Source organism: Dromiciops gliroides, chromosome 5 (assembly GCF_019393635.1).
Source record: "Dromiciops gliroides isolate mDroGli1 chromosome 5, mDroGli1.pri, whole genome shotgun sequence".
NCBI lineage: Eukaryota > Metazoa > Chordata > Mammalia > Microbiotheria > Microbiotheriidae > Dromiciops > Dromiciops gliroides.
The window spans coordinates 117,919,269-117,991,357 of NC_057865.1; the positions used below are offsets into that span (position 1 = coordinate 117,919,269).

The following is a 72,089-nucleotide window of genomic DNA, read 5'->3' on the forward strand; positions in this document are numbered from 1 at the left end:
ATTTTTTCTTCAGCTGTATTGTGAAGGGGTTAGATTAGATGACCTCTGAGGTCCCTTTAACTTCTACATGTGACAACTAGACGGCACAGTAAATAGTGTTGGACTTGGGACTAAGGAAGATCTGAGTTCCAATCTTGCCTCAGACACCAGCTGTGTGACCCTGGGAGAATCACTTAACCTCTCTCAGTCTGTTTCCTCACCAGTAAAATGAGAATAGAAGTACCTACCTCAGAGGATTGTTGTGAGGACCAAGTGAGATAACATATGTTAAAAACCCTTCACAAACTTTAAAGAGATATAAAGACTTTATCTGATCCTTTACCATCCTCCTGCTTTCCCTATACAAACCACTATGTATTTTACATCTCCTATATTTATCTGTGAAGACTTACATTCTTCCTTTCCCACCTGAAAGTATATGCTCTTTGGTTGACAAAGCAAGGCTTTTCTCTCTTTAGTTATCGATCCCCATTGCCCAGTGGGGCTTAATAAATGCTTGTTGATAGATACTGAAAGAACCTCTTAAGTGTCAGTCTTGCCTTTTCTTTGTTAAAAAGCAAAGGTTCATTTCTTTGGTGGGGTGGAAGGTGGAGAGGGGGAGATGTGGCTCAGGGATCCAGAAATGATTGGGTTGTAAAAACAAAGGTCATCCTACTGTGATGGACTATATTCTTCTCACCAATGCAATGGTACAGAAGAGTTCCAGGGAACTCATGATAGAAGAGGATCTCCAAATCCAAGAAAAAAAAAGAAAGAAAGAAAGAACTGTGGAGTATAGATGCTGATTGAACCATATTATTTCTTTTGTTTTGGGTGCTGTTGGTTTTTTTTTTCTTTCTATTTTGAGGTTTTGCATCACTGCTCTGATTCTTTCTCTTGTAACAGGATTAATGCAGAAATAGGATTAATGTTATTATGTGTATATATATGTGTGTGTGTATATATATATCTATATGTATATGTATAGAGATATATATATAACCTATATCAGATTACCTGCTGTCTAGGGGAGGGGGGAGGGAGGGGTGGGAGGGAGAAAAATCCGAAATTGTAAAGCATGTATAAACAAAAGTTGAGAACTAAAAAACTAAATAAATAAAATAAAATAACTGTAAAAAAAAAAACAAAGGTCATCAATAAAAATTTTTGGTTTTGTTTTTGCAGGGCAATGAAGGCTAAGTGACTTGCCCAAGGTCACACAGCTGGTAAGTGTCAAGTGTCTGAGACCGAATTTGAACTCAGGTCCTCCTGAATCCAGGGCCAGTGCTTTATCCACTGTGCCACCTAGCTGCCCCCCCCCCCATCAATAAAATTTAAATAAACCAGCACTGAAGCCACTGGAAAGGTACATCATCTTTATTGTATTAATTTTTAAAAAAAAGTTGAAGCCACATGGTGGCTATCACTACATTCACCTAGTATCTCTCTGCAGGGTAGAAGCAGGGGGAAAAAAAGCAACGAGGGCAGAAACCATGTTTATACAAACCCCCTCCTCCCACTGCTTCACAGACCCAGGAAGAGAGCTCCTTCTGAAAGCCAGCCAGAACAGCGAGCTCTAGTGGCCACTCCATTTTAGAAAGCAAAGATTCTCCCTATTCCTCTCTAGCCCCAGGAAGGGCAATGGCCAGAGAACTCTTCCTGACCTCTCCTGAGATGAGCAAGGCTATCTCTGTACTGGGCCCACTCCCAAGTGAAGGTCCAACTCCCCCTGCTCAAAGAGTTAACCTTTTTTGTGATATGGATCCATTTTTCTAGTGAAACCTGTGGACCCCTTTCTCAGGATAACGTTTTTAAATAATTAAGGGAAATGCTAAATGCCAGTTAGAAGTGAATATAAATGAAATGAAATAAAAACAAAAAGAATTTTTTTTCTCCATCCAAATTCACTGACGTGGATGAAATCCATCCACGGATCTTGGGTTAAGAAACCTTGCCATAAAGGACTGATTATCTCTTCTCCATCTGTCCAGAACAAGAAGGAAAAGCCAAAAGTCAATGAGTTCAAGGTCAGGAAGGCTACTGCTGCACGGGCTGGATGCCAGCCTACAGCTAGATTCCAGGAACACAATCTGATGATGCTTGAGACTGGTTCGAATCACGTTCTTGGGAGAACATCAGCTTTAGGCAAAACTCATCCTAAGTACGGTCTGACAGATTTGGTCGGAAGTAGGCGTTCATGGGCCAGTCCCTTGGGTGGATTAGCGCCGGCTATTTGGCCCCTGCTCGGCCAGTGGCCAGGGAAGGGATGACCTTCTAATAACCCCTCCAAGGACTCTATCAGCCTAACCAAGATGGAGAGGAATGACACCAGTATGCCCAGCAGGTAGAGGTTCAGCAAGTACTTCATGGTGGGAAGGGTCTTCCAGTGAACAGCAAAGAGATGGAATTTGTCTTGGGCCACTGGATCCTTCAGACCCTGGAAAAGAAAGGGCAGTGAGAATTAAGAACCACCCTGGAAGTATTGAACAAGGGCTTCCTAATTTTATTAATGTCTCTTTAGTCATACAAAATGGGGTCTACAGATCCCTTCTCAGGATCGTATTTCTGATTAAAATAAAATAAAATGTAGAGGATTATGAAGGAAACCAATTATATTGATTTGGGGTTTTTTTTTGTTTGTTTTGGGGGGGGTTGGGCGGGCATTGGGGGTTAAGTGACTTGCCCAGGGTCACACAGCTAGTAAGTGTCAAGTGTCTGAGGCCAGATTTGAACTCAGGTCCTCCTGAATCCAGGGCCGGTGCTTTATCCACTGTGCCACCTAGCTGCCCCCAATTATATTGAAATAAAGATGTAATTTTTTCCCATACAAATTCATGGACACCCCTGCCAAAAATCTATTAGGGCCCTTTTTTGGATCCCAGATTAATAACCGCAGATGTAGAGGCTGCAGAAAAGACATCAAAGAAAAAGGTTAATCAAGGGGGGGGGGGGCGGGGAGAGAAGCTAACCTTTGCCCCAGGGGCACAAGGACCATTCACATGTCTATTCTCTGGATCTAGTGAGTCTGAATTCAAGGGCTATTTAGATCATAAAGTGAAAAGAGGGCTTGGGAATTTAACAAACTAATAATCCCTTAATCCTCCATTAAAGTCTTATTTCACTGTGACTCATTTGAACATGGAGGTGAACCTAGATTCTGGAAAGGGACCAGTGCTCGAAGGTACTCAAGAGCAGGGACTTGCCATTCTTTGTACCCCTAGCACTTGGCACAGTGCCTGGCATATGTGTTCTTTTTTTTTATGTATAAGGTATTTTATTTTTTCCGTTACATGTAAAGCATATGTGTTCTTAATAAATACTTGTTGGGGCAGCTAAGTGACAAAGCAGATAGAGCCCTGGTCCTGGAGTTGGGAAGACCTGATTTCAGTCAGGCCTCAGATACTATCTGTGTGACCCTGGGTGAGTCATTTAACCCCGACTGCCTATCCCCTCCAATAAAACTAACTAACTAAATAAATGCTTGTTGACTGACTGGTCAATCTGGAAAGGCCCTGGTTATAGATTATTTAGTTAACTGGACTAATTAATAGTCAATATTTATAAAGTGCTTTATGTTTGTTAAAGTGCTTTATATATGTCATCTCATTTGTTTCTTACAATAACACTGTGAGGTAAACAGTACAGGCAATTCTTGTTATTCCCCAATTTTTTTTCTAAAGGGAAGCATAGATTTAGATACTATTCCAATTACTACTCCTACCACCAACACCACAGTACGGCATGGTAAATGATAGAGGGCCTGCCTTGAAACCAGGAAGACCTAGGTTCAAATCTTGCCTGGGACACATACTAGCTAGATGACCCTGGACAAGTCACTTTACTGCTTGGTACGCTAGAAAGCTCTCCAAGACTACAAGTTGCAGAGAATGTCCTCACCTGTCCTCAAAAAAAGGGTGTTTTCTTATCTAAGAGTTCCCTATCTATACTAGGGAAACCACAGGTTGTATCCCTAGCCCCATACCATCTCTTCCTATTTCTATTGCACTGGAAGGTTTGTTTAGAAAGCATTTTCCTCAACAATCCTGAGGTTGGGACTGCATCTTTATACTCCTTTTTGTAGATAAGGAAACTGCAATTCAGAGATATCATGGTTCCTGGTCACATAGCTAATAAGCCTAAGAGTCTGAGAGACTGATAGAGAGACTGAGCTTCACAACTGGAGTACAAATTCAACTATCTAAAACAAAGATGAAATTTGAACTTGGGACAGAGGAGCACCCCCAACCACTCAGTTTTGGGGAGAAGGAGAGAGGCTAACAAATTGATGGCCACTGTTACTAGGGCAGTGATGTAGTAGGAAGGTGGACTTAACAGTAGTTAGGTAAGCTTCTCAAAGCTCCCCACCCCCATTCGACTCATTAAAGCTTTATTTTGGCTCCTGTCCTAGAAAGGCCCTCATTACTACCTCCCTGTATAGCTGCAATGGCCTCAGGCTGGGGCCAATAAGTGGGAGAGGGACTCAGAAAAAGGGAGGGACAGTGGATCTTCCAGAGTGGAACTGAGGCAGGCTGACATGGCAAAAACCTAGGCCTCAATACTAGACCGAATAATGATCAAGAAATCCAAGATTCTCTGGGAGGAAAATTATAACGATGTTTTTAAAAAAGAAAAGAAACAATACAATAAAAATTTGTTAAATTTTTAAAAATCCATTTATAAACTATATTATTTCTTTCCTCCCAGAACTACACAAAAATTCACACAGTAGGAAAATGTCAGCACCAGCATAACTGTAGAAGCCTGAAGCTTCCCCAGCTGGACCAGAAATGGGTACAGACCAAACTCAAATTAATGATTCCCCAAGACAGCAAGAAATAGGACAAAAATCAAAAGACTGAAAAAAGAAAGAGAAGTAAATATGAGACGGTTATAAAAACTAACCAGTAAAACAAGTCAAGAAGAAACTTTAAGAGTCATTGAGTTCCATGAAAAACAAGATTAAAAAAAGATAAAAGCCTGGGCACTTTATTTCAAGGTATATTACTCCTTCCCACCCCCCCACCCCCCAAAATACGGTGGGGGCAGTAGAAACAGGTTTTTTTAATGCACATTTGAAAACTGAAGGAAGATCAGAAGGAAGCACAGATAAGCAGGGCAGCTTTGAAAGTAACATGGGAAGGGGCAGCTAGGTGGTGTAGTGGATAGAGTACCAGCCCTGGAGTCAGGAGGACCTGAGTTCAAATCTGGCCTCAGACACTTGACACTTACTAGCTGTGTGACCCTGGGCAAGTCACTTAACCCTGTTGGCCTCAGTTTCCTCATCTGGAGAATGAGCTAGAGAAAGGAAATGGCAAACCGCTTCAGTATCTTTGCCCAAAAAAACCCCAAAGGGGTCAAAGAAATGTAGGACATGACTGGAAAAAACAACAATAATGATTGAACAACTCTATCACAAAAACTGTCCCCACCCAAATTGCCACCATTCTCTTCCCATGAGCCATGTGACCCTGGAGGAATAACTTGAGATTCTCAGTTTCCTCATCTAACAAATGGAGATAATTATTCCTTTCTCAAAAAAAAAAGGTGGTTGTTTTGAAGATCAAATGATACAGCCTATATAAAAAGTATTTTGGGGGCAGCTAGGTGGCGTAGTGGACAGAGCACCAGCCCTGGATTCAGGAGGACCTGAGTTCAAATTCAGCCTCAGACACTTAACACTTACTAGCTGTGTGACCCTGGGCAACTCACTTAACCTCAACTGCCTCACCAAAAAAAAAAAAAAAAAAAAAAAGCATTTTGCAAGCCTTAAAGGATTTCTGGGGCAGTGGTAAGAGAAGTGGATTGGAAGTCAGAGGACATGGATTCAAGTCTCAGCTCTGCAGTTTACTACTTCTGGAGCCCTAATCATGTATTTCACTCCTCCGGGCTGTGTAAAGTTAGGAGATTGGATTCTAAGGTCCTTCTAGCTTTATATCTATAGAGCACAATTACTGGACATAGTCCAGTTTCTTCCTCTCTCACTCCAAAAAATGTTCTAGTGTCATGTTAGCCCTAATGCATGCACCTCGTGTAACTTAACTTGGCTTCTTCACTCAATCTGGTGGCATGGTCACAATCCATCCACCTGAGGCCTAGCACAATTATTAGATGTCTATGAACCATGAGATGTGGTATGGTAACCTTTCCATAACATTTCCAGGTGTCATCATGGACACAACTAAATTTGGCCTTGATCCAGACATATAGTGGTAAAAAGTGTTAGTAATGTCATAACTGTCTCAATTTTGTATTGCATATGGATGAGTATCCTCTAAAGGGGTGATTCCAATATGCTGTGTGTATATATATAAAGTTTAAACTTGTTTTGTATATTTTGAAGAACTTTCATTGTTTAATTTGAACATTTTGGGGCAATGCTATGCTAAAGATTAATAAAAATCCAGCAGTTCCAGAGACAACCAGAATCCAGGGACAGCCAGAATCCAGACCAGAGTCCAGTTCCCCTGATGACATCTCAACACTCCTTCGAAGACAAGATTTTAAGGACTTTAAATGGACATTTTTGTTTTTCCTTCTGTTAATATATACATCATCTGTAATATGTATTTTCCCTTTCCTATATTGTTATTAGTATATTGTTTGTTAGCACTGGTTATGATATTGTTATTTTTTAAAATGTCTTTATTGTTTATTATTTATTGTTCTATCAAGGAAACACCCCATGTTTCTTGAAGAAACAAAAGGGGGAATGTAAGGAATTAATTGTTATTTGAGGTTTTTAATGCATCGGTGCACACTGGCCTGGGGCTCCGTGGCGCTGGTACCTCATGTCATCACCACTTGCCGATGCCTACATGGGCCTGGCAAAATTGTAATGATTGGAAGCCTAGTGAGGACAGTCATGTGACTGTCAGAGCGGCCATCCAATTGGCTGGGGGCTGGGGGGTTTCTGGGATTGGGGGAGGAAAATTCACCATTCTAGCTGGATGCTGGAAGGCGACAGGAGCTCTGCTGTATATTCTCAGCTGATTCCTGGGCGGTGGTATTTCTTCAGGTTGTATAATTTCCCTTTCTCCATTTTATTTCCTTTCCCTTGATCCTACTGATCCTGTTTGTGTTTGTGGTTTTTTTTAGGTTCGTTCTTGTTAAAATAAATCCTATTCTGTTTTGAGGGAGGCTGCCGGTCTCCTTCCTTGCCCCAATATTATGGCAAGCTGCTTAGCTAACACTCCCCAATTAAAAATTGGTCCCCACATATCTCCGATCCTTTTGCTCATTCTGATAAAGTTCCCACTCCAAGACCTCTTTGTCGTTAAGTCTTCTCTAATCAGTCAGTAAAACATTCTATACCTCTCACATTAATAACAGAAGCAGCTCGATGGTTCAGTGGATAGAGCACTGGACGTGAAATGAGGGAAAACATGAGTTCAAATCCAGCCTCAGACACTTAATTAGCTGTCTGACCACAGACAAGCCACTTAAACAGTCTGCCTCAATTTTCTCAACTGTAAGATGGGGATAATAAGAGCGCCCACCCTGCAGAGATGTTAGGAGGATGAAATGAGATCATATTTGTAAAAAGCTTAGCACAGTGCCTGGCACATGGTAAACACGTCAAATTATGGTTGTTCCCTTCTGTAAGCAGCTAAAATTAGCCTGGGGCACCCCAAATGGGCTGCCCCTCCCCCAGTGCAACTGCTCTCCCCAAAACTGCCCCAGGAGCATAAGCTCCACACCCTGCTCAGAGGGCCTCAGGCTCGACAGGTTTTTCGGCACAGGGGCTTAGTGCCCCGGCCTGCCTTGGGCCTGGCCCTGGGGGTGCCAATGAATTAGCTTGGCGTTCATGGGCAGCAGACTCCAGGTTTCTGAGAGAAAGAAGGATTATATAGCCTGGGGGGTAGAGACGTAGAGGAGGTAGTGAAGAGTAGCAGTGGTGGGTAGAAGGACTGAGAAAGGAGATGGAGAGGGATGCTACCGGAGAAAGGGGCTCCACTGAGTGAAGTGAGGTTGTTCAGTAAGGGGGAGAGGAGAAGGGCAGCAGTTGCAGGGAGGACTGAGAAAGGAGATGCAGCTTGGGGGTTGTAAGCTCAGGCGGAGGGAACGGCAGCCACACCCACAGGCGAGAGGCGAGCGACTGAGATTCCACGGCAGCAGAGAGAAAGTTAAAACGCAGTCAGGTCATATTTTTCTTTGTATTTACCTCTAAGTTTATTCTCATAAATAAACCCTATTTTGTGTTTAATTGAAAAATGGCTTTTGCTTATCAGTCTGGGAGAAGCAGTTGGAGGATTTTTTAAATAGCCCTTACAGACTGGCTTAGGCAGCTAATAGCCAGCTATAGCTTTACCAGCTATAGTTTCACACACAGCCAGCCAACTAGGATTTTACAGATTAGGTAAGCAGTTAATTTTTTTTTTTCATTTCCCTTAATAACAGCTAGCATTTATGTCACTGGATCAGGAAGACTCATCTTCCTTTGTTCAAATCAGGCCTCAGACACTTACTAGCCGTGTGTTCCTTGACAAGTCACTTAACTCTGTTTGCCTCAGGTTCCTCATCTGGAAGAAGTAAAGGAAGGAAGGAAGGAAGACCACAAAGATAATACTGGTCATAGGCTTTAGTTAAAGCCAGTTTAGGTGGTAGACTTTCAAGCAACCTAATAGTAGTAGTTATTTGGGTGCATGAGTGTTGGTTTAGCTAATTAGTAAAATCGATTTCCTTTCTAAGGCTCTAAGAGTCTATCTCCTCTACCATAGTATAGGCTCTGGGAAGGTACAAAACATCTTTTAATCCTTTTATCCTTCAGCAGGACCTAGCAGGTGGATGGTTTTCCAATAAATAACCAGAGCCTTGGAGTCAGGAGGCAGCCTCTAGTTCTCTCAGGGAGATAAATCACCTCCATTTCCCCTGTACAATGGTAATATTATCCCTTCTACCTGGCTTGGGTTCCCATTAAAGACAAAGTCTGAAAAGTACTATAAAAATATGTTCCATTGTAACTACAAAGTCAGTAGCTACCTATAAATATAAATATTGATCAATATCACTTTATCCTTAGAAAACACTTTACTTGGGACAGCTAGGTGGCGCAGTGGATACAGTGCTGGCCCTGGAGTCAGGAGGACCTGAGTTCAAATCTGACCTCAGACACTTAACACTTAAGTAGCTGTGTGACCCTGGACAAGTCACTTAACCTCAATTGTCTCCCCCCCCCAAAAAAAAGAAAAGAAAACACATTACTTGAGACCCCTAACTTGCTAAGCCATTAAGATCAGATAATGTGGGGCAGCTAGGTGTCACAGTGGATGAAGCACCAGCCCTGGATTCAGGGGAACCTGAGTTCAAATCCAGCCTCAAACCCTTGATGCTTACAAGCTGTGTGACCCTGGGCAAGTCACTTAACCCTCATTGCCCAGCAAAAGAAAGAATACCAGACTTAACACCACTAAGCCTAAATTTTATTAGCTGTAAAACAGAGATACCACAATAGTTTGTTATGAAGAAAAAGGTTCATCAAGTGCCATAAAATGTGAATTATTTCCCACTCCTTAAGAGGTTAGGACACAGGGGGCAGCTAGGTGGCACAGTAGATAAAGCACTGGCCCTGGATTCAGGAAGACCTGAGTTCAAATCCCCTCAGATACTAGCTGTGTGGCCTTGGGCAAGTCACTTAACCCCCATAGTCCCGCAAAAAAAAAAAAAAAAGGAAAAAGAGGTTAGGACACAGAAGTTTTGTCGGTTTTTTTTTAATCTATCCCTAATTCCTTTACTAAAACCTAGAGACCCAACAACAGTACAACCCCACTTAAGTCTCCAGAATGGAGATAGTTGAGACCCAACAAACCTCTCCTAATTCTTAAAGCAGCCACCATCGGTTAAAGGAAGAAATCCTAGCTCTTAAATGACATTACATCCAGGCACTATGGGGCTTGCTCCTGGCTAGAGGCAGTCAAGTGGCACAGTTGGCCTGGAGTCAGGAAAACCTGAATTCAAATATAGTTTCTGACACTTACAAGCTGTGTGACCCTGAGCAAGTCACTTTATCTATCGGCCTCGGTTTCCCCAACTGTAAAATGAAAATAATCAAAACAAAAACCTACCACCCACCTCACAGGGTTGTGAAGATCAAATGAGATGATGTTTGTAAAGCTGTTAGCACATAGTAGGGCTTAATAAATCGCTTGTTCCTTTCCCTAAAAAATTTCACCATATGCCTTTTTTTTTAAGGGCAGAAGTTGGCAATTGTTTAAGCAAAAAGCTTTTGGGAACAGAAAGAGACCCCCACCCCCCGCGAGGTGGGAGAGAAGGGTCACGGATTCGGACTCGGAAGCCCGAAGTTCTTTCTCTTACTTATCTATAAAGTGAACAAAGTGGACTAAGTGAGGTTTCCTCGAGCTGTCTTAACTCAACGCACAGGCTGGAGCCCGCGACCACATGGACCTTATCTCCACGTCCTCATCCCCGCTGGGAGTCCTCCGGAAGAAGTAGATAGGCCTTCCCCAGGCAAGCAGCACGGAGAGAAGGGAAGGGTGGTTCCACCAGCCCAAAGCCCATCCCCGAGTCAAGGAGGAGCAGAAGCAGACCCGGGGCGCAGATCGGGAAAACGTGGCTTGGCAAGATGGGGGCGGGGTGGCCGTTCGGTCCCGGCCTGGGCCCCCTGATTTCGCTAGCTGTTAGGTACTTACCGCAAAATGGAAGAGCAACTAGAGATGGGTGACGATCGGAGGTTGCGGGACGTGAGCTCCGATCCAAGGAGTTCCGGCAGCAGCGAACAGTGCCTGCAAGGAATTTCACCGCGTTCCCGACCCAGAACGAAGCAGATTTATAGCTTCCAAGGTCTGGCCGCGCCCCTTAAAGGGACAGCACGGGTTTATAGCTACACTGCTGGTTCGAGCCTAGATGGAGAGGTGTTTGCTAGAGCAGCTAGAAGGAAGGGGCGGGGAGGGGGAGAGAGGAAGGGGAGGAAGCCCCTAGCCCGCGGTCGTTTTTCCTGGGCCACTGAGATTAGATGACTGCCGGGAGGAGGGAGTTTACAGAGAGAGAAAACGGGCGAAAGAGACAAAAACAGAAACTGACAGAAGAGACAGTGACCGAGGGAAGTGGATGAACAGAGTCAGAGATAGAGAGACAGGAGAGACAATGATAGAGGGAGTCAGAGAAACAGAAACAAGAGATGGCGTTCCCTTCCAGTTTAAGGAAATTGAGGCACAGCCTGGCAAGGGGCCTAGTGTGTCTTAACTTAACATCTACTGAAGAAAGAGAAGGGGGTCGAGAAAGGTGTGATCCTTCCGCGCTGATTCCTAAGGAACCCTATTACTCTGCTCGAGTCTATTCTGCTTACTTAGTTAACTTTTTATGTCGTGTTTTAGGGTTTCTAGATCAACTAACGTATAATTCTCGGATCACCCTTCTTCCAAAGCCCAGCTCAGGTCCCAGCCTTACCTTTTTGGAAAGTAAGTCTCTCTGTACCTCCCTGTATCTCTGTCTCTCTCTGTCTGTGTTTCTGTTTCTGTCTGTCTCTCCCCTCCCCCGCCCCCAAATATTCCTCTGGCACTTTCTCCTGGCTTATTCGCCACCACTTTTCATTATACTCTTAGAACCTAAGATTCTAGACTGCTGGCTTTCTCTTCTCTTTACCTTTGTATATCCAGGGCCATGTTTTGGTAAACGTTTGTTGAAATGAATCCCCTCTGAATTGCTCTGACACTTAATCTGGCGTCATGTCAGACCCTTCTTGGCAAAGATGACTGGAGTGGTTTGCCATTTCTTTCTCCAGCTTATTTGACAGATGAGGAAACTGAGGCCGACAGGGTTAAGTGACTGACTCAGGGTCACACAATTGGGAAGTGTCTGAGGCCAGATTTGAACTCAGGAAGATGAGCCTTCCTGATTCTAGGCCCCTCACTGTATCCCACTTCAGGGCCTTGCTACCCCTGATACAGCATTTCCACAATTTTTTCCTGATCATTGGGAGTAGGGATAGCTTTAAAAGCTGGGGAGAAATCAGAAAAAGCTTCATGTAGTACTTGAGATGCGCTTCAAAGGAAACAAGGGATTCTAAGAGGCAGATTGAAGTGGGGAAGTCAAGGTAAGGAGACCTCTCTGAGCTAGATTTAGGTATGGAAAGGACCGTAGAGGTCCTTGAGCCTGATCCAGTCCTTTTTAAGGATAAGGAAACAAGCTCAGAAAGCCTGATTTGCCCAGGCTCACACAGCTAGCCAGTGTCTGAGGCAGAGTTCAAACTGGGTCTTTCTGACTTCTGGTCTCTCACCTCTACCCACACTACACAGTGTTGCCTTTCATCTGTAAAATGCAAAGCTTGAGCTCTGGCCTCCAAGGTCCCTTCCAACTCTGTAAATCTATGATTCCTGCCAGGTTTTCATCAAACCTCTGTCTATAGACTTCCAGTGATGATATTTTCACTACCTCCCACAAAAGGACCATCACCATTTTACAGATAGGGAAACTGAGGCAAACAGGGTTAAGTGACTTGTCAAAGTGACCTGCTTCGGTTTAAGGAATTATTCAGAAGAGTCCAGATTCACACCCCAGTTTTCTGACTCCAAAACCATCATTCTTTTAACTTATGCACTCCCTAGTTACCTTCCTCTGAGGCACCATTGTCTTCTTTTTCTTCTTCTTCTTTTTTTTTTTATGCAGGGCAATGGGGCTTAAGTGATTTGCCCACGGTCACACAGCTAGTAAGTGTCAAGTGTCTCAGGCTGGATTTGAACTCAGTACTCCTGAATCCAGGGCTGGTGCTTTATCCACTGCACCACCTAGCTGCCCCACCATTGTCTTCTAATAAGGCTGAGGGTTCTCCAAAACCCTGCCACTGAAATGGAGGCCCTGGTCTAACCCATAAAGCCAGGAAAGCATCAAATTCTCCCTGGCGCAGGTTGTGTGTCTATAATCTGAGGACCCATCCAGCTGAACTAGGAAAGTTTCAGAGTATCCCCAGTGGGTCTTTCATATATTACTAGGGCCCCGGGATTCTTATCCCTTCTCAGATAATACTAAGATATTTACATAATGATAGAGCCTACATAAACAAACTCTTGGGAGGAGCGTCTTTCATGTTTAAGTGTTTAAAGGGATCCAGAGAGCAAAGAGTTTAAGAACTGCTAGATCCTTAAGGACCTTTCCAGCCTGAGATTTTATGGAACTGCTTGGGAACACATGCAGAGTAGGATAAATCCTAATCTAGAGAATTCATCCAGAAATAAAGCTTGTTTGTTACACTATTCTATGGCTCTGCTCCCACCAGTCCTCAGAAGGGAGGATGCCTGGGAGTATTCATAACTTGGTTTGAGGCTAGTCACTGCAGTAACAGGCCTGGGGGTAGGGAGAATCCCAATTAACTGCTTCTCAACCTTTCCCCTACTTCTCTGTACTCAGTATTATCAGACTGGGGAGGAGGCAGAGAGAGGGGGTTGGGAGATGGAATGAGGGAGAGGAATAGAGCTGAGGGGTTCCAGAAAAGAGGTTGAAGTTTTAGAGCCGATGTTTTCCTACTTTCTCCTGATTTTCCCACTGTTCTCCTCCTCAGCGTCCCTTCTTTGCTCATGGTCAGGCCTAGATTGTGTAATTTAAAATGACAATATTACCTAAGTTAATTTACTTATTGAATTCCATATTAATCAAACTACTTTATTGCTTCTTTATCACTAGCTCTCCAGAGCTAGAAAAAATAATAATAATTGAGTCCATCCAAAGGAACAAAGGTCAAGAATCTTAAGAGAAATAATGAAGTGGAATAGAAAGGATCCTAAAAGAATTCTTTTGCTCCATATCCGCATCTCTCCTTTCGAGTTTTTGAGGTCCTATTATGTATATGGGGACATTTTTTAAAATATAGGTGACATTTATAAGTATATATTCTTTTTTTGTGTGTGAGGCAATTGGGGTTAAGTGACTTGCCCAGGGTCACACAGCTAGTAAGTGTCCTGACTCCAAGGCCGGTGCTCTATCCACTGCGCCACCTAGCTGCCCCCTATATTCTTTTTATAAGAAGACATCTTCCTGAGTTCAAATCTGGTCTCAGACACTTCCTAGCTGTTCGACCCTGAGGGAGTCACTTAACACTATTTGTCTCAGTTTCCTCATCTGTAAAATGAGCTGGAGGAGGAAACGGTAAACCAGTCTGGTATCTTTGCCAAGAAAACCCCCAAATGGAGTCATGAAGAGTTGACATGATTGAAACGACTAAACAACAAATTCTTTTTACTGTTTAAACTTCCTCCCTTTCCCTAGTATCCTCAAAAACCATCCCATGTAACAAAGAATTTTTCTTTAAGAACAAAAGGAAGAGAAAAAGAAGCTGAAAACTGGACTTCCCAAAGTCCAGGGGAAGGGGACACAAAGGGAGGAAACTTCTTTGCACATCTCTTCTCCCATCCATCACAATGAGATTTGTAAATTCTTTGAGGATGGGATGTCTTTTGCCTCTTTTTGAACCCTCTGTACTTAGTGAAGTAGCCGAGCTGGATTTGATTGATCAAATTGATTATGAGGTGTCCCAAAAGAATGAAAAGACTCACTGACTCAGTTTCCTAAGTTCAATGAGAATACTGTGAGGCCACAGGGAGAATGCCATAGGAGAAAAGAAAAGGTATCTCAAATAGGGGGAAGAAAGATAGTTATATTTATAGTAAGAAAAAGTAGGTTATCTCCTCATTATCCTAATCTCCTCCTTAAGGAGGTAGAGGAGAAGGCTTATCCTAATTTGGAATTCTTGGGGTCCTAAGACAAACACCCCCCCCCGTGGGTACTTTTTTTCCTTTGAGGTGTGTTTTTGGGGTTTACGAGTCATAAGATGAACCTAAGGACACGTTTGTCCTTTTCTGTCCATGTTCATAAAGACATACTTAAACTTGTCAAAGCCAGAGGGTCTCTGTGTTTTTGGTATCTCTACTTTAAGATCTGGTTTCTAGGTCTCCTGTCATCTAGGAATATTAATGGTTAATGGTTCCTTGATAGCTTCCCTAAGCTTCTGGTTGATAGGGACTTGAACCCTCTTGGTTACAGTACTGTTGATATGAACACAAACCTTAATTTCTCTGTTAACCCTTTTAGGTACTATTGATCTTAGGTTATCTGTTAACTCCTTTTAGTTACAGTTGATAGTTTATCTATTAGCCCCTTTTAGAGCTTGACATCTTAGGTTGTCTGTTAACCCTTTTTAGTCTCCTCCATCACTTAGCACAGTGCCTAGCACCTACTAGGAGCTTAATAAATATTTATTGAATGACACAGTTAAATGAATATCTGAGTCAAGATTCTAACCCAGATCTTCTTGACTCCAAGTCCAGCCAAGTCTTGCCTACTTCACAAAGTCTTGTCTACTGGGCTACCTAGCTGTCCAGGTACAGTGGGGAAAGCACTGGAGTTAGATATTGTTGAGTCATTTCAGTCCTGTCTCACTCTTCATGATCCCTTCTGGGGTTTTCTATTTTCTTCTCCAGCTCATTTGACAGATAAGGAAGCTGAGGCAAACAGGGTTAAGTGACTTGTCCAGGATCACACAGCTAGTAAGTATCTGAGGCTAGATTTGAACTCAGGAAGAGGAGTCTTCCTGACTAGAGTCAGATGACCCAACTTCAAATCCTTACTCTGTTGTGGAAATGTAGTGGGACCCCAAGAAACCTAAAGATTCCAACCCCCAAGGCCAAGAAAAAACAACTCTGTCTCCTATCTCAGGAATAAGATGTGGCAGAGCAGGAGCCTGGTACACTGATTCGCAATGCCAAGGTCTGTACAGGTCATGCAGGATATGGATGGATGCTGCATACTGATACCCCATTATTCAAAGATCCCCTCCCAGTTATCTGGCCCTTTCCAGTTTTTTTCATTTCCTCTTGCTTTGTAATTTGTTTTGTAAACATACAATAGACCCGGTCTTCTCTTACTCCAGGGGGACAGTTTTCTATAGTGATCTGTCCTCCAACCATATATTCCTCTCTCCTAATAAATCTTTTTCTTTTACAAGATTCGTGATGAGCCTCCAATTCTTTGGGTGAGCTAGTCCCCCGAGCCAGGTTGCAAGTCCCCCCAACAACTCTACCTGATGCCAAGATTCTTTTTTTTAGTGTTTTTTTTTTAAGTGAGACAATTAGGGTTAAGTGACTTGCCCAGGGTCACACAGCTAGTAATTGTTAAGTGTCTGAGGCCAGATTTGAACTCAGGTCCTCCTGACTCCAGGGCCAGTGCGCTATCCACTGCGCCACCTAGCTGCCCCTGATGCCAAGATTCTAAAGCAGCATATACATTTCAAATTGGCTTGTACAGACACTAAGTTAATTGCTTTACTAGTTTAGAACAGGGAGAGAGTACTGTGGGATAGAGTAGTCAGGGAAGGGCTTCATGCAGTACGTGCCATTTAAGCTGGGCTAAATATACCCAAGCAGTCCCTATAGTACAAGGGAATTGCTGAGGGGGAAGGGGGGGGGGGGAAGGGAGGAAGAGGGGGAATGGTACATTTGTGTATTCCAGGGGCAGATTACAGGATGAGGGCAAAAGATAGACATAGGGGACCTTCATTCAAGTTTTACTTAGGCATGTGGGCATAAACTGTCAGATTTCATCTAGGGAAGTGGACATAAACTTTCCACCTCTGGCAACGAATTTCCCCAAAGAAAAACAGAACCCTATTATATATCATCATGGCACAGTGCAAAGACTCTCAGATGTAGGGAGACCTCCACCTGGAATCCTGCTTGTCACTGACTCCCCCCTGACCCTACACACCAGGACAAATCATCACTTTCCTGGGCCCCACTTTCCTAATCTGTAAAAATGGGAGGGATTGGAGCAATCTGCTGACTTCTAAAATCCCCATCAGCTCTAAAGCTAGGATCCGATGATTTGAATTAGTCTAATAAGCAAAGCAGCCTGCCTGTCCAACAGCCGACTTCACGTTATCTCCAAAGCCCTACTCTCAGACACACCTCCCCATGCTCCTTGTCCCAGAAACAGGGACGAGCCTCAGGCAAAACTGAAGTAACCTCACTGACTCACAGTCCTCCCTTAGTTCTGCCGAACTCAAGGTACCCTAACCTGTCCCAGGGTTGTCCCATTCCTTTAGGGCCTTACTGAGTGTAATGAAGAATATCAGTTTTAAAGCTTTAAGACCTTGAGAGAAAATGTGGTATCTCCTTTGAATCTCAGAGACACCTCTTGAGGTAGAGATACAGATACTTTGGTGACATAGGTTTGGTGAACATAGGTTCAAATCCCAGCCCTGTAACCTATGTGACTTTTAGCAAGTTAATATACCTCTCTGGGCCTCAGTTTCCTCCTCATCCTATAAAATGAGAGGCTAGGAACTCTCTGATTCTTCTGGCTCTTAAATGATTTCTTGTTCCATAGGTGAGAAAACTCAGGTGGAGAGAAGCTAAGTGATTCGTGTAGGGTCACACAATTAATAAATAGGGATTCAAACCCAAGACATCTGACTTGACACCATATCTGACTATGTCAACTATCAACCTGTGTGATCTTGGACAAGTCACTTCATTTTAGTAAGTTAGTAAATTTAGTAAATGTCCCCTTCTAGATCACAAAGGGCTGGTGAAGTGGATAGAGTGCCTGGCCTGGAGTCAGGAAGATTCATTTTCTTGAATTCAAATCTGGCCTCAGACACTGACCTTAAGGAAGTCACTTAACCCTGTTTGCCTCAGTTTCCTCTTCTGTAAAATGAGCTGGAGAAAGAAATGGCAAACTGCTCCGTTATCTTTGCCAAGAAAACCCCAAACGGGATCATGAAGAGTCTGAACAACAACAAAACACGTGAAGGGGTTGGCAAGGTGGGTCCCAAATTCCCTCACTTCATTGTAGAGGTGAGGCACTCTGGGTGTGGAATGCTGACTTATGCTGACACTGTTGATATGTTGGTTAGTTTTGCGGAATTACTGGTTTTCTCTTTTTAAATCTTTGTTATGTCAGATGCACACTGGTTATATAAGGATATAATGTGTATATATATGTGTGTGTGTGTATACATATGAGAAAGTGTTCACTTTCATGAGCTAGAGCATATATAAAAACAAAAAGCATTAATAGAAGTAAGGTAATTTTTTATTAAACCTGAAGGGGTTGGAGTAGACAATCTCTAATCTTTCCAGCTCTGACTTTCTTTGGTTCTACTTTATAGGGTGCTAGCTAGTTAATCTGACAACCAATCTGTATTACAGTTTATCTTGTGCTTATTTGAGAAGTAAGTTATTCCTTCTTTCCCTTTATCACCTCAAGTCATTTTATTCCTGCTTTCTGAAGACTCTAAAATTAGCCTCACCTGAGATGTTCCTCCATTTGCACCCTCTCTACCACACTATAATTGCCTCAGATGACTGGGGAGAGATCCAAGATTTGGTAACTGGAAGGCAACTCAGAAGACTACAGAGATCTTTCTAATCAATCGTACTGGCTTATCGTGGTCTATGAGACTCTCCCCAGCTGGGGACAAATGAGAGGCATAAACTAGTAGGGGAATTGCTCAGTTAGATTTCTACCTGGTCTGCTTCAGCGTCAACTGAGTATGAGTCAGAGGCATGGTCACTGATGATACTAACTTACCAGCACTGTTTTCGGGTAAATCATGCCCTCCCTGGGTCAAATAGGTTACGTGACTACTCTATAGACCTGGAGATGAGATGAGGGACTCACAAATTTTCCTTTGAGCTCTGTCCCTGACTCATAGTGTGGCTCTGAGATGATCTCTCGATTAGCCATGACCAGGTATTTTTGTTTTTCATAGTTGTTTTGCTTTGCTTCATTTTTTTTTTGGAGGTATATCAGAAAGCACATTTGAAATAAGAGTTCCTGGATTCAAATCTAGACCTTGCCACTTATTCCCTGTGTGACACTGGGCAAGCTCCCTTCACCTCTCTGGGCCTCAGTTTCTTCATGTATAAAATGAGAAGGTTGCACTAGATCATCACTATCTTTAGTTACTTCCAGTTCTAAATCCTTAGATGCCATCACCTTTGAGGGAAAGGGTCTTCTTGGGTGTGCCAGCCATGTAGAGAACGGGGAGGGGGGGAGGGGGGAATGAGGAAACAGGGGCTGCCCTCTGGTGTGAGATGGGTGGGGGAGTTCACAAGGACACCCTTTGTTTCCTGAATGATTCACTAGAGGACACTAACCCTACCTAGACTTCCTGAAGAGTCACAGGCCCTGACACAGTCTCTTACTTAGAAACTCCTAGTGTCCCATGAACTTGAACTTAATAAATACAAGAAGAGCCACAGACCTAGACCACAGAACAACCCCAGGCATTAATTTATAGAGTAACAGAGCCACATCTATAGTAAGAGTCCCACCTATACAGTCATCCACAAGCACAGAGACATTCCTAACAACAATTACAAAACCAACCACATGAATAAACATAGCATTTTAGGGCTTATAAGGTACTTTTCTCACAACTCTGTAGAGCAGGTATTTTAAGTGTTATTATCCCCCTCATAGATGAGGAAACTAGGGTTCTGGAGATGAAGAAATTTGCCCATTGCCACACAGTTGTGTTGGACCTGGGACCCAAACGCAGGAAGTAATTATTTTCTGTCTTTTTTTTTTTTAAAGTATAAGGGCCCCTTTGCTAAAATTTAAAAAAAAAAGGAGGAAGAGGTAGACTTGCACATGACAGTATTTATACTTTTATTGGGAAAGTACACAATGACAAAATGCTGCTTTGAATTCAGCAATGCTTCTAAAGGAAATAGTATGTATTCTATTAATTAACTATTATGTTATGTGAATTTATTGTATTTATTATAATATTGTATTTTTAATAATATTTGTATTTTATTAACAATAACAACATCTATATATATTTGAAAAATAGTTATAGACATGTGCTTGAGAGATATTATTTGGTTAGTAGACATCAAGAATGTTTGCTTATTGGGGCAGTTGGTGGTGCAGTGGATAAAGCAGTAGCTCTGGATTCAGAAGGACCTGAGTTCAAATCCAGCCTCAGACACCTGACACTCACTAGCTGTGTGACCCTGGGAAAGTCACTTAATCCTCATTGTCTTGCAAAAAAAAAAAAAGTTCCTCCTAAGAATGTTTGCTTATTTATTATACTGTCATTTAATGAGAGATTTCCCTTCATAGTAATTCTGTAGCTGCCCAAGGATTGGGAGCCACAGTATTCCAATAATGTACATAAAAGAAGAGGTTGAACGAGATAACCTCCCAAACCTCTTCTAGCTGTTAATCGATGACAGATTATGTCATGCCCTTAGCCGCACCTGTACAAAGAGGCCCAAAGGAAAAACAGCCTATACTTTATCCAGGGGATCAGGCCCATTGGCCTCTCTACCGCTGCTGCTCTTGCAATGACAAAGGCTGGAGAACTTGCTGGGGGAAAGAGAAGTCAGGTTCTTTCTTCAAGACTGGATGCTCATTCTCCTTCAGAATCTTCCCCTCCATACAGCAGCTCCTTCTTTTCTTGTCTAGGGAGAGGAGGTAAGCAGGTCACCCCTAACCCTTAGATCTTCTTGTCTTCAAAACTGAGCCACAGAGTTGGGCAGTTGGAGTGTTTGGGCCTCAGCTATTTAAGGGCAGAGATCTTTTCCAACATGGAGGCTGAGTTGGGGTTGGGGCTGGGGAAAAGAAGAGTCAGAAGTGAATGTTCTTATAAGAATAAACAGAGACTCGAATTTCTGAATCTCCAAAGAGAACCTCCTACCTTTGTTCCAAGATTGAATGAGGCCAACCTCCCGTGTCTTTTTGACACTCAGCTGTCATCCACAAATGTTCAGTGAGCATTGTTGTAGAGGGATATCGAACTTGTATGATTTGGGAGAGAGGCCTTTCCTGTCCCTATTCTCAAGTTCAAGGTTTATTACAAATAAATGAAGAGAAAGCATATAATATTTCAACTATAAATGATAATGTATCTTTTGGGGGAAATAAATGATATTTTAAATAAAAACGGAAATTTTATTTGTTGACCAAAAAAACCAAAAACCAAACCCCAAACAAATACATGAAGAGACAAGATAGAAAGCCAAAAAAAAATCTTAGGACTGGAAGAGACCTTAGATTATTTAGTTCAGTCTTATCATTTTATAGAGATCAATGAAGATTTAACACAGTAGATAAATCATTGAACAAAACAGGTCCTAGTTTACAATTATGACTGTAAAAAATCATAAATATAAGTCAAGCGTGATTATACTATTCTGGTTCTATGTGTCCCACAAAGCTGTAATCAGTCTACAAACATGAGGTGAGTAAAACAAAGTCTTCTTCCTCATGTCCTTCCAAGACTCTATGTTCAAATTGCACTTTGCTATTAGAGAATGATAGATTGACCATGGGCAGTAGACAAAGAAGTTACTGTCCCCTGGGATTAAAGACCAGGAGAACAGGTAGGATGGTGACTCTGTTGTCAGTACGGAAGAGGAGGATTCAGGTGGCATCACATGACTGTGGCATTTTCTATTCCATAGCTTCCAGCTTGTTCTTGTGGTTCAGCGGCTTCCATTGTGTCCGACTCTTCTTGACCCCATTTGGAGTCTTCTTGGTAGAGATCCCGGAGTGGTTTGCCATTTCCTTCTCCAGCTCATTTTACAGATGAGGAAACTGAGGCAAACAGGGTTCAATGACTTGTCCAGGGTCACATAGCTAGCAAGTATCTGAGGCTAGATTTGAATTCATCTTCTGACTCCAGGCCTCACACTTTATCCACTGTGCCACCTGGCTGTCCAGCCTGTACTTAACTAGGTAATATTTTGCCTTCATGGAAAACAGAATAGGCTGGATGGCAAACAGTGTCATTTGAAAAGCAATTTACTCAAAGGGATGCCCATCAATTGAGGAATGGCTAAGCAAGCTGTGTTATCTGATGGTGATGGAATGTTATTGTGCTATAAGAAATGACAAGCAGGATGACTTCAGAAAGGCCTGGAAAGACTTGTATGAACTGATGTATAGTGAAGTAAGGAGAACCAAGAGAACATTGTGCACTGAGACAGCAATATTGTTTGATAAAGAATGGTGAATGACCTGACTATTCTCAACAATACAATCATCCAAGACAATCCCAAAGGACTATACTATCCATTTTCAAAGAAAGAACTGATATTGATAGAACACAGAATAAGGCGTGCTATTTTTCACTTTCATGTTCTTTCTTTTATTCAAGTTTTCTTGTACAAAATGCCAAATATGGTCATGTTTTACATAATCATATATGTATAACCCATATATGATTGTTTGCCATCTCAGGGAGCGGGGAGGGGAAGGAGGGAAGGAGGGATAAAAATTGGAACCCAAAACTATAAATAAAAATGTTTATTACTTTAAAAAAAGCAATTTATTTCTCTGGACCTCAACTGTCTCACTTGTAAAATGGGAACAATAATATTTTTATTACCTTCTTCACAGAGCTGTTGTAAGAAAAGCACTTATAGGGGCAGCTAGGTGGCACAGCGGATAGAGCACCAGCCCTGGAGTCAGGAGGACCTGAGTTCAAATCCGACCTCAGACACTTGACACTTGCTAGCTGTGTGACCTTAGGCAAGTCACTTAACCCCAACTGCCTCACTTAAAAAAAAAACCAAAGCACTTATAAATCTCAAAGGGCTATAGAAGTGTGACTTATTACGACTTCTACTAATATCTTCTTTACTCTCTGAAATTCCCATCATTAGAAACAAACCACTGAATTATGGCCTTGCTTCCAGAAAGCCCCTGTTAAATGGCACAGCTAGCTGTGTGACTCTGGGCAAGTCACTCAACATATATAGAGCAGTGAGCCTGTAGTAAGGAAGATCTAACTTCAGATCTGTCCTCAGACACTTAGTAGTTTTGTATGACCAGGGCAAATCATTTGACCTTTGTTTGCCTTAATCCACTGGAAAAGGAAATGGCAAATCACTCCAGTATCTTTGCCAAGAAAAACTCTTGGGCAGCATAAGTAAGGTCCACCGGGTCACAAAGCATTGGACATGACTGAACAATGACAATGAAATTACACACAAGTGAATCAGGAAGTAAAAGATGGACTAATCTATTTTCCCTATTGATATATCATTCGTTTGACACCTTGAGAATTGTGTCTTTCAAAAATAGAGGCCTGAGGATAGCTAGGTGGCGCAGTGGATAGAGCACCAGCCCTGGATTCAGGAGGACCTGAGTTCAAATCCGGCCTCAGACACTTGACACTTCCTAGCTGTGTGACCCTGGGCAAGTCACTTGCCCCACCAAAAAAGAAAGAAAGAAAGAGTAAATGCTTATTAATTGGTCAATCAGTTGGTTGGTTGAAGCCAGCTCTTCTGATTCCAAAACTAGCAATCTTCCCACAGTTCCTTTAAGTCTGCTAGGGGTTTGGGGGCTTGCTGGAGACCAGATTCACCTACTCCTCAATCTGGGCTGGGGGAAGGCTGATCTGGCACAATCTAGCAAAGCAATGGGAGCTTTGGCTCTTAGACACACCCTCCCTTCCCTTTCCCCTTCCCTCATCACATAGGCAGAGATTCCAGTGTGGGGCCCATAGGAAGTTGGTTGATTTGAAATCCATTCAGACTTGCACATCTGGTGCTTTTTCCTCTCCCCCAACTCCGAGGGGAGTCAGTACTTAGTTGATTTCAGGGTGAGGGGAAGAGTCTTCAAATACTGCCCCGCCCATTCCTCCTCCCCTTTCTCTTTTCCCCGCTACCCTTCCCACCTAATTGGAGGCAGGACCAACATTAGTTTTTGTACATTTTATTCTCACCCCCACCGTTTCAGGGGCTGGACAGAGTTAAGTCCAGGATTGGCACATGTGTGTGTGTATGTGTGTGTTCTGACTGACGTGCGCTGATGCTGACTCAGAGTCAGCCTGTAGTCCCGGAAACCTTGGAGGAACGTGCAGACCGTGCAGCCTCAGGGTTCCTGGGGTTGTGCCCACATTTTCACCTTTGGCCTCCTTTCTTCTGTATTTCTTATCAATCTGACCACTAAAGCCTGTGGAATGCTGAGGTCCTGAGGCTGGTTTTCCAGCACCTTACACCCCATTATACACTTTATTTGATTAACACCATCCTCCTTGCTCTCCATCTCCAGACTTCAGGCATTTTTGCTGGCTGGTCTGCCATGGCTGGACTTCTTTCCTCATGATCTCTGCCTCCTCCTGCCTTCCCTAAACTTCAAGTCTCAGCTAAAATCCTCTCTTCTACAGGAAGCCTTTCCCAAACCCCTTAATTTGAGTGTCTTCCCTTTATTGAGCATTTCCAATTTATCCTGCTGATAACCTGTTTGTCCATGGTTGTTTGTATGCTGTCTCCCTTATTAGACTCCCTGAGAAGGGGTACTGCCTTTCTCTGGATTCCCAACACTTGGAACAGTGCCTGGCACATAGTAGGCACTTAATGTTTGTTGACTGTTGTACAGTAAATGTTGTACTCCACAATGACTCTCCCAAAATACCTTCCCTTTTAGGTACAATGTTTAACTTATGTTAACCTGAAAATTAATGAAACAATCAACATAGGAGAAATAAGGTCTTTAATCGGGGCAGAGGAGCTATAATTTGGAGTATCACAAAGCAAGATGCTAGGAATATCCAAAGATGGGGACTGAGGACAGGGCCCATATGGGGCAACAGAACAGAGGGGTCATGAGACTGCTCTTGGGAAACGTAAGTTTCTCACAGACAGAAATTACTTAATATAAATGAACCTTTTTACATAATAACCTAAAGTCCAGGAAGTAAGCTTAGGAATCTTTGGGAGGGGAGAGTTTGTTTGGGGGAGATCCATAAGTCAATCAAGAGTCTGGAATTGACAAAGATTGGTCAGCCCCAAGTGATTCATTGGCCTGAGAATGAGGGAATAGGTGAGGATCAGTCAATTCTCAGTAAATTGTGGTTATCACTTAGTACTGGCTTAACCCTACTCAGAAGAAGGGTCTTTTTTTTTTTTCAGTGGTGTCCAACTCCCCATGGCCCTTTTTGGGATCTTCTTGGTGTTGGGGGGACTTTTGACCTGGATCAGAGGGCTAGCTCACCCAAAGAATTGAAGTCTCATCACAAATCTTGTAAAATAAAAAGAGATTAGGAGAGAGGAATATATGGGGGAGGGAGTACATATATTTCACTATAGAAAACTCCCACTGGAATAAGAGAAGACCTGGTCTTTTGTATGTTTACAAAACAAAGGGGAGGGAAGGATAAGATGTCTGTAAGGGTGATGTAGGAGGTAAAAAGGGGTTAACAGAAAAACCTAAGATCCAAGCTTTAATTCAGATATTAGCTCTAAAAGGGAGTCAGACCCCAGTTAATGGATAACTTTTACTAGGTTCTTGTACCCACAGAAATCAGTGCCCATAACAGAAGAGAGGGAGAGAGGCCATGATGACCTTAGACTAAATGACAACAGTATAGAAATTCTAATGAAAAATGGAGATATTTTGAAACTAGCCATGGGAAACAGAAAGAGACATGCGTAGAAAAGACCAAATTTGTCCCCAGATTCACCTTATGACGAGTAAACCCCCAAAACACACCTCTGCTGAAAAAGGTACCCACCTCGGGGGTTGGCTTAGGACCCCAGGAATTCCAAATTAGGATAAACCCTCTCCTGAAACACCCCTAGGTGGAGAATATTATAATGAGAAGGACAGGCCCTTCCCTGTACCTCCCCAAGGTGGAGATTATTATAATGAGACTGATAATCAATTTATCCATACTATAAATATAACAGTCTTTCCTTTCCTTATTGGAGACCTTTCCAATATTCTGGTTCTCTCCCTGTGGTATTACAATAAAACTTGGGAAACTGAGTCACTGAGTCTTATAATTCTTTTGGGATGACTCATGATCAATTGGACCCCAAATTCCAGCCCACATCATTGGGATCTTTGAATAATGGCGTAACAGTAGGATATGCAGCATCCATCCACATCCTGCATTTCACCTTATGGACCTTGGCATTGATCAGCAACACCTATTCCTGAGGTGGGAGACAGCTGCCCCTCCCCAAGGGAAAGTTTAAGGATTCCTTGGGGGTTGGGGTCCCTCATCCCACAACATTGGCAAAGATACTGGAGTGGTTTATTGACTGACTGGGTGACAAACCCCATTTCACTCTGGAAGGAAGCCATTCTCTTCCCTGGCCGTAGCTCAGCAAGTCAGTGGGTGTGTGTACGTCTGTGTGTATCTTGGCCTTTTCTTTTGTAGTCGGGGTGCCTAGGTCATAAAGTCCAGTCTGTGGAACTGGGGAGAGCTGTTGGCCTGCCCTGTCTTTCAGAGGCTTAGTCTGGTTTCAGCCTTTTCTGTTCTGGTTAAATTGTTCTGGGTTGGGGCTACCTTGGGAGGACTAGGAAGGTTCCAGTGGTTGATGACTGAACTACACCTCTTGGCTCTTTGGTGCTCCAGACCCCTGGAAATGGAAGACTCAGAACCAATCTGACCTCCTTGTGACCAGAGATGTTATACCTGTGTGTGTGTCTGACTGTGTGTTTATGTGTCTGGGTCAAACTGGACATTCGTCTAAGTGTGTTGAAGTAATTACTTTCTGGATAAGCCCGCCTAAAGTATGTCTTCTATAGTCTCAGCCTTAGAGTAGGAGGAAGTAGGTGAAAGGTTGAGGTTACTAAATTCAGTCCTCACCCTGCCCAGCCCAACCTCACCAAAGAATGAATTAACCCCAGGGGAAGGGAAGGGGAGTGCCTGACATTTACAAGTTCTGTTTTCCACTCTGCCTCTGGGGGCAGCATCTTGCTTCTTGCACAGAATTTGCTAGGGGAATTTGCTAGGTACAATGGACAGAGTTGACCTCAGATGACTTCTGATTCGTGCTGGCTGTGTGACCCTGGGTAAGTCACTTAACCTCAGTGCTCTAAGACCAGAAGGTACAAAGAAGATTCCAAATTGCATTACTAAAGAAAGTTTACTCACCTGGGACTTCTGTGGTCCAGTCCCCATCTCTATGATGTGACTAATGAAACTATTAAAAACTATTAAAAAACTAGAGAATATTCTATAATGACTCTTCCAAAATACATTCACTTTTAGGTACGACTTTTAACTTAGTACAGGCTTAGCCCTGCTCAAAAGAAATTATAAGCTTTTCCTAGCAGGAATCAGGGAAGGGGTAGAAGAAAAGCTGACATCTATTCCAGAATCTCTTCTGAACTGTGTAGCAATTTTGTTTGTGATGGCAAAGAACTGGAAACTAGGGGGCTGCCCATCAATTGGAGAATTGCTGAGCAGATTATGGTATATGAATGTAATGGAATATTAATGTGCTATAAGAAATGATGAAAGGGATGGTTTCAGAGAAACCTGGGAAGATCATGTGAACAGATGAAGAGTGATTGAACAAGAACTGGAGAACAATTTACAAAATAATCACATTGTAAAGACAAACAACATTCAAAGATGTAAGAACACTAATTACTGCTACCCACCTCCTCACAGAGAGGCAAAGGACTCAGTAGGGTGCACCATGAGACATATATTTTTAGACATGGCCAATATGGGAATTAGGGTTTTTTGCCTATGCATATTTTTTGCAAGGGTTTTATGATTTTTTTGAAATATGTGTGAGGGAAAGGGGAAAGTATATAAAAGAAATTGCTTAAATGAAAAAATGAAATTAAACCTCAAAAAAGAAAAGCTGAACTATGATATCATTATTTTTCTGATAATCTATCAACAAAATGCCCATTTTTATTTAAAAAAACTAATGAAAGAAAAGAATAAAAGACTATGCAATAGCCAAATTAGATTATTCCAAACCCTCCAAAAGCATGCTTTCTCACCTTGGTGCCTTTGCTTCATTCCACCTTCTTTTGAAAGTCTCTTCCTTACTGAGAACCAGGTGGTAGGCTTGAGTAGAAGTGGCCTAGGTGGGGGAGGGGCACAGGCTCATCAGAGGTAACAACCACAACACACAAAGCTGGTTGATTGGAAAGTTGATCTGGGGTCATCTAGGACCAGGAAACAGGCCGGGCGAGGGAAGAACCTGATTCTCCTTAAATCATACCACCTGGGACTTCTTAAGCTTGGGATACTGCAGCCTAGAAACGGTGCCCCACTTTAAGGAGCTAAAAATCAAGTAAAAGAAAGGCAAGATGAGCCAACAGAGAAAGGTGAAGACCTTAGAAAGTTTCTTCAGTAACAAGGAAGACCAAGGGTCACCCTCAGAGGAAGATGTCAACATCAGGGCCCCTATATCTAAAGCTTCCAAGAAAAATATTAATTGGTCTCAGGCCATAGAGGTGCTCAAAAAAGACTTTGAAGATAAAATTAGAGAGGTAGAGGAAAAAATGGAAAGAGAAATGAGGGTTGTGCAGTAAAGACAAGAGAAAAAAGTCAACAGCTTGAAAAGTCAAATGGAAAAGGAGGTACAAAAGCTCTCTGATGAAAATAATTGCCTAAGAATGAGGATTGAACAAATGGAAGCTAGTGACTTTATGAGAAACTGAGACACAATAAAGCAAATCCAAATGAATAAAAAAATAGAGGGCAATGTGAAATGTCTTCTGGGAAAAACTGCTAACCTGGAAAATAGGTCCAGGAGAGACAATTTGAAAATTATTGGGCTACCTGAAAACCATGATCAAGGAAAGAGCTTAGACACCATCTTCCAAGATATTCTCAGGGAAAATTGCCCTGAAATTCTAGAAGAAGAAACTAAAATAGAAATTGAAAGAATCCACTGATCACCTCCAGAAAGAGATCCCAAAAAGAAAACTCCTAGGAATATTATAGCCAAATTCCAGAGCTCTCAGGTCAAGGAGAAAATATTGCAAGCTGCCAAAAAGAAAGAATTCAAGTACTGTGGAGCCCCAGTCAGGATAACACAAGATCTAGCAGCTTCTACATTAAAGGACCAGAGGGCATGGAATATGATATTCCAGAGAGCAAAGGAAATGGGATTACAACCAAGAATCACCTACCCAGCAAAACTCAGCATTATTTTTCAGCAAAAAAAAATGGGACTTTAATGAAAAAGAAGACTTTCAGATATTTGTGATGAAAAGACCTGAACTGAATGGCAAATTTGACCTTCAAATACAAGACCCTAGAGAACCATAAAAAAACTGGAGCTGGGGGACATACCTGGGGTCATACAATGGGCGACTGTCTTGTGTCTGAGGCTGGGTTTTGGCTGGGATCCCCGTGGGTCCAGGGGTGATGATTTGTCCAGTGTCACTTAGCTAGGTGATGACATCTATATGGTTAAATTAAGGGGTGAAGGGAATTCACTAAGGGAGGGGGAAGGGCAGAGGTGAAATCCTACATGAAAGAAACAGGAAAAGGCTTATGGAGTGGAGGAAGAGATGGGAGAGGAGCAGGGCAGTAAATGAATTTTACACTCTATCAGAAAAGGCTCATCAGAGCTGCCTCAAGGAGGGTCTAACAGACACACCCAACTGGGTAGAGTAATCTATTTAATCTGGGCAGTAAATGAGCCTAACACTCATCAGAACTGGCTCAAAGACTTCAATTTCATTAGAATTAGCTCAAGGAGAGAATAATGTACACATTCAATTGGATGGAGTAATCTCTCTAACCCTGCAGGAAAATAGGAGGGGAAGGGGATAAAGAGAGAGGGGTAAAAGAAGGAAGGGCAGAGTGGGGGAGGGGACAGACAGAAGCAAATCCCTTTTGAAGAGTGATAGGATGAAAGAAGATGGATAATAGAATCAATATCATGGGGAAGGGAAGAGGATGGAAGGGAAACAGGTAACAATAGTAATCATGAAAAAGAGAAAAGGGGGAAAATTGTACAAAAAATATTTATAGCAACTCTTGGTGGAGGCTAAGAATTGAGAATCAAGGGAATGTCCATCAATTGAGGAATGATGGAAAAAGCTGTGTTATATGATTGTAGTGGAATGGACTTGTGCTACAGGAAATGACAAACAGGATGATCCCTGAAAAACCTTGAAAGACTAATGAACATAGATGTACGGTGAAGTGAGCAGAGCTGGGAGGACATTGTGCATAGTGACAGCAGTATTGTTCAGTGAGTAATTGTGAATGACTTAGCTACTCTCAGCAGTACAATGATCCAGGACAATCCCAAGGAACTAATGAAGAAGCATATTGTGCACTGCTTTAGAAAGAACTGATAAAAAGAACACTTGTGGATTGTACATATATAACCTGATTGCGATCTTGTGGAGGGGGGAGGAAAGGGAGGGAGGGAGGGAGAAAAATTTGGAACTCTAAATCTTAAGAATCCCTTATGTAGAGGGGGTTTTGGGGTGTGGAATAAGGGACACAGGAGATCTTAGGTTGGGGAGCATTGTATTTCCTACTAAAGTCAGAGGCCAGGACACCCGCTAAGAGAGAATATGGTAGGAGTGGCTTTAGGGAGCTATGAGAGAAAAGAAAAAGTTTGGAACAGCCATTTAAGAAATCAATCATATAAGTGTATCAATATACATACACATAAATATATATGTTGTACAAAAAAAAAAAAAAGAAAATCTCTTCTTGTAACTTCAATTGGAAGTTAAGTTTCCTTTCCCTGCCTATTTCTAGAATACTCCGTTGGAATCTTTCCTTTGCCATATTCTATCTTGTAATATTACTTATCTGTGTATATGTCAATTTTGCTCCCCCTCCTCAATTCCTTGAGTTTGGAGATTGCTGTTTGCATCTTTGTACTCTCAGCACCTAGGACAGTGCTTTGCACAGGGCAATCAGTAATTGTTGAATGTATTACTTTTCATACTCAAATTCACATTTATTCGTATTTGTAGAAGAGAGGAGAAGCTCTGGAATAGCAACTTTGGAGAATGATGGAGAGTCAGTCAGGGAAGAATAAAAGGATTGTCGTGTATCACTGAGAGCCTAGTTGATTGTAGGATAACACGAATTTTTAGTGGACCCTTACTGGCAGAATTTTGTGACTTTCTCCTGCAGTATTCAACAACCTGAAGAGTAGTAAAGGAGAAGGCAGATGGTAGAGATGATCCAGGGATGAGATTTTGCAGAGTATAACTGTAAAAAGGACAAGGAGACAAGGGATACAGTGCCTTGTTGAATTGGTTGGTTGTAGGGTCAGATTGTGAAGAGAGGAGAGTTTGGTCAGAACAGGTATGATGACTGAGAAATAGGGAAAGATGAAGGGACTGGAAGTCCCAGTGAAGATAAAGAGGAGGGAGAGGGAGAGATGAAAGGAGGGAAGCTGTAATCAGAGAGGGGAATTTCAAAGTTTGAGATCATGGAGCTGAAAAAGCTTCAGGTGATTGAGGTCTAAAGTTTGATCATCACTGTAGCTGTCTGAAGTAGTGTAGATGCAGTTGATAGGAGCTGAGGAGGCTAATAAACTGGGAGAAGATAGGGTTTGAAGGAATATTGATATAAATGGTGAAGTTACCAAAGATGAAAGGAACAGATGGGTTAGAAAAGACTATTTTTCTAGCTTCAGTATTCCTTGACAAAGGAGGGAGAATGACCTGTAGGCCAGCAGATGACAGCAGGGAGTATCTGGATGGGTGATATCAATGAGTTTCAGAGGAGAATTGTGGCAAAAGGACTGGCTGAGTAATTTGGGGGGGGGGTCTGGAAATGGATGGTAGTAGGATACAAAGAGTACACTGGCAGCTCATCCTGGTCCATAATATTGGTGACCAAGAGAAGAAACAGATAAAATTGAAAGGGTGGCAAAGGATGAGGTGTTTCCAGGTTTTTCCTAAGTCAGATTTACCTAAATGCCAGAAGATGGAAGGAATGACCAAAGAAGCTATAACTTATATCTGAAGGAATTTTCTGCTTCAGCTTGTACTGGGTTTTCCTCTCACATTTTTTCTGGATCTTAGGCACCAAAGAAAGATGGAAGTGTAGAGTGGGAATAGCCCCAGGAAAGATATGGTACTAATACCATGCTCTCTAGAGGGACTTTTAAAAGGCTGTACAGTGAATGAATGAATGAATGAATGAAGAGTATTTGTAAACTGCTTAACAGTGTCAAGCACCATACTAAAGCCTGGGGAATACAAATACAAAATCCAGAGAGTTCTTGCCTCAAGATGCTTACAACAGATATAGGACAAAAAAACAAACAAACAAACAAAAACCAAACAAAAAGGGGCAGCTAGGTGGCGCAGTGGATAGAGCACCAGCCCTGGATTCAGGAGGACCTGAGTTCAAATCCGGTCTCAGACACTTAACGCTTACTAGCTGTGTGACCCTGGGCAAGTCACTTAACACCAATTGCCTCACAAAAAACAAAACAAAAACAAAACAAACAACAGATATAGGAGACTTTTCAGTGAGAACACTATTAGACCTGTATCTAAAGAGATCAAAGAAGGGGGAAAAGGTCCATGTGTACAAAAATATTTATAACCATTCTTTTGTTTGTTTATGTTGTAGATATTTATTATATAATATGTCATAATATATTACATGATATATATATAAAATTAGAGCTTGAGTGCCAAATTTTTCTCTCTCCCTCCCTAAGCTCCACCCTCCCTGAGACAACAAGCAATCTGATACAGGTTATACTTTACAATCATGTTAAACATATTTCCACATTAGTCATGTTGTGAAAGAAGAATCAGAATAAAAGGGAAAACCACAAGAAAGGAAAAACAAACAAAAAAAGAAAATAGTATGCTTTGATCTTCATTCAGATTCCATAGTTCTTTCTCTGAATATGGGTAGCTTTGTCCATCATGAGCATTTTGTAATTGTTTTGGATCATTGTATTACTGAGAAAAGCTAAGTCAATCAACCGTTGATCATTCATTGTACAATGTTACTGTTACTGTGTACAATGTTCTCCTGGTGCTGCTCACTTCACTTAGCATCAGTTCATGTAAGTTAGTCATTCTTTTGGTAGTGTCAAAGAACTGGAAACTAAGGGCGTGCCCAACTGAGGAATGGCTGAACAGATTGTGATAGGTGAGTGTAATGCAATATTATTGGACTGTAAGAAATGATGAAAGGGGATGATTTCAGACAAACCTGCAAAAACTTGTATGAACTGATGCCATGTGACATGAGTAGAGACAGGATAACAATTTATACTAGAACAACATGATCAACACAATAATTAGCCATGATTTCAAAAGACTGATGATGAAGAATGCTACTTAACTCCTGACAGAGAGGTTATGAACTCAACACACAGAATGAGACGCACATTTTTTTGGGCATGACCAATGTGAGAATTTGTTTTGCTCAACTATACACATGTGTTAATATGGTCTTTTTTCCCCCTTTAGTCTGTATAGAGTGTGTGGGGGGTGGGGTAGAAGAGAGAGAAAATAAATATTTCAATATTTAAAACAAAACAAAAAACGGAGGAATGATGGCCACAGAGGGATATTTTCATTTGGGAAGTTACAGGGATGGTAGGTGGAACATCTGGAAAGTTAATTTGCATACCCTTTCCAGTAGCTGTGGACATGTTGATTTGATCAGGTTCTCAGAGGAAGAGGTAGAGGTGGTGGTATAAACAATGTGGTGGGACTGATGACAAAAAGACAGCCACTTTGGAATGTGAAGCGTGGCTGAGCTACATATGAGCCATGTGAATTTGCACTTCTGTACTCTCTAAGCAGAAAATCTCAGTCACTAGGGAGTGAATTCTACAGATGAGTGGGGTTGTCCCTCAAGGCATGGTTTCTGGAGGTCTAATGGTCATTCAAAGTCTAATTATAGTGTGGTGTTGGTCTGTTAGCCAAGCGGCAAATGTTCAGATCTGACTTTCGTGTTTCTAGAATCCTCATGCTTGTTGCTACATAATTCCTTTTCTTTTCTTCCATTTCTTTCCCTCTCTCTTCTCTTTATCTTTGCCTTTATGCAAAGTGCTTTGGGGCTTTCTTTCTCTCATGCTTCTAGGCATGCCTGTAACATATGAGGAGGAAATGTGGAGACCGTATGATAATAGCTCAGGGGCAATTTATAGAGCATGGAAGTGGAGAGTAGTGGATTTGCCAAGCTTCCAAAAACATATGTCAAGCATTTATTAACCCTATGTGTCACGCACTGTGTTCGGTCCTGGGGGTACAAGTACAAGCAGAAAGATAAACAATCCCTGACCTCAAGAAACTTACTTTCTAATGGGAGAAAACAACATATAAAGGGAAGCTAAAAAGGGGAGGCATGATAGAGGGGAGGGCATTGAAGCCTGGTGGTTGTTGTTGTTACTGTTCCATCATCCTTTCAAGTCTGACTGTGACCCCATGGACCACAGCACACCAGACTGTCCTCCACTATCTCTCAAAGTCTGTTCAAATTCATGATTGCTGTTTCCATGATACTATCTAGCCATCTTATCCTCTGATCTTATCCTAATATTATCTTTATCCCTTTTCCTTTTAATATTTCCTAATATCACCATTTTTCCCATTGAGTTCTGTCTTCTCATTATATGGCCAAAATATTTAAGTTTCAGTATTTGTTCTTCCAATGAATAGTCAAAGTTAATTTCTTTAAGCAGTGACTGATTTGCTCTCCTAACTGTCTTAGGGGCTCTCATAAGTCTTCTGCACCACAATTTGAAAGCATCAATTCTGCACTGCACAGCTTTCCTTATAGTCCAACTCTCTCAGTCACATATTACTACTGAAAAAAACAAAAAAACAAAAAACATAGCTTTGACTACATGGACCTTTGTTGGTAAGATGATGGCTCAACTTTTTAGTATGCTATCTAGATTTGCCATAGCCTTCCTTCCAAGGAGCAAGTGTCCTTTTTATGTTTTGTTTTGTTTGTTTGCTTTTTGAAGGGCAATGAGGGTTAAATGCCTTGCCCAGGGTCACACAGCTAGTAAGTGCCAAGTGTCTGAGGCTGGATTTGAATTCAGATCCTCCTGAATCCAGGGCTAGTGCTTTATCCACTGAGCCAACTAGCTGCCTCCCAAGTGTCTTTTTTAATATTATAGCTGCAGTTGCCATCTGCAGTGATCTTTGAGCCCAAGAATATAAAATTTGACACTGCTTCCATTTCATCTCTATTTGCCAAGAAGTGATGAGACCAATTTGGGGGATCTTAGTTTTTTTTTTAAGTTAAGTTTCAAGCCAGTTTTTACACTCACTTCTTAATTTCTCTTGAATTTCTGCTATAATCCTGATATCATCTGCATATCTGAAATTGTTGATATTTCTCCTGGCAACCTTAATTCAACTCTTGATTCATCTAGCCTGGCACTTTGCATGATGTACTCTGCATATAATTTAAATAAATTAGGTGACAATAAACAACCTTGTACTGTTTTCCCAATCTTGAACCAATCTGTTGTTTCATGTTGGACTCTAATTGTTGTTTCTTGACCTGAATATAGGTTCCTCAGGAGACAAATAAGATGATCTACTGTTCCCATCTCTTTGAGGACTTGCCACATTTTGCTATGATAAATATGGAGAAAAAGACTTGGAGCCGATGTAGATGTTTTTCTGCAATTCCCTTACTTTCTCCATAATTCAGCAAATGTTGGCAATTTGGTCTCTAGTTCCTCTGCCTCTTTGAAAAACATCCTGCTCTTCTGGTAATTTTCAGTTCATATATCACTGAAGCTTAGCTTGCAGAATTTTAGGCATAACCTTGCTGGTTTGTGAAATGAGTGCAAGTGTTTGGTAATTTGAACATTCTTTGGCATTGCCCTCTTTTAGGATCGGGACATAAAACAAACCAGTGGCCACTGTTGTATTTTCTAAATTTTCTGACTTATCGAACACGGCACTTTAACAGCATCATTTTTTAGGATTTTAAATAGCCCACCTAGAATTCTATCACCTTCAGCCTTATTGTTAGCCATGGAATTCCTAAAGCCCACTTGACTTCATTCTCCAGGATGTCTGGCTCTAGATTAGTAACTATACTATTATGGTTATTAGTGATGTTAAGCTCTTTCTGATATAGTTCTTTTATGTATTCTTGCTACCTCTTCTTAATCTATTCTTCTTCTGTTAAGTCCCTATCATTTTTGCATGAAATGTTCCCTTGATATTTCTAATTTTCTTAAAGAGATCTCTTGTCTTTTGGTTTTTTGGTTTTGTTTTGTTTTGCAGGGCAATGAGGGTTAAGTGACTTGCCCAGGGTCACACAGCTAGTAAAATGCCAAGTGTCTGAGGCTGGATTTGAACTTAGGGCCTCCTGAATCCAAGGCCAGTGCTTTATCCACGGCACCACCTAGCTGCCCTCAATCTCTTGTCTTTTGATTCTATTTTTCTTCTATTTTTTTTAATTGCTCATTTAAGAAAACCTTCTTATTTTTCCTTGCTATTCTGTAGAATTCTGTATTCAGTTTGAAGACTGGTTGGCCTGAGTGTCCTCCTTAAAATAGTGGTTCTGGGAAGAACCAACAATCAGAAGGAGGAGAGGGTACTTCCATTCTGTGAAATCCAAGGATGAAGCGAGTTTCCAAGGTGAAGAGTTTTTTTGGTTTTGTTTTTGTTTTGTGGGGGGGGAGCATTGTAGGGAAATTCTGGGATAGTTAGGTGGGAGCCTGGATAGAGAAGAAAGAAGACACGGTATCTGATCAAGAATTGAACACAGACTCCATAGAAGCCAGATTCAGGTATTGCTGGTGATGATGAAAGAAGAAAGGGCTGGAACACAGGGTGGAAGTGTTTTCTCCTCACCAATTCCTCCCCCTTGACCTCTGATACTGAGGATGCTTAGTAGTTTTCAGTTATAGATGTCTGTCCCCATGGTGAAAATGAGGAGAGAATGTGAGGAAGCAGAGAGTGGGACAGAGTATAGGAAAACTGGAAATTCAAAATGAAACAGAAGTGGCTGGGCTCAGATGCCAGGTTGTTAACAAAATTTGGGTTTACTTTCTTTATCTTTTTTTAGGTAATTAAAAAAAATAATTTACTTTCTAGTTTACTTTAGAAAATGCACTTAACCTACATGCTAAGTGAATTTTTTGGGACTATACTGGGAAAAGAAGCAGGATTAGGACTCAAGTGGCTGGGGGCATATGAACCAGGAGAGTTATAAATGACTTTTTTTTTTTGGTGAGGCAATTGGGGTTAAGTGACTTGTCCAGGGTCACACAGCTAGTAAGTGTCAAGTTTCTGAGGTCGCATTTGAACTCAGGTCCTCCTGACTCCAGGGCTGGTGCTTTATCTACTGTGCCACCTAGCTGCCTGTATAAATGACTTTTTAAGAATTAACTAATTCCCTTAGACTTTAAATATAGAACTTGGGGTTCTAGGGAAAGCCTGGGGACTGGGGACTGGGGGACTGGTATATCCTCAGGTAGTATCTACCTGCTACCTAAAGACTGGGACAACAAAGTGTGATTTGTACATACCCAGAGAAGTGAACTGACACAGCTTGAGCTTTGATCACCACCTTGTGGCTGGTACACATATAGCACTCTGCAACATCCTGCTCCAAGTCACATTCCTTAGTAACAAAATTCAAAGCATTTCGAAGAAATATGGGACAATTGGGAGTTTGCTACTGTAATAGTTATGCCTTGGGAATGTCCTGAGTCCTTATGGCCCCATTGATACCACATTAATGATGACCAATAAAGGCCTTGAAAAGGGGATATACTCTGAGAAAAGAAGGCCAAAAAAAAAAAAGGCAAGAGAATGTAGAGAGAAGCAAGTTTATTAGGCAGAGACATTATTGACTACATTGGAGGGTGGCCTGAATACCCATTAACAGCAGCAGATTGTTGAAAAGTTCTCAATTATGCTGGGAGCTGGACAAACTTGAGCATGGTGGTGGAAAAACTGTGATGGAACAACTGAGGAGCTGAATGGAGTGATTTCAGTACCACGCCAAATTCTTGGATCTGTGCCTTCTCCTACACTCCCAGAAATGCTCTGGGGGCTTTCTTCTAAGCCTTTTAACATTTAGTGGATGCTATCAATGAATCAATCAAAAAGGATTTTGAAAGTATCCATCATGTACTGCATCATGCTAAGAGCTAGGGATACAAAGATTAAAAAATGGGGGCAACTAGGTGGTGCAGTGGATAAAGCACTGGCTCTGGATTCAGGAGTACCTGAGTTCAAATCCCCTCAGACACTTAACACTTAATAGCTGTGTGACCCTGGACAAGTCACAACCCCCATTGCCCCGCAAAAACAAACAAACAAACAAAAACAACCCACAACCAGTCCCTGTCCTCAAGGATCTTACAGTTCAGTGGGGGGATAAGATCTACACATAAAGGTATCACAGGACAATGGAGATGGATACCTGCTAGTTTGGGATGGAGGTCTCCCATCATTCCCTGTTTCAAGTTTTAATCCCAGAGGTCCTTACTTTGACAAACTAGTCTTCCCATTCTGAATGACTGTGGGAAGGGAAAGCTGAGAAGGGAACAAGAAAGGAGAGCTTGGGAATAGGAGATGTGGAGAAGCCAGAGGTGTGGAGAACAGATTCTGTGAGGAGAGGAAGCTAGGAGTCCCAGACCATTTAGTTTGATCATTTGATGCTCTAGACATGGGGCAGCTACATGAGGACTACAGGCTGGAACCTGTTACTTTATATTTCCCCTTTTCCCTTTTCATCCCTCTCTTCCAAAAAGAATGAGCCTGAAGCTTTCCCCTGAGACAGGATGTTTATCCTTGTTTCTTTAAAGTATTGTTTACCATCTTTTGCTTAAACATTTATTCGTCACTTAAGGCCTGCCTTTTTGATAAAATGCTGCAAGCCAGCCCCTTTGCTAATCTGTATGTATTCAGTCCTGTCTGATTCTTTGTGACCCTGTTTGGAGTTTTCTAGGCAAAAATACTGGTGTGGTTAAGTGACTTGCCCAGGGTCACACAGCTAGTAAGTGTCTGAGGACAGATTTGAACTCAGGAAGTTTAGTTTTCCTGACTCCAGACCCAACACTCTATCGATTACACCACCTAGCTAGCTGTCCAGAGTTCAGATGCAGTGGAGAGGAGGTGATTAGGGAGAACCCTAGGAGGAGAGAGAACTGCAGTATTTTTGCCACAGTTCAATTTCAATGCTGTTGAAGAGTTCTGTTGTTGTTGTGGCAAAGGGGATACTTTCACTGATTCTTCTGGACAATTGTTTCAGTAGTGCCTGAAGCTGCTGTGACCAAATGGGTTGCCATCAACGCCGAGCAGCATCCACCATCTTCCTCGGCTTGACTTAAGAAGAAAACCATGCCCAGAGGAGAGGTACCAATGGCATGCCCAAAGGGAAGAGCAGCCTAGCTTTCAAAAAAGATGAATAAAAGTGACTGACTGTTCTCCCAGCCTGCTCAGCTATCAACAAATTAAGAAACATCATCACTGTTAGATACACATATAGGAGATACTTTCACAGTGGTTAACAATGTAACCTTAGAGAAGAAGGGAACCAGGAAACATTCCATGTTGTCCTGTTATCCCTCTCTCTGGCTCTGGATGCCTGATACAATCTCTACTCCACCCTCCACCCCCCTCCTTTTTATGATCTCCATCTCTTTTTTATTGTTTATTTCCTTCATCCCAAAATAATTTTACTAAGATGAAGATTGTGTCATTCCTCAACATAAATGTTGTCAGTGGCACCAGTATACATTTTGGGGGAGTATTCTCAAATAAAACACAAAGGTATGAAAGCTGACCTCACTTTCCACTGTTAATTCACCAGTCTCCCATTCACTTACTCCATTATCCAGCAAAACTAGTAGCTGTTCTCCAAACTTGAACTTGATATACCATCTTCCACCACTATACTTGTGTACATATCATCCCTTATTCCCAGAATGTGCTTCCTTTTCATGTCCATTTTTCAGGATTCTTTTTTCCTTTTTAAAATTTTTATATTTATTTTTAATGTTTTTATCTTAATCGTATTTCATTTTTTCCTGGTTAAATGTAAAGATAATTTTCAACATTCATTTTTATAAGATTTTGAGTTCCAAATTTTTCTTTCTCCCTCCTTTCCCTCCCCCCTCCCCAAGACGGTAAGCAATCTGATATAGGTTATATATGTACAATCACATTAAACATTTCCACATTAGTCATGTTGTGAAAGAAGAATCAGAACAAAAGGGAAAAACCTCAAAAAAAATCCCACAAAAAGCAAAAATAGTTTGCTTTAATCTGCATTCAGATCCCACAGGTTTTTTTCTGGATGTGGAGAACATCTTCCATCATGAGTCCTTTGAAATTGTCTTGGATCTTTGTATAGCAGAGAAGAGCTAAGTTCATTGTTCAGAATTCTTACCTTCTTTCCAGACTCGGCTTACAGGACACCTCCTCTGTGTGGAATTCCCTGATCCTCTAGCTGAAAGTATTAGTTCCTTCCTCAAATATTCTTTGAGTATGTTTCTAGATCTATTGTTTCTCCTCATGGATTATACCTATCTTTGGATCTGTTGTACACTTCCGGTAGAATGTAAACTCTTTGAGGGCAGGGCATGGTATTTCATTTTTGTCTTTGTACGTCCAGCACTGGTATCTTACAGAGATGGTACTCGATGAATGTTTGTTGAATTTACCTGAATTATTATTTGTCTGAGTCTCTTATCTTCCTGTGGCTCCTTGAGAGCTGGAGTGTCTTATTCATCTCTGTGTACCCTGCAGCAACTGCATATAATAGCTCAATAAATGTTGTTGAGCAATTCAAGGTACCAGGATAGGAGTGGGGAGGGGGAGGAATCAGGACTAAGAGTGCTGAGGAGAAGCAACAATCATAGTATCAGACCCTGTGGCTGGTGAGAATGTTTGTTCTAACACTGAATAGCATGCTCTCTTTGTCATTCTTGTGTCACTCCATTATACTCACAACACCCCCAAGTCAAAGGACCTCAGTCTTCTTCCCCCAAAACCACATAAAAAAATTTCCATTTAAATGTAAGAACTAATGTTTGTAGTTCATCCTTCAGTTTCAAAGAAGACCAATGACATCAGAAATGAGTGATGTCTTCATTTGCACGTGAATGAGATTTAAGTGAGGTAAAGTGGCACAAATTGTCAGTCTCACTCTCTCTTCCGGAGTCATCCTAGTCCAGTGGCAGGACAAAAGTCAAGATAACTAGCGATGGCTTGGGATGCAGTGGATGACCTTGGAATCTGATGTCTGAGCAAGCTCCAGAGCTGGCTGCCTTCACGGCTATTGTAACAAACTGTTATCTGCCCATTATCCTGGGGAAGTGTCACACTGTGGGGGTGGTCCTTAGGCATTTCTCAATAAAGAATTACACTCTATTTTTACAGTTCTGGATATTGGTTGCTCTTACAAATTGGTAGAAGTTTCTTATAGATTCTGGATGTCAAAGTCAAATAAATTTAAATTGTTCCTGTTTTTAAAAAAATTACACTCTCAAATACAGTCTAATTAGAATTAAAGTGGTCTTTTATTTGTCACTAGGAGACGTGACCGAGCAGGAAATCAAAGCCTTCACCCTTCAGAGTGTCCACTTGAAAACTGGAAAGTTCTCTTTTGGGGTGGGGTGGGGTGGGGAAAGCTTGGATGCCTGTCATTTTCCTGAGAGTTGAGTGATTAAAAATTTTTTTTTTATTTAGAATTTTCCCCAAGTTACATGTAAAAAAAATAAAAACCAAATTTTTTTCACATTGATTTTATAAAACTTTGTGTTCTAAATTTTCTTCCTCTCTCTCTCCTCAACCCTCCCTATTGAAATCAAGCAATTCATTATAAGTTTTATATATATATATTTGCGGGGCAATGAGGGTTAAATGTGCCCAGGTGTCACACAGCTAGTAAGCATCAAATGTCTGAGGCTGGATTTGAATTCAGGTCCTCCTGAATCCAGGGCTGATACTTTATCCACTGCACCACCTAGCTGCCCTGGGATTATTATTTTTTTTTTTATAATGACATCCTGACCTTTGGGGTTTTCTTTATTAGCTCCAGTCAGGTAGTAGCCACACTTATATGACTTTCCTGTTATGGAATTTTATCTCCCCTTACTTCTTAGGTATGTCTGTCCTGATATTTAGTTGGTCAATCTAAACTTTAATTTCTCAATATGATTTCTCAGTATGTCTGTCCTGTTATCTGATCATCTTTGGGTTTTCTTCTCACAAGAGAAACTTCTGATTTTTCCTAAGTCCCATATTAGGTAGGCATCTCCCTAATTCACCAAGGGATTTAAAGCTTGTCAGCTACCCTCAAACTGGTTTAGCCCATCTGTGGAGATGGTTTTACCTGGGTGTGGCCACTGCATGCACATGTTACAGCTTCTTGGAGCCACAGGTGAGAGTTGGGTGAGAATGGATACCAAAAGGGGATGAGCAGGCATGCTCACCAGAGGTGCTCATCCTCCCTGAGTGCCCCATATACCCCTAAACAATTTCCTTAGACAGAGTTTGCGTTCTAGTTCCTTGTCCTGAGCTGCAAAGGTACCCTTCTTTTCCCCAGGTCTTTGATGAAGGAGGAAGGAAGATGTTTCCAGTCCTCAAACTCAAAATGAAGCCAGACTAAACATTTCTTTGCCTCTCAGTTCTCTTTTTCGTTTACACACTGACATGGACACCTGAGGGATCTGACTTTCCTACTGGGGTTTCAGTTGGCTACCATAGCTTGTGTCTACTGTCTTTGCCAGTCCTCTACAAATGCTTTTCTTTAGCACTGTTTCCCACTCAGTTTGGATGCTTTGGTGTATCAGCCTTGCTGTATCATGACACTCTATTATCCTTGACAAAAGGCAAAGGATGGAGGCGATAACTTTCCCTGGATTTTAGGAAAATTGTGAATCAGGCAGAAATTATCTTTGTTCCTCCCCATTTCCCCCATTAGGTACCCAACTCCTCTACTTCCCTAGTATTATACCAGAGGTGGAAGTCCATGGAACATGTGTGTGGTTGGGCTTAGGATGTCCATTCCATTGAACATGTGCCTGAGTTCCCCAAACAACTTCTCAGGACATGTGTGGCTCAGTGCTAAAGGAGCATTTTGGTAATTTTTTATTTTAATTTTTCAAATTTTTGGTAATTTTAGCAAATTTTGGGTCATCTTTTGGTCCTTCTCTATCTCCTGAAAGTTATGTCATTTAAAAAGGAAGAGAGCTTCTGGTTCATTCTTTTCCTTAGGCTCTCCCAGTTGTTTAAAACATCAGAGCATAAGGCACTTTGAGGGATTGCTAAATTAGCATTTCACCTTGACTCTGCACTGTCCAAACAATTTCCTCTAAGCCATTGTCTTCTGAGTTCACATCTTCCTATGCCCAGCATTTTTGTTTTCATTAGTGTTTGGTTTCCTTTGTAATCCCTCTAGATTTCACTTTAAGCATTTAAAAACATGCTGCAGAGAAGGGATCCTTAGACTTCACCAGACTGATAAAGCCATCCATGATACAAAAAGGTGAAGAACTCCTTGTCTAAATGGACAAATTAAATGATTGGTATGTTAGATAGTTGAGGAAACACTTCAGGGCTAAAATTTTCTTGGAGGGTTAACAACACTGACTTTCTACAAGGTAGATAGTTGACAAAAGATTTCCTAATTAGGACTTGGCTTGGAAGACTAAAAACTTCCAAAACAAAGGAATGAATCTAAAATTACTGAATTTAAGGTACTAAGAAACAGTTTGGGGGATATTTGGGAGTAGGAGGCCTTATGTGTTTTCCTCAAATCACAAAGGGACCACAAGTTACTCTTACGGTTGGCTCTGGTGGAGATCAGGGAGGTCGGTTGGAAGACCTGTGTATGAAAAGTGAAAGGGAACCTTTTAAAAATGTCTTCGGGATGGTGGTAAATAATGCATACATATTTGGATGTATAACTGTAAAATGGGCAAATGGAGTTGGTTCTATCTGTTAAAAGTCAAGGGAGGGGGGGTGGCCAGGTGGCGCAGTGGATAAAGCACTGGCCCTGGATTCAGGAGTACCTGAGTTCAAATCTGGCCTCAGACACTTGACACTTACTAGCTGTGTGACCCTGGGCAAGTCACTTAACCCCCATTGCCCCGCAAAAAAACAAAAAAAAAGTCAAGAGAGGGGAGAGGTTAAAACCAGATTTCTCCAAGGGTGTGGGAGGAGGGGTGGGCAGGGAGAGGAGAGAGAGGGGGAAGGAGAGAAAGAGAGACAGACAGACAGAGAGAGAGAGAGAGAGAGAAAAAACATGGTTCTGGGTAGCAGGAGAGGGGAAGCCCCTATTCTTAGAAGGAAACTATAAGTGAAAGAGAAGAGGACTGATAGTAATAGCATTCATATAGCATTTTAAAGGTTTGTAAAGAACTTTACAAATATTATCTCATTTTGTCCTCACAATAACCCTGGGATGTAGGTGCTATTATTATCTCCATTTTATAGATGAGGAAACTGAGGCAGAGAGAGGTTAAGTGATTTGCTTGGGGTACACTGCTTGTAAGTGTCTGAGGCCAGATTTGAATTCTCATCTTCTTGACTAGGTTCAGCAGGGCTCTATTTCTTGTATCACCTAGCTGCCTCCATTAGGTGGGAAAACAGTGATGTAATGAGATATCATGACAAAGAAATTTAAAAAAAAAATAAGGATGAATACAGCAAAGAACCCTCAAGGCATCCCAGGTGGCTAGTTGACCTCTCAGTTTGGTGCCCCACACTGACAGGCAGACTGAGGATCAAACAGAAATCTGAACCCATAAATGAAGGGGGTTGGTTAGGTAATTTATCTTCTTGTTTTTGCTTTGGGCTCTATATGTTTGCCTCATTTGATACTGATCTATTGTACACAGTTTTTTGTTTAACATTATTAAAATAAAAGGTGGTTCTTTCCTCTTCCTCCCTTCACCTATCCAGAGGAATAGGCTCATTATTCTTGGTTGTTTTCATTTACTTGCCTGGTTAGACATCTAGTGGCCAAGAACTATAAAACATGAGAAAATAAAATTGGGGTTTGGGGTTTGGGGCAACCAGCCAAGATCCTAGGCTCAAGCTCACCTAGCCAAGCTCTAGCTCTAGCTGCTACCTCTCACTATCTCATGGGGAAATTATTAAGGAATAACTACTTGCCATACAGGAGACTGAAAGGAAGAAAGGATAGAAGTTTGTCACGTGTGTGTGTGTGTGTGTGTGAAAATAATACATTTGGGGCTACCCAGACTATGTGACATAGGAGCCAGAAATTCCTATTGTGATTGTGATCTTGAGCTGAATTAATAAAGGCTCAGTCAGGGAGAATTAGCTTGATTTAGTGAACAGAAAGCTGCCCTTGGAGTCAGGAAGAGCTTGCTGGAAGAGGCAGCATGGTAGAGTGGATAGAGAGCTGAACTTGCAGTCAGGAAGACCCAAATTCTCAGAGTTTTACTAGTTGTGTTACCAAAGACAAGTAACTTAACCCCTTTGGGGCCCAGACAACTCTAGAGGACAATTACAGAACAATTACCAGTCTACAAAGGAAGAGGGAGTCTCCTTACCAAAAATTCTCCACACCAATGAACTCTCAGATCTAGTCCAAAAGAAAATTTTTTTACAACAAAGACATAGTGACCAGCATAAGGGAGATGATAACAACATAGAAGCAAGTGGAGGACTGTAATAACTGCAATATCTATTGAAGAAAAATAAAAAATTAATTTTATTAAAATTGCCCTGATATTATAAAAGCAGAAGGTAAAATAGAAATTGAAAGAATCCACTGATCACCTCCTGAAAAGATCCCAAAAGGAAAACTCCAGGAATATTATAGCCAAATTCCAGAGCTCCAGGTCAATGAGAAAATATTGCAAGCAACCAGAAAGAAACAATTCAAGTGCTGTGGAGCTACAGTCAAGATAACACAAGATCTAGCAGTTTCTACACTACACAGATTGGGAGAGGGGCTTTTTAGAAGTAAAATACTTTTGAGGAGGGATAGGGTAAAAGAAGATGGAAAATAGAGTATATATCATGGGGAGCAAATAGGATAGAGGGAAACAGTTAGCAATAGTAACTGGGGAAAAATTTGAAGAAGAGGCAAAAGCAATGTAAGATGAGGAGGAGGAGAAGGATGGTGATGATGTGATGGTACTTACTTTGCTGGGCTATTGTGAAGAAAATTCTTTGTCGGGTATAAGGTACTATATAAATGTTAGCTATTATTGTTGTTGCAATAATAAACTTCATGGTTGTTTTGTAAGAAAATCTCCATTTAAAGTACTGTATAAATGTAGTTTACAATTAAAAAAAAAAGAGCAGGATGCTATCAGAAAAACCTGGAAAGACTTACACAAGCTGATGCAAAGTGAAATGTACTGTATACAAAATAACAGCAATATTGTAAGATTATCTGCTGCGAATGACAGTTATTTTCAGCAATGCAAGGACCCAAGACAACTCTGAGGGACTTATGAAAAATGCAATCCATCTACAGAGAAAGAACTGATGGTAAAAATAATTTTATTTTCAATTAATAAGCACTTATTTTTTTCCTCCCACTGGAACATCAACAACAACAAAAAAGCAAAACCTTTGTAATAAATAGACAGTCAAGCAAAACAACTTCCCACATTGAAGAACTCCAAAGATGTGTGCACATTGGGTCTATCATCTTTCTGTCAGGAGGTAAGTAGCATGCTTTACCCTCAGCCCTTTGGAATTGTGGTTGATAATAATATTGTTCAGAGTTCTCAAGTATTTTTAAGTTTTTGTCTTTACAATTGTAACATTATACACTGGTGTTCTCTCTCTCCCAGAAGCAGACTACACTCCAGGGTTACAGGGAGTAACCTCAGTGCTGGGGGGGACAGAGGGAGGGGAAAGGGAAGGGGGAAGGGATTGGGGTTGCATGAACAAGTTGATAGGGTCTGCACATGCACCAGGCCCCCATTACCCAAAGGTTTTGTAGTATACATTGTTCTCCTGGTTCTTCTCACTTCCCTCTGCATCCCTTTATACAAGTCTTTCTGGTTTTTTCTGAAACTGTCTCCTTTCTTTCTTTTTCTTCCTTTCTTTCTTCCTTCCTTTCTTTCTTTCTTTCTTTCATTCATTCATTCATTCATTCTTTCTTTTGCAGGGCAATGAGGGTTAAGTGGCTTGCCCAGGGTCACACAGCTAGTAAGTGTCAAGTGTCTGAGGCCAGATTTGAACTCAGGTCCTCCTGAATCCAGGGCCAGTGCTCTAACCACTGCACCACATAGCTGCCCCATCTCCTTTATTTCTTATGGCAATAGAGTATTCTATCATATTCATATATCACAATCTATTCAGCCATCCCTCAATTGACAGGCATCACTTTAGTTTCCAGTTCTTTGTCACTATAAAAAGAGCTGCTGTAAGCCTTTTTGTACATATGGATTCTTTGACCCCTTTGAGATATACCTACTAGTGATATTATAGGGTCAAAGGATATACATAGTTTAGGGACATAGTTCCAACTTGCTTTCCAGATTATCTATAGTAATTCCCAGGTCTGTTAATGAGACATCAATGTGCCTTGTTTTCCTGACAGCCCCTCCAACATTTATGATTTTCATTGTTTGCTTATTTTACCTATTTGATTCATATGAAGTGGAAACTCAGAGTTCCTTTAATTTATCAGTTTCTTTTTAAACATACTTTTTCAATGAATAAACATTCATTTTCTCTCACTACTACTTCCTTCTCTCTGCCTCCAGAAAAAAAAGGAAATATATGTATGTCTATAGGGACAGCTAGGTGGCACAGTGGATAGAGCACTGGGTCTGGAGTCAGGAAGATTCATCTTTCTGAGTTCAAATCAGGCCTCAGACACTTACTAGCTGTATTATCCTGGGTAAGTCACTTATCCCTGTTGGCTTGTTTCCTCATCTGCAAAATGAGCTGGAGAAAGATACAACAAACCACTCCAGTATCTCTACCAAGAAAACCTCAAACAATGTCACAAAAAGTTGGACAGGACTGAAATGATTAAACATTAAAAATGTATGTATATATGTACATTAAATACATATCTCTCTGTCTGATTCAAGTATCTTTCCTCTCTATCAGGAGGTAGGTAGAGTATTTATTATGAGTCCTCTGGAATCATGGATAGTCATTGTGTTGATCATGGTTCTTAAATCTTTCAAAGTTTTTTTTTTTTACAATATTGCTGCTATTATTATAATAGTTGTTCTCCTGATTCTGTTTAATTTACTTTGCATCAGTTCATACAAGTTTTCTAAGTATTTCTGAAACTCTCTTTGTTTCTTATGGCACAATAATATTCCATGATTCCACAATAGTATTTCATTTCTATACCATAACTTGTTCAGTCATTCCCCAATTAATGGACACCCCAACCCTACCCCACCCCTACCCAGTTTCCAGTTCTTTGCTACCACTGAAAGAACTACTATAAATATTTTTTGTATCTATTGGTCCTTTTCCTTCTTTGATCTCTTTGTGGTGGAGATGTATTAGTAGTACCTCTGGGTCAAAGAGGATGTGCAGTTTAATAACTTTTGGGGCATAGTCCAAATCAACATGCCATTTCACTTGTTTCATTGTTGCTTTCTCTATTTACATTGTTGTGGGTATTGTGTAAATTGTTTTCTTGGCTCTACTTAGTTCACCTTATATCAGTTTATATAAGTTTTCCCATACTTCCCAATGCACACTCATTTGCTAAGTCATTCCCTAGTTGATGGACATCTGATATTCTGTTGTTACTATTATATATAGAAATATATACCTCTCTCTCTCTCTCTCTCTCTCTCAATTATGCTAGAAGAAGCAACAAGGGGGATTGCTACTTGGGACTTAATTCTGACCAACTAAAAGAAGGTTAGTTAGGGGGAAGGACCTAGAATTTTTCTCAGGGAAATGACCATATCACTTCAGGATTCATTTAGAGTTATGGGAGGGAACGTTATTTATAGGCATACTTATACTCCTGACTTTAGGAAACCATATTTCAATAAACTTCAGAAAAATTTAACAAAAATCCAACATATATCTATCATTTCTAAAGTCTAGTTTATTTTACATTAACAAACACATCTTTTCTCTTTTTCCTTTGCCATTTCTCCATTGGAAAAAAATGAACAAATTATACCAATAGCCATTTAATAAGTACAGACAAGCTGTGTGTACAGGCACTGTTTTAAGTATTAGAAATACAAAGAAAAGGAAAAACAGGCTTTGCCATCAATGAGCTTACATTCTACTAGAAAAATGATAGGTATCATCTCATGTCCAGAGCTTCTAACAGGGAAGACAGCTCAGTGTGTTACGAAAGCCTCAAAAAAAAATTCTGACAATATCATGGAAAAATGATCCCTTTAAGGGAGAAAGGGAGATGTGTCAGCAGCTTGGAGCTCTTGCAGCTGACTGTTTATAGCTTCACAGCAGAACTACCCTAAGAACTCTGGGACACAGACTTGGCAGACCTCCTTCCACTTGGTCCAGCTATAGCCAGGTCTGTAGATTGGTTGCTGGCCTGCCTCCCTAGATGCCCTGGTGCTAGTGGGACTCAGGGCAAACTGGTGATTAGTAGGTGTTGTTATAGTGAAGCACCTTGAGGAATTCTACTCCTGCAAACACCATGGTCACCCTAGCCCTTTACTTAATGAATTTCTCTTTCTGATTTTAGTGCTGGTACAAGGGAGATAGGTTTTTTTGTATGTTCTTAAAAGAGTGGGAAGACTTTGTGGGGACCCCATTGGTAGGTTCTTGGATGCAGTATCTGCTGGTGAATATAAGCCCTAGTCTACCTGTATTGGGTCCAAGAGTATGGTTCTTGTATACTCATACTAGAGGAAGCTAGGTGGCTTAGTGAGGTGGGAGTCAGGAAGACCTGAATTCAAATCTGACCTCAGACATTAGCTGTGAGACCATGAGCAAGTTTGCCTCACCTGGAAAATGGGGATAATACCTCTCAGGGTTATTGTAAGGATAAAATGAACTAATTTTTGTAGAGTGCTCAGCATACTGCCTGATATATAGTAGGTGTTTATATAAATGTTAACTATTATTATTACGGGGTTTTTGGGGGGGGGGCAGGGCAATGAGGGTTAAGTGACTTGCCCAGGGTCACACAGCTAGTAAGTGTCAAGTGTCTGTGGCCGCATTTGAACTCGACTCCTCCTGAATCCAGGGACAGTGCTTTATCCCCTGTGCCACCTAGCTGCCCCTAGCTATTATTATTATGAATGTGAGACTCAATTCCTTTCCTACTATCTTTTGTGAAGGTTACCAAGGAATTCAATCTAATCCAATTCAATAAATATTTATTAAATGTCTGCTATGTAGTAGGCACTGGGATAAGCTCTGGGGATAGATTTAATAAAAAGATAGTCCTTACCCTCAAGGAGTTTACAATCTAATAGAGACAACACAATAGGAGGCAGGAAAGGGGGAAGGAACAGGGGTACCTAGAACAGAGGTATCTTGTTCCCTGGAGTTGAAGCCAGACAGGGCAACAGATGTAGAGTGGAGGGAGAAGAAGTAAAATCTTTATGGGGGACATCTAAAGATTTAAATGTTGCTGCAAAAGGACTTCAAGTTTCCAACTTTAAAAAGAAACAAAATTGGGGAATGGCTAAACAAGCTGTGGTATGTGATGGGGATAGAATATTATTGTGCTACAAGAAATGACAAGCAGGACTGATTTCAGAAAGGCCTGGAAAGACATGTATGAACTGATATATAGTGAAATGAGCAGAACCAAGAGAACATTGTGCACAGAGACAGCAGTATTGTTTGAGGAAGAATTGTGAATGATTTAACTAATCTCAACAATACAATGAAATCCAAGATAATCTCAAAGGACTAATGATAAAGCAAACTATCCACCTCCAAAGAAAGAACTGATATTGATGGAACAAACTAAAGCATGCTATTTTTCACTTTCATTTTTTCTTTTATTCAAGTTTTCTTGTACAAATGACAAATATGGTCATGTTTTACATAATCACATATGTATAACCCATATATTTTTTCAGGGAGGGGGGAGGGAAGGCGGGATTAAAATTGGAACCCAAGGGGCAGCTAGGTGGTGCAGTGAATAAAGCACCAGCCCTAGATTCAGGAGGACCTGAGTTCAAATCTGGCCTAGACACTTGTTTTCCTCAGTTTCTTCCTTTCCTTCTAATTTTGGCTGAACGGGTTTTGTTTGTGCAAAACCTTTTTAATTTCATGTAATTAAAATTATCCATTTCACTTTCCATGATACCCTCTACCTCGTGTTTGGCCAACTCTTCCCCTATCCATAGATCTGACAAGTCAAATTGTCCATGCTCCCTGAATTTGCTAATGATGTCACCCTTTATGTCTGCCATGTCCCTATTTTTACATTATCTTGGCATGTAGTGTAAGATGTTGGTCTGTTTCTAGTTTCTGCCAAACTGCTCTAATATTCCCAGCAATTTTTGGTGAATAGTGAGTTCTTGCCCCCAAAGCTTGGATCTTAGGGTTTCACTAGATTACTATGGTCATTTATGTATTATGTACCTAATGTATTCTAAAGATCCCCCACATTATTTATTTTTTTGTTTGTTTTTTTTTTGTTTGTTTGTTTTTGCAGGGCAATGGGGGTTAAGTGACTTGCCCAGGGTCACACAGCTAGTAAGTGTCAAGTGTCTGAGGCTGGATTTGAACTCAGGTACTCCTGAATCCAGGGCCGGTGCTTTATCCACTGCGCCACCTAGCCACCCCCTCCCCACATTATTTCTTAGCAAGTACCAGGTTGTTTTGATGATTACTACTTTGAAATATAGTTTGAAATTTAAGCCCCCTTCCTTTGCATTTTCCCCATCAATTCCCTTAATATTGACCTTTTTTCTTTCAGATGAATTTTGTTATTATTTTTTAACTCTGTAAAACAATTCTTTGTTTTTTTTTGACTGGTATAGCACTGAATAAGTAAATTAATTTAGATAGAATTGTGATTTTTATTATATTGGTTCAGCCTACCTATAAGCAATGACTATTTCTCCAATTATTTAGATCTATTTCTTTTCTTTTCTTTCTTTCTTTCTTCCTTTCTTTCTTTTGGGGGGGGCAATGAGGGTTAAGTGACTTGCCCAGGGTCACACAGCTAGTAAGTGCCAAGTGCCTGAGGTTGGATTTGAACTCAGGTCCTCCTGAATCCAGGGCCAGTGCTTTATCCACTGCGCCACCTAGCTGCCCCATTTAGATATACCTTTAGTAATATGAAAAGTGTTTTGTAATTGTGTTTAGAATCCCTGCGTTTGTCCTGGCAGGTAGATTCCCAAGTATTTTATAATATCTGAACTTCTTTTAAATGAAATTTCTCTTTCTATCTCTTCCTGTTGGGTTTTGTTAGTAATATGTCATCTGATCAATTCTTTATTTGTTTTGTGAACAAATTTAATCTTTTAGAAAGCTGAATGAAGAAAGAAACTGTTTTAAAATATGTTCAAATTTCCAGATGAATTACATCCTAGGGGTACTGAATAAACATAAAGAATAAGAGAATCATGGAGAATGGAAGATGGAACAGAAGAACACAGACAAATTTCAAATTTTCCAAAGGTGAGGACAGAGGAGATTCTGGAAATCACAGACTGCTGAATTTTCTGTTGCTCTCTGACAAAATTCAAGAATGGAAATAGTGAGGAGTGAAAAGGGGAGAGATAGTATTTACAAAGGACCTCCCTCACCCATAGATACCCAGTTATCTATCCTGGATTCTACATTACATACTTTATGGACTAAAATCCGTCCCAAACCAGGTCTCATTAGCCCCTGTATATGTCTTACCTTTACTACTGAGTCAGATGACACACTCAGTTCATAATAAATAGTTGGTAGTAACTAGTTTAGGTTATTTAAATAGTCTGGAACAACAGTAACAACAGAATATTCTGCTCCCAAGTCTCAAGTGCACTCTTCCACAAATATTCATACATTCCATGAGAAGAATGGACCTGGATTGGACTATGTGGGACACACACATGCTGTTTGTTCAGTTGTTTCAGTCATGTCTGTCTCCTTATGACCCTATTTGGGGTTTTCTCACTGGAATGGTTTACCATTTTCTTCTCCAGCTCATTTTACAGATGAGGAAACTGAGGCAAACAGGGTTAAATGACTTGCCCCGGGTCACACAGCTAGTAAGTCTAAAGTCTGATTTAAACTCAGGTCTTTCTGACTCCAGACCTGGCACTCTATCCACTTCACCACCTTGCTGTCCTTATATATAGCCCAGGCACTGAATGAAGAGTTATACACAGAGGGAAGACATGTGAGTAGGGCACATAAATAGAGGGACAACTCATATCTCCAATACCAAAAGGCTACCAATGTCTTCTTTTGATGTCCTCACTCTGGGGAATTCTGTGGTTGATAAGCATTTCCTCTGTGAAAGACCATCTCATTTTTCATACCCTTCTTTCTCAGACTGCTCTTAGATGAGGTGCTATCTTTAAGACCACCTTCTATTCTATCCTCCATCTATGTTAGGTGCTGGGTGAGTTTCACACCTATAATGAGGACTACAACCTGAGGTAAATGTTTAACAAAGCCATGAAGTCATCAACAAATGCAGTACATGTTTCTAAGTTTAATATGCATCATTCCCATGTTCTCCATCACCTTCTTAAGGTTAGACGATTGACAGAACAATATTTGTAGCATTTGCCAATTTCTGAGGCTTAAATGCTCACACTGAGAATTTAACCATCAACTCTTAAGAGTGAGTGGGCTGAGAGAGGGGGAGCCAAGATGGCGGAAAGAAGCTAGGAACTTTCCTGAGCTTTCCTGTATTTCCCTCAAAAACAACATTAAATCAAGCCTCTAAACAGATTCTGGAACTACTGAACCTACAAAAAGAGAGACAAAATCCTGCTACATGAGATAATTTAGAAGACTTCATAAAGGGTCTGTCTCACCTGGGTGAAAGGGGAGGGCAGCTCAGCACTACTCATCCCAGCTGGCAGCTCACCTCAGCAGAGCTCAGCTCAGTGGGCAGCTCTCTCAACATAGGTCGGCTCAGTGGGCAGCTCAACACTGTTGCAACTCGACACAGCTGAGAGTGGGGCAGCCGAGAATGGGGCAGCTGAGAACAGTAAGAAGCTTGCAACCATGAACCCTGTGCCCCAGGAGCAGACTTCAACCTGATAAGTTTAAAAATAGCCTACAACATGAACAAGAAACAAAAAAAGGACCCTTACCATTGACAACTTCTATGGTGAAAGGGAAGACCAAAACTCAAATGCAGATGAGTTGGTCAAAATGCCCACAAGTGAAGACTCAAGAGGGAAGATAATCTTGTCTCAAGACCAAAAAGTCTTCTTTGAAGAGCTCAAAAAGGCCTTTAAAAACCAAATAAGAGAGGTAGAAAAATGGAAAAAGAAATGAGAAATGAAACTTTACACTGCAAAAAGAAGCACAAAAAATGACTGAGGAAAACAATTCCTTAAAAAATACAATTGGCCAAATGAGAGAAAAAAATGGCCAAACAGAAAAAGAAGTGCAAAAGCTTACTGTGGGGGGGCAGCTAGGTGGTGCAGTGGATAGAGCACCAGCCCTGGATTCAGTAGGACCTGAATTCAAATCTGGCCTCAGACACTTTACACACTTACTAGCTGTGTGACCCTGGGCAAGTCACTTAACCCAGCTGCCTCACAAAAAAAAAAAAAGCTTACTGTGGAAAATAAGGCCTTAAAAATTAAAATTGAGCAGATGGAAGCTGATAACTACATGAGACAACAAGAATCTGATGAGCAGAATCAAAAGACTGAAAAAATAAAAGAAAATGTGAAATACCTCATTGGAAAAACAACTGACCTGGAAAATAGGTCCAGGAGAGATAATCTGATAATTCTTAGACTAACTGAAAGCCATGATCAAGAAAATAGTCTAGACACCAAATTCCAGGAAATTATTAAGGAGAACTGCCCTGAAATTGTAGAATAAGAGGATAAAATCATCATTGAAAGAATCCGCCAAACACCTCCTAAAAGAGACCCCAAAATGAACACTTCAAGGAATATTGTAGCCAAACTCCATAATTATCAGGTGAAGGAGAAAATACTCCAAGCAGCCAGAAAGAAACCATTTAAATACCATGCAGCTACAGTCAGGATTGCACAGGTCCTGGCAGCTTCAACATTAAAGGATCGCAGGGCTTGGAATATGATATACAGGAAGGCAAAGGAGCTTAGATTACAACCCATGATCAACTACCCAGCAAAAATGTGCATTCTCTTTTAGAGGAAAAGATGGACATTCAACAAACTAGGGGACTTCCAAGACTTCCTGAGAAAAAGACCAGAAATGAACAGAAAATTTGATCTCCAAATAGAAGACTCTAGAGAAATATAAAGAGGTAAACAAGGTGGAGAAAATGGTTGTTCAATGATGTTAAACTGCTTGAGTCCATATGAGGGAGGATAATACTTTTAACTCTTGAGATCTGTATATCTATAAAGGTATTGTTATTAAATCAACTTGACATGATGATATAAAGAAACTCAAGGGACAGAATAAAAGAAGACCAGGGGGAGGAGAGGAAGGGGGAGGTGGAACGGGGTTAATTATATCATATGAAGAGGCACAAAAAGAACCCATTACAACAGAGGGAAAGAAGAGAGGGGTGGGCATTGTTGCAACCTTACTCTCATCAGATTTGGTTCAGGGAGGGAATAAAATACACTCCCATTTGTATAAAGAAATTTAGCTTACTCTTTAAGGAGACAAAAGGGGAAGGGGGAAAAGGGTGGTATTGATAGAAGGGAGGGCACAAGTGGGGGAAAAAGGGGCAAGAAAAAGAAGGGCAGCTGATAAAAGGGAGGGCAGATTGATGGAGGCAGTGGTCAGAAGCAAAACACTGGTCAAGTGGAATAGGGGGAAAGAAGGGAAAAAAGAGTACAAAGGGGAAAAGAAGATGGAGGGAAATAACAGTTAATAATTTTAACTGTGAATGTGAATGGGATGAACTCTCCCATAAAATGGAAATGAATTGCAGAGTGGATTAAAAACAGAATCCTACAATATGCTGTTTACAAGAAACATTTGAAGTAGAGAAATACACACAGAGTAAAGGTAAAAGGCTGGAGCAGAATATATTATGCTTCAGCTAAAGTAAAAAAAGCAGGGGTAGCAATCCTTATCTCAGACAAAGCAAAGGCAAAAATAGATCTAATTAAAAGAGATAAGGAAGGAAACTACATCTTGCTAAAAGGTACTATAGATAATGAAGTAATATCAATATTAAACATGTATATGCCAAGTGGTATAGCATCCAAATTCTTAGAGGAGAAGCTAAATGAGTTACAAGAGAAAATAGACATTAATACTATACTAGTGGGGGATCTGAATCTTCCCCTCTCAGAATTAGATAAATCTAGCCACAAAATAAATAAGAAAGAAGTAAAAGAGGTGAATAGAATACTAGAAAAGTTAGACATGATAGAAGTATGAAGAAAATTGAATGGGGATAGAAAGGAATATACCTTTTTCTCAGCAGTATATGGCACATTTTCAAAAATTGGCCATGTATTAGGGCACAAAAACCTCATAGTCAAATGTAGAAAGGCAGAAATAGTAAATGCATCCTTCTCAGATCATGATGCAATAAAAATTACATGTAATAAAGAGCCATAGAAAGGTAAATTGAAAATCAATTGGAAACTAAATAATTTCATTCTAAAAAATAGTGGACCAAACAACAAATCATAGAAACAATCAATAACTTTATCCAAGAGAATGACAATAATGAGACAACATACCAAAATCTATGGGATGCAGCCAAAGCGGTGCTTAGGGAAAATTTTATTGCTCTAACTGCTTACATGAATAAAAAAGAGAAAGAAGAGATCAATGAATTGGGCATGCAACTTAAAAAGCTAGAAAAAGAACAAATTAGAAATCCCCAATTAAATGCTAAATTAGAAATCCTGAAAATTAAAGGAGAAATTAATAAAATTGAAACCAAGAAAACTATAGAATTAATCAATAAAACTAAGAGCTGGTTTTATGAAAAAAAAAAACAATAAAATAGATAAACCACTGGTTAATTTGATTAAAAAAGAGAAAGAAAGGACAGCTAGGTGGCGCAGTGGTTAGAGCACTGGCCCTAGAGTCAGGAGTACCTGAGTTCAAATCCAGCCTCAGACACTTAACACCTACTAGCTGTGTGACCCTGGGCAAGTCACTTAACCCCAATTGCCTCACAAAGAAAAAAAAAAGAAAGAAAGAGAAAGAAGGGGCAGCTAGGTGGCGCAGTGGATAGAGCACTGGCCTTAGAGTCAGGAGGACCTGAGTTCAAATCCAGCCTCAGACACTTAACACTTACTAGCTGTGTGACCCTGGGCAAGTCACTTAACCCCAATCGTCTCACCAAAAAAAAAAAGAAAAAGAAAAAGAAAGAAGAAAACCAAATTACCAGTATCAAAAATGAAAGGGGTGATCTTACCACTGATGAAGTGGAAATTAAAGCAATAATTAGGAACTATTTTGCCCAACTGTATGCCAATAAATTTTACAATCTAAATGAAATGGATAAATATTTACAAAAAATACAAACTGCCCAGGTTAACTGAAGAAGAAATAAAATCCTTAGGCCCATATTAAAAAAAGAAATTGAACAAGCCATTAATGAACTCCCTAAGAAAAAATCCCCAGGGCCAGATGGGTTTACAGGTGAATTCTACCAAACATTTAAAGAACAATTAATTCCAATATTATACAAATTATTTGGAAAAATAAGTGAAGGAGTTCTACCAAATTCGTTTTATGACACAAATATGGTGGTGATACCAAAACCAGGCAGAGCAAAAACAGAGAAGGAAAATTATAGACCAATTTCCCTAACAAATATTGATGCTAAAATCTTAAATGAGATATTAGCAAGTAGATTACAGCAAGTGATCATCAGGATAATACAATATGACCAGGTGGGGTTTATACCAAGAATGCAGGGCTGGTTCAACATTAGGAAAACTATTAACATAATCAACCACATCAGTAAAAAAACTAACCAAAATCATATGATTATCTCAATAGATGCAGAGAAAGATTTTGACAAAATACAGCATCCATTCCTAATAAAAACACTAGAGAGCTTAGGAATAGGTGGAGCTTTCCTTAAAATAATAAGCAGTATGTACCTAAAGCTCTCTGCAAGCATTATATGTAATGGAGATAAGTTAGAGGCCTTCCCAATAAGATCAGGGATGAAACAGGTATGCCCATTATCACCTCTATTATTTAATATTGTACTAGAAATGTTAGCTTTAGCAATCAGAGAAGAAAAAGGAATTGAAGGAATTAGAATAGGCAAGGAGGAAACAAAACTATCACTCTTTGCAGGTGATATGATGGAGAATCCTAGAGAATCCTTAGAGAATCCTAAAGAATCAACTAAAAATTACTTGAAACAATTAACAACTTTAGCAAAGTAGCAGGATATAAAATAAATCCATGTAAATCATCAGCATTTCTATACATGACCAAAAAAGTCCAACAGCAAGAGATAGAAAGAGAAATTCCATTTAAAGTAATGGTAGATAATATAAAATACTTGGGAGTCTACTTGCCAAGACAAACCCAGGAACTCTGTGAACACAATTACAAAACACTTTTCACACAAATCAAATCAGATCTAAATAATTGGAAAGATATCAATTGCTTATGGATAGGCCGAGCTAATATAATAAAAATGACAATTCTACCTAAATTAATGTACTTATTCAGTGCCATACCAATCAGACTACCTAAAAATTATTTTATAGAGCGAGAAAAAATAATAACAAAATTTATCTGGAAAAAACAAAAAGTCAAGCATATCAAGGGAAATAATGAAAAAAAATGCACAGGAAGGTGGGTTAGCTGTATCAAATCTGGAGCTCTACTATAAAGGGGCAGTCATCAAAACTATCTGGTACTGGCTAAGAAATAGAGTGGAGGACCAATGGAATAGGATAGGCACAGGAGACACAGTAGTAAATGACATTAGTAATGTACTGTTTGATAAACTCAAAGACTCCAGCTTCTTGGATAGGAATTCAGTATTTGACAAAAACTGCTGGGAAAACTGGAAGATAGTATGGCAGAAATTAGGCACAGAACAACATCTGACACCTTATACTAAAATAAGGTCAAAATGGGTCCATGATTTAGACATAAGAGGTGATACCATAGGTAAATTAAGAGAAGAAGAAATAGTCTACCTATCAGATCTTTCGAAAGGAGAGCAGTTTATGACCAAACAAGAGATAGAGAATATGATGAAATGCAAAATGGATGATTTTGATTACATTAGATTAAAAAGGTTTTGTACAAAGAGAAGCAATGCGTCCAAAATTAGAAGGGAGGCAGAAAGCTGGGAAACAACTTTTATGGCCAATACTTCTGATAAAGGTCTCGTTTCTAAAATATATAGGGAACTAAATCAAATTTATAAGAATCCAAGTCATTCCCCAATTGAGAAATGGTCAAAGGATATGAACAGGCAGTTTTCTGATGAAGAAACCAAAGCTATCTATTCCCATATGAAAAAATGCTCTAAATCTCTAATGATTAGAGAGATGCAAATTAAAAACAACTCTGAGGTACCACCTGACACCTATCAGATTGGCTAATATGACAAAAAAGGAAAATAATAAATGTTGGAGAAGCTGTGGAAAAATTAGAACACTAATGCATTGTTGGTGGAGCTATGAACTGATCCAACCATTCTGGAGAGCAATCTGGAATTATGCCCAAAGGGCTATAAAGCTGTGCATACCCTTTGACTCAGCAATACCACTTTTGGGTCTTTTTCCCAAAGAGATCATAAAAAAGGGAAAAGGACCCACACGTGCAAAAATATTTGTAGCTGCTCTTTTTGTGGTGGCAAGGAATTGGAGATTGAGGGGATGTCCATCAACTGGGGAATGGCTGAACAAGTTGTGGTATATGAGTGTAATGGAATTCTATTGTGCTGTAAGAAACGATGAGCAGGAGGAATTCAGAGAAACCTGGAAGGACTTGCATGAACTGATGATGAGTGAGATGAGCAGAACCAGAAGAACATTATACACGGTATCATCAAAATTATGTGTTGATCAACTGTAATAGACTGGATTCTTCTCACCAATCCAATGGTACAAGAAAGTTCCAAAGGACTCATGATGGAAAACGCTCTCTAAATCCAGGGGCAAAAAAAAGGAACTGTGGAATATGGCTGCTGATTGGACCATACTATTTCTTTTGTTTTTGGTGCTATTGGTTTTCTGTTTTGAGGTTTTTCCTTTTTTCTCTGATTCTTCTCTTATAACATGACTAATGCAGAAATATGTTTAATGTTATTATGTATATATAACCTATATCAGATTACCTGCTGTATAGGGGAGGCGGGAGGAAGGGTGGGGGGGGAGAAAAATTTGAAATTTGAAATCTTATATAAACAAATGTCGAAAACTATTTCTACATGTAACTGGAAAATAATAAAATACTTTTATTTAAAAAAAAAAAGAGGGGCAGCTAGATGGCACAGTGGATAGAGCACCGGCCCTGGAGTCAGGAGTACCTGAGTTCAAATCCGGCCTCAGACACTTAACACTTACTAGCTGTGTGACCCTAGGCAAGTCACTTAACCCCAATTGCCTCACTAAAAAAAAAAAAAAAAAAAAAAAAAAAAAAAGAGTGAGTGGGCTCTAACACACCCCTGACTACAGCTTTCCTTAGCCAGCCTTCTCAGTGACTAAAAACCTCTTTTCTTCACTCAAACTGAACAAGAAGGTACACAGACCTAAGCTAAGGTCAGTTTTTCTCTTTGAACTCTCTTTAACTTGTTCCTTTACTTTTTAACATTTTAAATGAACTAGTGCTATGTAAATATGAACTATAGTTATTGTTACTGCCCCCTCTCAGCAGCTATCACCTAACTTATGGAAGATCATTTTCTAAAACTTCTTAGGTCCTTTCATACCTCCTGACTCAGATAAATATGCCCAGGGTGTTACTTCCTAAGGAAGTAGGTTCCTTTGTGGTAAAGAAGCTATTTTAACTTCCTCCCAACATGACCCCTCAGTCCTTTGTAAAAAAAAAAAAAAGCCACGGGGCAGCTAGGTGGCACAGTGGATAGAGCAGTGGCCCTGGATTCAGGGGGACCTGAGTTCAAATCCGGCCTCAGACACTTAACACTTACTACCTGTGTGACCCTGGGCAAGTCACTTAACCCCAATTGTCCCGCCAAAAAAAAAAAAGCCACCACTTTTTTGGTTAGAGAAGGCTAAAAAACTGTTGAACTTCGTCCCAACCTTTTCACCAGCAACCCATCACAGCTTGGCTTCTTATAGTTCTCCCTCAATTTAGTAAGAGCCAGGATGAGTTCATGATGAACAAGTCATGCCAAACTAAACTCATTCCTTTTTTGGACTGGTAACCTGGGGGAATTCCACAGATAGTTTATATAGATTTCAAGAAGGCATTTGACAAAGTTTCTTTTAGACAAGATGGAAAAATGTGAGCTGGGTAATAATATGATAGGATGAATTAAGAAATGAGACCAAAAGAATGTTTGTTAATAGATCAACATCCAACTGGAGGTGAATTTTTAGTGGCATTTTGTCGGTTTCAGAACTTGGTATTGTCCTCATCAACATTTGTACCCATGACTTGAATGAAAATATAGAAAGCATATGTACCAGATTTGAAGTTAGAATAAAGCTAGGAAATCTAAAGTGTTGTATGACACAATTAGAATTCAGGAAAATCTTGACAGCAGTAATCAAGGGCTGAAACTAATAAGATGAAATGTATGAAAGAAAAATGTAAAATCCTACCCTTAGGCATAGGACTGAGGAGACAAGGTGACACAGCAGTTCTTGTGGAAGAGGTGGGGTGGGAGGACCCTCAGTGGACATCAATTTCAATAAGAATCAAGAGTTTGATGTGGCTGTCAAAAAAAGCTGCTGACATCTTAAGCTCTATTCACAGTAGTATCTAGAATAAGGGAGGTGATCATCCTACTCTACATTGCACTTTTCAGACTATGTATGATGTATTTTGTTCAGCTAAGTTATGAGCACCATACATTAGAAGGGACAGTGACAAGATTAAGTGTGGCTAGAAGAGGACAAATGGGATGTCAAGAGGATGAAAGATTATGACATATGGGGATTTGTTGGAGAAATCCAGGATGTTTAGTGTAGTAAAGACTTATTTATGTGTCTGGAGGTGGGTAGGGAATGTTATAAAGTCAGTGTCATCTGAATCATAGGTTCATGCATTTGGGGCTGGGGAAAATCATATAGGTCATCTGATTCAGATTTCTCCTTTTTCATATGAGGAACATAAAAGTTAAATGCCTATTGTTTGCAGGGTATTGTGCTAAATTCTGGGAGAAGATGAAAAATTAAGATATGGCCCTGCCCTCAAGATGCTTGCAATCTGGGGTGGAGTCAAGATGGCAGAGGAAAGACATTAAACGCACAGAACTTCTGATACAATTACCCCTAAAACAGCAATAAAAGAACCCCTGGAGCAGAAAAACACACAAAATATGGGCTGAGATTATTTTCCAGCCATAGACAGATTAAAGAGGGTCATGCTGAGCTACAAAGTTTCTTTTAGACAAGAGGACTTTCAGGCATTTGTGATGAAAAGACCTGAACTGAATAGAAAATTTGACTTTCAAATACAAGACCCTGGAGAAGCATAAAAAAGTAAACAGGAAAAAGAAACTATGAGGGACATTAAAAAGTTAAACTGTTTACATTCTTACGTGAGAAGATAATTCCAACTTATAAGAACTTTCTCAGTAAGGAATACACAGAGGACACAGATCTGAACTGAATATGAAGGGATGATATCTGTAAAGCGTGTATTTTTTGTTTATTCTTGTTCTTTGTGGGGCAAACAGGGTGGGGTTCTTATGTCTGGGGCCGAATTCAGGCTTGGGGCCTCCTGGGTCCAGGGCTGGTATTTTGTCCACTGTGGCACCTAGCTAACCTATGATGACATCTTTAAAGTAGGGTTGAGGGGTAGGAGGAATAGACTGGTGGAGGGGGAAGGGGAGAAGTGGACTGGGAAGAAGTAGCTCACACAAGGGAAACAAGAAAAAAGCTTATGGAGGGAAGGTGAAGAGGGAGAAGGAATAGGGCAGTGAGTGAACCTTACTATCATCAGAATTGGCTCAAAGAGGGAATAACATACATACTCAAGTTGGTATGGTAATATATTTTTGCCCTGTGGAAAAGTGGGTGGGGAAGGAGATAAGGGGAGGTGGGAGAAGAGGGGAAGGAAGGAAGGGAAGTTTGGGGGAGGGAGCTGTAAAAAGCAAAACACTTTCAAAGAAGGTGAAGATGTTCTGCATAACAGCACATGCATAACATATTGAATTGCCTGATTTCATAGGGAGAGTTGAGGAAGGAGGGAGGAAGAAAAATTTAAGAAAACAGAATTAGCTCAAAGACTTTAACCTCATCAGAGTGGGCTCAAGGGTGGGGGAGGGGGCAGTCAGTAGCAAAATACTTTTGAGGAGGAATAGGGCAAAATAAGATAGAAAATAGAGTAAATAGGGGCAGCTAGGTGGTGCAGTGGATAGAGCACTGGCCCTGGAGTCAGGAGGACCTGAGTTCAAATCCAGCCTCAGACACTTAATACTTACTAGCTGTGTGACCCTGGGCAAGTCACTTAACCCCAACTGCCTCACGCAAAAAAAAAAATAGAGTAAATATCATTGGAAGGTAATAGGGTGGCAGGAAATAGTTATGATCATTGACTACAATGGCAATATGGTACTTACTCTGTTGGGCTATTGTGAAGAAAATTCTTTATCAAGTTTAAGGTACTATATAAAAGTTATGATGAACAGGATGCTATCAGAAAAACCTGAAAAGACCCACATGAACTGAGGCAGAGAGAAATGTACTGTATACAAAATAACAGCAATAGTGTAAGATGATCTGCTGAGAAGCATGTGGTTATTTTCAGCTAGACAATGATGCATTATAACTCTGAAGGACTTAAGAAAATTGCAATGCACCTACAGAGAAAGAACTGATGGTATTTGAAAACAGACTGAAACACATTTTTTTTTTTACAACTCCTTAATCTGAAGTCTTGTTTTTATCTGTTTTCTCTCACAACCTAGCTAAATGTAGAGATGTTTTCCATGACTACTCATGTATAACTTACATTGAATTGCTTTAGTTCTTGGGGTAGGGGGGGTGGGAAAAGAGGGAGGAAGAGAAGTTGGAGCACAAAGTTTTTAAAAATTGCTGTCAAAATTTGCTTTTACATATAATTTGGAAAATAAAATGCTTTTTTTTTTTTTACTTTTTTTTTCCCGGGCAATTGGGGTTAAGTTACTTGCCCAGGGTCACACAGCTAGTAAGTCTCAAGTGTCTGAGGCCAGATTTGAACTCAGGTCTTCCTGAATCCAGGGCCGGTGCTCTATCCACTGCACCACCTAGCTGCCCTGCAGGGGTTTTCAAATCCGGCCTCAGACACTTAACACTTACCAGCTGTGTGACCCTGGGCAAGTCACTTAACCCCAATTGCCTCACACACACACACACAAAAAAAAACACAAAAAAAAATGGAAAATAAAATTCTAAACAAACAAACAAAAAAGCTTGCAGTCTAGTAGGTGGATAAAACACCAACACAGATATTATAATTCCTACATTATATAAAACAAAATTGTTATGTGATGATTGGGTCAAGGACAAGGGTGAGGTTGTTACTGACTGGGGGTGGAGTATTCAGGGGGAGATAAAGAAAGACTTCCTAGTAGAGATGGCATTTGATTTGGGTGTCAAAGGTTTGATGTGGGGTGTGAATTTAATTGATCAGATTGATTGTGAGGCGTCCCAAAGAATTACAAGATTCAGTGACTCAGTTTTCCAAGTTTTATTGAAATACCATGATGACCACAGGGAGAATCACCAAAGGAAAAAGGTGTCTCCATTTGGGAGATGGAAATAATTCTATGTATAGTGAGAAAAAGCAGGTTATCTCCTCATTATTTTAATCTCCTCCTTGTGGGAGGTTCATGGGAGGTCTTATCCTAATTTGGACTTCCTGGGGTCATAAGACAACCCAAGAGGCAGGTACCTTTTTCCTTGGAGGTGTGTTTTGGGGGTTTACATATCATAAGGTGAACCTAAGGACACATTTGGTCCTTTCTGTGTATGTTCCTAAAGACATGCCCAAACTTATCATAGCCAGAGGGTCTCTGTGTTTTTGATATCTCTTTACTTAAGATCTGGTTTCTAGGTGTCCTGTCGTCTAGGAATATTAATGGCTATTAATGGTTAATGGTCCCTAGTTACTGTCTCTATTGATGGTGAGGGTTGATAGGGACAAACTCTCTTGGTTAATGTAAGAACACAAACTTTAATTTCTCTGTTAACCCTTTTAGGTACTATGAACAAGGACTGAAGCCTCAGTTTATCTTTTAACCCCCTTTTGCCTCCTCCATCAGGTTGAGTAAGAGTTCTACAGACAAATATCTCTAGATGTAGAGAATAGTGGACTATAAGGAAAGCTGAGTGCCATGGAATCAACACTTTCTTTTGAGAAGTGCCTTGGACAGCAAGGAGATTAAATCAGTCAGTACTTAAAGAAATTGACTCTAACTATTCTTCATTTGGAAGGACAAATACTGAAGCTGAACCTTAAATACTTGGACCATACAAAATGAGAAGACAGGACTCACTGGAAAAGACTCTGATGCTTAGAAAGATGGAAAACAAAGGAGAAGGGGACAGCAGAGGATGAGATAGAGAGAGAGTGTCATGCAAGCAAGGAGCATGAACTAGAACAGACTTTAGGAGAAAGGAGAGAAGAGAAGGACCTGGCATGTTATGATCCCTGGGTCACTAAGAGTCAAACACAAATGGAAAACTTAACAACAGCAAGATCACAGGATTTAGAACTGAAAAGAACTTTAGAGATCATCTAATTCAATCAACTCATTTTGTATGAAATGAGGGCCCAGTCCTTAGAATTTGAACTGTCATGGGGTGGTGTGAAGGGAGTGGTGGAATAGGTGGTCCTTAAGTATTTCTTTTTAAAGAATGACACCCTCTTGTACACAATTCAATTAAAATAAAATAAGGGGCAGCTAGATGGCACAGTGGATAGAGCACCGTCCCTGGATTCAGGAAGACCTGAGTTCAAATCCGGTCTCAGACACTTAACACTTACTAGCTGTGTGACCCTGGGCAAGTCACTTAACCCCAATTGCCTCACCAAAAAAACAAAAACCAATTAAAATAAAATAGTCTTTTATTTAGGCGCTAGAGAAAGGGACCAAGAGGGAAGTCAAAGACTTGGCCTCAAGGAGAGACAGCACAGAGACGTGGTTCTCTGATATAACTATCGCCAGGAGGGTGGCCAAAGCCTTTATAGAGAATGGATGGTGTGGAGACAGATGGGGTGACCCCCTGACTATGGAAAGTTCTCTTTGGGGGGTGGGGAAAGCTTAAGTGAGGGGTGGTGGTCCTGACTTCTGAAGTTATCTCTGTCCCTTGGTGCCCATCGGGCAACGGCCACACCTAATGGGCTTATCTCCCTTACTTCTTAGGTGCGTAGTCCTTTAGCTAGTAGGCCAGTTTAAACTTTAATAGTCCCTTAATTCCTAGATATGTCCCAACCCCATATCATGAACAATATGATCTACCTGATGACAAACTATGTGGAGATTTTGTGAGCCTCCTTTTAGATATGCACAATTAAAGAGCATCTCTTAGCCACCCAATGTGATATTACAGTGTGTTGACAAAAACTAACATTTTAATTGGCTGCTGAGCCAGAATTGAGAGGCAATGGAAAGACCACTAGTCTTGGAGCTAGGAAAGATCTGGCTTTAAATTTCACCCTTGATGCTTACTAGATATATAACCATAGACAAGTCACTTAACCTCTCAAAGCCCATTTCCATATGTAAATGAGAATAATAATACCTGTTGTTCCTATATTACTAGATTATTGTAAGGATCAAATAATGTTGAATGTAAAGTACTTAGTAAACTTTAAAACACTATATAAATGTCTGCCATTATGATTAATTAAATAAATGGTAATAAAGCAAAACTTATGTAGTGTTAAAAAAAAGAGAGAGAGAGAACTGAATGTGTATGTAAAAGGCTAGGAAGGGGTGATTACTCCTTATCTTCCCTGGTGACTTTTGAGAGAGGAAGAAGAAATGCAAGGGGCTTCTGGGTGGAGGAAGAAGGGTTGGCACTGGCAGCAGCTTACTTGTGGTTTCCTTATTTCTCTACCCAGCCCGTATGTGTCAACATCTCTCTTTCTCTCTGGGTTTATTTCCCAAACGTAAATGGATGAGTATTGGAGACCAAAGGGACAAGGTTACTGATGGAGGAGGCTAAAAGGGGTTAACAGATAAACTGAGGCTTGAGTATTAATAGTACCTAAAGGGGTTAACAGAGAAACTAAGGTTTGTGTTCTTACAGTAACCAAGAGGGTTTGTCCCTATCAACCCTTATCATCAACAGAAACGACCTCTCAGATCTATGGAGAGGAAAATAATTTATATCCAAACAAGAGAAAGAGAATATAATGAAATGCAAGATTTTAAGACTTTGATTACATTAAATTAAAAAGTTTTTGTACAAACAAAAGCAATGCAGCCAAAATTAGAAGGAAGACAAAAAGCTGGGAAACAATTTTTACAGCAAGTATTTCTGATAAAGGCCTCATTTCATTTCTTTTCTTTCTTTTTTTTTTTTTTTGATGAGGCAATTGGGGTTAAGTGACTTGCCTAGGGTCACACAGCTAGTAATTGTTAAGTGTCTGAGACCGGATTTGAACTCAGGTCCTCCTGAATCCAGGGCTGGTGCTCTATCCACTACACCACCTAGCTGCCCCTAAAGGTCTCATTTCTAAAATATATAGGGAACTAAATCAAATTTATAAGAATATAAGCCATTCCCCAGTTTATAAATGGTCAAAGGATATGAATAGGCAGTTTTCTGATGAAATCAAAGCTATCTATTGCATATGAAAAAATGCTCTAAATCACTATTGATTAGAGAAATGAAAATTAAGATGACTCTGAGGTACCACCTCACACCTATCAGATTGACTAATATGACCAAAAAAAAAAGGAAAATAATAAATGTTAGAGAAGCTGTGGAAAAATTGGAACACTAATGCATTGTTGGTGGAGCTGTGGACTGATCCAACCATTCTGGAGAGCAATTTGGAACTATGCCCAAAGGGCTATGGGACTGTTCATACCCTTTGACCCAGTGGTACCACTGCTAGGTCTGTATACCAATGAGATCATAGAAGACGAAAAAGGACCCACATGTTCAAAAATATTTATAGCTGCTCTCTTTGTGGTGGCAAAAAAATTGGAAATTGAGGGAATGGCCATCAATTGGGAATGGCTAAACAAGTTGTGGTATATGAATGTAATGGAATAGTATTGTGCCATAAGAAATGATGAGCAGGAGGAGTTCAGAGAAACCTGGAAGGACTTACATGAACTGATGCTGACTGAGAGGAGCAGAACTAGGAGAACATTGTACACAGTAACAGCAACATTGTGTGATGAACATTTGTGATAGACTTGGCTCTTCTCAACACTGCAATGATCCAAAACAGTTTCAAAGAACTCATGATAGAAAATATTCTCAACATCCAGAAAAAAGAACTGTGAATTATGAATGCAGATTGAACCACACTGTTTCTACTTTTAGGGTGTTTTTTTCCCTTCTTTTTGAGTTTTTTCTCTTGTGCTCTGATTCTTCTTTCAAGATGACTAATGCAGAAATATGTTTAATGCGATTGTACATATATAACCTATATCATATTGCTTTCCATCTTGGGGAGGAGGGAGGGAAGGGAAGGGAAGGTGGGAGAAAAATTTGTAACTAAAAATCCTATGAAAACAAATGTTGAAAACTATCCTTATATGTAACTTGAAAATAATAAAATACTTTTATTTATTTTTAAAAATCCATAGAAACGGTAACCAGGGACCATTAACCATTAATAGCCATTAATATTACCTAGATAACAGGAGACCTAGAAACTAGATCTTAGTAAAGAGATATCAAAAACACAGAGAACCCTCTGGCTATGACAGGATTGGGCATGTCTTTAGGAACATACACAGAAAGGACCAAATGTGTCCTTAGGTTCCCCTTATGACATGTAACCCCCAAAAACACACCTCCAAGGAAAAAGGTACCCACCTCCTGGGTTGTCTTAGGACCCCAGGAAGTCCAAATTATGATAAGACTTCCCATGAACCTCCCACAAGGAGAGGATTAAGATAATGAAGAGATAACCTACTTTTTCTCACTATAAATATAGCTATTCTTCTTCCTCCTATTTGAGACACTTATCTCCTTGGTGTCTCTCTGTGGTCATCATGGTATTTCAGTAAAACTTGGGAAACTGAGTCACTGTGTCTTGTAATTCTTATGGGATGCCTCACGATCAATTTGATCATTAAATCCATCCCTACTACATCAGTTACAACCTTGTGAGCTTCTAAATATCTGAAGAGTTATCAAAGGTCTCTTCAACTTGAGCTAGTAGCAGCAGTAGCCAAGTCCATTGAGGAGCCAGCCCTGAGGAGCATTTGACTCAGTGACTGAAATACCCTCTCCAACAAGGGTGCCATCTGCCCATTCATCAGTTACACCTCACCCAGAAGTGAACTTGCTGGGGACTCTTCAAAGAGGCAAAAGGACTTGTGGTTTGGGGAGATGGGTTTTTACTTCTGTTCTTACTATATCTTAGTAAATGTAAAAGCTAGTTGCTGTTAAATGACTTATTGACATTAAAGAGATGCTATTTGGTTAAATGATATTGAGGGAGACCACACTTATTGGGAGCTGAACAGTATTTTTACATTTGATTCTGGAAATAATGGGGAGCTGCTGAAGTTTACTGAGTGGGGTGGGGAGGCATGATATGGTCAGATTTGTGTTTTAAGAAAATTACTTTGTATTCCAAAAAGATCAATGTGGTGACAAGAAGTGGACAAAGAGAGGATACCTATCAAATGGGGAATGACTGAACAAGTTGTGTATATGATTGTGATGGAATACTATTGTGCTGTAAGAAACGATTGAGCAGGATGGTTTCAGAAAAACCAGGGAAAACTTTTATGAACTGACAAAAAGTGAAGTAAACAGAACCAACAGGTACACAGTAACAGAAATATCATACAATGTTCAACTGTGAATGGTTTAGCTTTTCTCAGTAATACAATGATCAAAGATAATTCTGAATGATGAAAAATGCTGTCCACCTCCAGATAAAGAACTGATGGAGTCTGAATGTAGATTGAAGCATAATTTTTTTTAACTTTCTTTTTCTTTTTTAAAAAAAACATGGCTAATATGGAAATGGTATTTTGCATGATTTCATATGTATAATTGATAGCACATTTCTTGCCTTCCCAATGGGTGGGAGAGGGGTGGGAAGGAGAGAATTCAGAACTCAAAAATTTTTTTTAAATGAATGTCAAAAATAAATAATAACTATTTTTTGTTTTGGTTTGTTCTGTTTTGTGGGGCAATGAGGGTTAAGTGACTTGCCCAGGGTCACACAGCTAGTAAGTGTTAAGTGTCTGAGGCTGGATTTGAACTCAGGTCCTCCTGAATCCAGGGCTGGTGCTTTATCCACTGTGCCACCTAGTTGCCCTCATAATAACTGTTTTTAAAAGAAAAAAATTATATTGGCAGTTGAGTGAAGGATGGACTAGACTAGAGAGATATTTGAGGTAGGTAGACCAACTTGAAGGCTTTGTTGTAATAGTCCAAGTGTAAGGTGATAAGGACCCTAACTGACTAAATAGAGAGAAGGCAAATATGAGGCATGGTGTGAAGGTAGAAATCACAAGAATTGGCAAGAGACTGGATATGTAAGATGAGTGCAAGTCAGGAATAGAGTATTACAGCAAAGTTGAAAACCTGGGTGAACCAGGAAGAGGGTGGTATACTCAACAGTAAAAGGGAAGTCAGAAGAGATATTGTGCTGAGATAATATATTTGAGAATCATCTGCATGGATGGTGATTAAAATTAATGGAAGCTGATGAGATCACCAAGATAGTATAGAAGGAAAGAGAATAGGACCCAGGATAGATCCTTAAGGAACACCCTTGGTTAGTGGACATGACTTGAGGAAGATACAGCAAAGTAGATTGAGAAGGAATGGTCAGATGGTTAGGAGGAGCACCAGGAAAGACCTGGGTCATGAAAAAAAAAAATCACACAGCTAGGAAATATCTATGACAGGATTCAAACTCGGGTCATTGAGACTATAAGTCTAACACTATTCTCTCTAGCTGCCTTCTCCATCTATAAAAAGAGAGATAGAAAAGGTACCTTTCCTCCTCTTCCCCCTCTTTTTAATTATATCTATAAATCTTTTTAATAGTATTTTATTTTCCCCCAATTATATGTAAAGACAATTTTTAGCATTAATTTTTGCAAGATTTTGAGTTCCAAATTTTTTCCCTTTCTCCCCACCCCACTTTGTAAAATTGTAAGCAATTTTATATAGGTTATATATGTACAATCATGGAAAACGTGGAAAAGAAATTTTTTTAAATCATTTTTATTTATTGTCAAATATTTATTTTTTGTAAAGGCTGAGTACTATTAGTGTGAAGCATTGTATATAATATCAGACTTTTTTGATATTTTTAATTAGTCTAGCTGAAGTATTTATTTTCCTCTTTTTTAATTCATTATTAGTGTAGCAAGGGCTCCGTCCAAGGTGCTTATTCCAAATACTATTCCCCTTGATAAGTCAGAACAGGGTTACTATGACTTCTTAGGGCTCTAAAGGTACCCCTGAGGGCTTGTGTTGTGCTATGTAGCTCATGAGTCCTTATGAGTGTGCTTCCTGTCGTAATTATCAATTGATATAATTTAGTCAGTCAGCCTTAAAAAGCTTTTAGAAATGGGTATTTATTAAGGTGATATAGTAAGAACAGTGGCCATAAACATCTTCCCAAAAGTCCGGAACACATTCTCCCACATGTCCATGCGGAGTTCAGCAAAAAGTGGATTAAAGCTTAGAGAGAATATGTGACAAAAGGGTAACCAAGAGCTCTGGGTTGCTGGAAGTCCTTTCCTCCCCTATGTGGGGTGCCCAAGAAGTCCTCCTTGGGCATGGTGTAGGTTCCTTGCTGCGTTCTTGGTAAGGCTGTGAATCTTTATTCAGTCCTTGGCTCTTGATTTGTATACTGCTGCCAAACTGCTGGCTGTAGAAGGTTGATTCTAAGCCCAGGGATAAGATGGGGAATCCTCCAGACCCTTCTAAACTCTGCAAAGACGAGGTCTCTCCTTCTGTGAAGCAGTTTCTTCTCTTAGGAGTTTTACTGGAATGTCAAAATCTTTTCAGTCTTCTGAATAATCCTGGTTCCAATAGTTCATCTTGATTCTTTATAGATGACCGCTAGGGCACGACCAAATTTCTTCAGTCAGTCTAAATAGAGTCCTT

General features: G+C 40.3%; 1 protein-coding gene across 1 annotated transcript; it reads right to left on the bottom strand.

Moving 5' to 3' along the window:
• Positions 1 to 1,335: 1,335 nt before the first annotated feature.
• On the bottom strand, positions 1,336 to 10,804 carry HILPDA (hypoxia inducible lipid droplet associated). The gene is made up of 2 exons (XM_043965258.1): positions 10,626 to 10,804; positions 1,336 to 2,416 (listed from the first exon to the last, which is right to left on the bottom strand). The coding sequence occupies exon 2, from the start codon at positions 2,345 to 2,347 to the stop codon at positions 2,132 to 2,134; it is 216 nt and encodes a 71-aa protein (XP_043821193.1). The 5' UTR covers positions 2,348 to 2,416; positions 10,626 to 10,804; the 3' UTR covers positions 1,336 to 2,131.
• Positions 10,805 to 72,089: the final 61,285 nt, after the last annotated feature.

Coding starts and splice junctions, on each gene's coding strand:
- HILPDA (XM_043965258.1), bottom strand. CDS start 2,347: ATGAAGTACTTGCTGAACCTCTACCTGCTGGGCATACTGGTGTCATTC.